Source organism: Lithobates pipiens, unplaced genomic scaffold (genome assembly GCF_037356315.1).
Source record: "Lithobates pipiens isolate NorthernLeopardFrog02 unplaced genomic scaffold, aLitPip1_a1.2 Scaffold_13, whole genome shotgun sequence".
NCBI classification, from domain to species: domain Eukaryota; kingdom Metazoa; phylum Chordata; class Amphibia; order Anura; family Ranidae; genus Lithobates; species Lithobates pipiens.
The window spans coordinates 412,867,630-412,939,718 of NW_027507718.1; the positions used below are offsets into that span (position 1 = coordinate 412,867,630).

Genomic DNA, 72,089 nt, shown 5'->3' on the forward strand with positions numbered 1-72,089 from the left:
TGGTTCCTGCAATATGGTTGAAAATCATTGAGAAAAATGGCATGGGTAGCCCTCCCTGCCCATTACCAGCCCCTTTAGGTCTTGTATGCATATTAAGGGGAACCCCGTACCCATATTAAAAAAAGGAAATGCGTGTGGCCCCCAGGCCCTATATACTCAGAACAGCAGTATACAGGCAGTGCAAACAAGACAGGGACTGTGTTGGTTTGTTGTGTTAAGTTGAATCTGTTTGTAATTTTCAACTGGTACATTTTTAAAGTGTAGCTCCAGTCAAAAAAACTATTTTTAAGCTTTTTGGAAAACATAGGGAAGGGTTATCACCCCTGTATAATTTGTTTTGTCGTCCATCTTTTTTCATCTCACTTGCTGTTGTCTCCTTCCGTTTGCAAGTAGGAGATGTTTGTAAATTGGATGTTTGAAAGTAGGGGCCTGCCCTATATGCTCTGCAGAAATGGCGGAACAAGGTGTTGGTTTTGCCACAACATTGTAAGCCCTCAAAGTGACTCTTGGTGGGCGCTGGAGCGCCCTGCTGTGAACAATTATATCAAGAATTGTAATTACATGCCATTGTTGAATAGTGGTAGAAAAATTGACCTTTAGTGGTTGTGGTACTGGTGCCACAACACTATAAGTCCTCATCGTTACTCTGGGTGGGCACAGGAAGGGGCCCTCCTGTGAAATATTATATCAAGAATTGTAATTACATGTCCCTGTTAAACAGGGGCAGAAAAATTTGGCCTTAGGCACTGCTGCTGGTGCCACCACACTGCAACCTCTGCCATATACTCTAGTTTTATTGCAGGAATTAGCCCTGCTGCAAAGCATTGCATCAAAAATTGTAATTAAACGCCCCTGTTAAACAGGGGCAGAAAAATTGGGCCTTAGGCACTGGTGCTGGTGCCACCACACTGCAACCTCTGCCATATACTCTAGTTTTATTGCAGGAATTAGCCCTGCTGCAAAGCATTGCATCAAAAATTGTAATTAAACGCCCCTGTTAAACAGGGGCAGAAAAATTGGGCCTTAGGCACTGGTGCTGGTGCCACTACACTGCAACCTCTCCCATATACTCTTGTTTGATTGCAGGAATTAGCCCTGCTGCAAAGCATTGCATCAAAAATTGTACTTAAACGCCCCTGTTAAACAGGGGCAGAAAAATTGGGCTGATGGCATCAACCAGAACCAGAAATGTTCTTCCAACATATCAGCGGAGGAGGAAGAGGATAGACAATCAACATAACAGGACAGTCACTCAGCATTAGCATAGGCAGTCTTGAAGGGATGTGATATTTAAAAAAAAAATATTCTGTTACATCAGCTTCAGGTGCTTGGTAGCTGTGGGTGATCCAAGACTGATTCATCTTGATGAAAGTCAGTCGATCAACTGATTCGGTGGACAGGCGCACCCTCTGATCGGTAACAAAGCCACCAGCAGCACTGAAGGTGCGTTCCGAAAGAACGCTGGATGCAGGACAGGCCAGTAGCTCAATTGCATACTGTGCAAGCTCTGGCCAGTGATCCATCCTCAAGACCCAGTAAGCCAGAGGATTTTCGGTGGGAAAGGTGTCCAAGTCTGACCTTGCCCCTAGGTATTCCTGCACCATGTAAATCAGACGCTGGCGATGGGTGCTGGAACCGATCATACCTTGGGGCTGCGGACTAAAAAATTGTCTGAAAGCATCAGTCAGACGGCCACCTTCTCCACCGCTCCTTCTGACCGATGCCTAAGCAACATGTTGTCCAGGACCAGGAGTTTGTAACCTCCCTGTCTCTGGGAACGCGTTGCACAGACCTTTCTGCAAGGCCTCCCGGAGATGTCTCATCCTCTGCTCCCTCTGCGATGGCAAGATAAGGTCGGAAACCTTACCCTTGTACCGTGGATCAAGGAGAGTGGCCAGCCAGTAATGGTCCCTCTCCTTGATCCGAAGAATACGAGGATCCTTCCGCAGGCTTTGCAGGATCAGGGAGGCCATGCAGCGTAGGTTAGCTGAGGCATTCGGTCCGTAGTCCTCTGGGTCACTAAGGACAACATGATCCGCAGCTACCTCCTCCCAGCCACGTACAAGTCCACGTGTTTCTTGGGACTGTAAATCATCCCTACAAGACTGCTGCTGCTGCTGCTGCTGATGCTGAGTGCCAGCCTCCACCTCCATGCTGACACAATCATCCTCCTCTTCCTCCTCCTCATCCTCTTCCTGTGTGATGGGTGGCACAGCAGGAACACTGTCTGGATAAAGGGGGCCTTGAGAGGCAAGGAAGTCCTCCTCTTCCTGCCTCTGTTCTGCCTCAAGTGCCCTGTCCATTATTCCACGCAGCGTATGCTCCAAGAGGTGGACAAGAGGTACAGTGTCACTGATGCATGCACTGTCACTGCTCACCCACCTTGTGGCCTCCTCAAACGGTGACAGGACAGTGCATGCATCCCTGATCATTCCCCACTGGCGTGGTGAGAAAAAACCAAGCTCCCCGACCCTGTCCTGGTGCCGTAGTCGCACAGGTACTCATTGATGGCCCTCTGCTGCGTGTGCAGCCGCTGCAGCATGGCCAATGTTGAGTTCCATCTGGTGGGCATGTCACATATAAGGCGGTTCTTGGGCAGGTTCAACTCCTTTTGGAGCTCAGCCAGCCGAGCACAGGCATTAAATGATCAGCGGAAATGCACACAGACTTTCCTGGCCTGCTTCAGGACATCCTGTAAGCCGGGGTACCTGCCCAAGAACCGCTGCACCACCAGGTTAAGGACGTGAGCTACACAGGGCACATGGGTCAGTTGTCCCTGTCAGAGGGCGGAGAGGAGGTTGGTGCCATTGTCGCAAACCATCATTCCTGGCTTAAGCTGGCGTGGCGTCAACCACCTCTCGGCCTGCCCCTGCAGAGCTGCCAAAACATCCGCCCCAGTGTGGCTCCTGTCCCCCAAACAAACCAGCGCAAGCACGGCATGGCATCGTTTTGCCTGCGTACTTGCGTAGCCCCTGGAACGCCTACGGAGCACCGCTGGTTCTGAGGACAGAGCACTGGAAGAGGCCATGGAGGAAGAAGAAGAGGAGGGGGTGGAGGAGAGAGGTGTGTCACAACCAATAGTAGCATTTTGGAGGCGTGGTGGCGGAACAACCTCCAACACTACTGCACCTTGTCCTGCATCCTTCCCAGCTGCCAGAAGAGTGACCCAATGGGCCATGAAAGACAGGTAACGTCCTTGTCCATGCCTGCTGGACCATGAGTTACGGTAATATGCACCTTACCGCTGACCGCCCTGTCCAGCGAGGCAAGGACATTGCCTTCCACATGCCGGTAGAGAGCCGGAATCGCCTTACCTGAGAAAAAGTGGCATTTGGGGGACCTGCCACTGAGGAACCGCACATTGTACAAACTCACGGAAGGGGGCCGAGTCTACCAACTGAAAAGGCAGCAGTTGAAGTGCTAGCAATTTAGCCAAGCTAGCATTCAACCGCTGGGCATGTGGATGGCTGGGAGTGAACTTCTTTCGCCGGTCCAGCAGCTGGGGCAGGGACATTTGCCTGCTATAATCGGACGTGGGTGTACCGCTAGCAGAGTTCCCGGAAGCACTTGGCTGTGACACACCTAATTCTACACCTTCATTCCTCTCAGAGCAGGTTTCAGAGAGGACTGAAGGTCTAGTGGGGTTGGAGATGCCAGCTGATGAGGAGCAAGGAGAGGTCCGCTTTGTTCTTTGGTGTGGGTCTTTGAGGTACGCTTGCCAACGAGCTGCATGGCAGGTCAACATATGTCTGGTCAAGCATGTGGTGCCCAAGCGGCTGATGTTTTGGCCACGTGAGATACGCTTGAGACATATGTTGCAAATAGCAGCGGTGCGATCTGATGCACTCGTCTCAAAAAAGGCCCACACCAAAGAACTTTTAGAATAACGCGCAGAGGCAGCGCTCTGCACAGGCGGAGCTCTGCGGTGTGATTCAGTCGGTGTGCTGCCCCTAAGCTGGCCCCCGGAGGGCATCCTGCCTCGTTGGACATGTGCCTCCTCCTCCTCCTCCTCCTCCTCTCTCCTTCCAGGCACCCTCTCTCTGCGCTCACACTACTGCCTTCCTCTAGCTGAGTGTCATCATCAGAGCCCACAAAACACTGGGCATCCTCCTGGAGCATGTACCCAACACTGTGCTCAAAGAGTTTAGGAGACTCCTCAGGAGGACGTGGTGGGTCTAGGGAAGGAGTCACTGATGATGACATTGAGAGGAGGGAAGACGATGCGTTGGCAGCTGCTTTGCTAGTACCCTGAGCCTGGGTGAGAGAGGATGAGGAGGATGAAGAGGGCTTGGTCATCCACTCTACCAAGTCGTTGGCATGTTGCGGCTCAACATGTCCAGCTGCCGAAAAGAAGGACAAGCGTGTCCCATGGCCACGTGCTGATGACAATGCACCGCGTCCACGACCAGCACTGTTGTCTCTAGACACAGAGCCTGCTTGCCCTCTTTTATCGGCTCGCGCCTGTCTGCCTCTCCTTGCTGGCCTTCCAGACATGGTAATGGCCTGAAGGGAGTTGGGTAAAAAAGCAGTTGGGTAGTGTATATTGTGCTAGAGGCACACAACACCCACTAACTCCTGCAGATGCCTTTATTATAGAACACCAGAGATAAAGGGGTATATACAGATGTATACTGTGCTTTGCTGGAGGCACACACAACTTCCAATAACTCCTGCAGATGGCAAGTGGGCTAAAATAGAGAAGAGCTATGTAGGTGGATATAGCGGTATGTACTGGGTACAGAGCACGCAGACAGCACGCACAAGCTCCTAACACTACTGACTGCAAGCTCTATTATAAAAGATAGATCACTAGCTATATAGGTGAGGTGAATATAGCGGTGTATACTGCGGTCAGGGCATGCAGACAACAACCACTACACAACAGCAAGATCGAAAATCGTCCGAAAACGATCGGTGTGTACTGTGTTGAAGGTACACAGAACACCCACTAACTCCTGCAGATGCCTTTATTATAGAACACCAGAGATAAAGGGGTATATACAGATGTATACTGTGCTGTGCTGGAGGCACACACAACTTCCAATAACTCCTGCAGATGGCAAGTGGGCTCAAATAGAGAAGAGCTATGTAGGTGGATATAGCGGTATGTACTGGGTACAGAGCATGCAGACAGCACACACTATCTCCTAACACTGCTGACTGCAAGCTCTATTATAAAAGATAGATCACTAGCTATATAGGTGAGGTGAATATAGCGGTGTATACTGCGGTCAGGGCACGCAGACAATAACCACTACACAACAGCAAGATCGAAAATCGTCCGAAAGCGATCGGTGTGTACTGTGTTGAAGGTACACAGAACACCCACTGCTTCAGACACCAACACACTACACAAGGCCGCCGCGCTGGCGGCCTTATATAGTGTGGGGCGTGCACTACACAGCCTGAACTATGATTGGCCACAGGCATCCTGCCTGTGGCCAATCATGGCTCTCCTCGCTGCCAACACTACGATTGGCCAAGCATGCGGGGTCACAGTGCATGCTTGGCCAATCATGAGCCAGCAATGCACTGCGCCATCGCAGTTCATTGTGGGCCGTGAGCGCCACACGTTTTTTGCGCGAAGGGACCAAATTGTTCGGACTTCGCCGAACGGACGAACAGCAGATGTTCGAGTCGAACGTATGTTCGACTAGAACACGAAGCTCATCGCTAATGATGACGTACTACTAGACTAGAATAAGGAAGTTCATAGCCAGTAGCCAATAGCTGCCCTAGCGTCGGTTTTTGTCTGTCGGACTAGCATACACACGAACGGATTTCTCCATAGGAACTGGGTCTGGCAAAGTTGTGGCCGAAAAATTTGAAACATGTTCTATTTCTAAAGTCTGTCAGATTTTTGGACAGCAAAGGTCCGATGGAGCCCACACACGATCGAATTGTCTGATGGATTCTTCCGTCGGACCTGTGCTGTCTAAAAGTCTGGTCGTGTGTATGCGGCATAAAGAACGCTAACGTGGGAAGACGCTAAAAAACACTATTGCAAAAACATTGAAAAACTCACTGCAAAGCTACTGGCTACGTTATTTTAACGTCCAGTGTGCATGAGGCCTTATACAGTAATCAGTCCATTTTTATAGCACTGGTCGCTGTATAAATGTCAATTGTCCCAAAAAAGTGATATATAGTGCATAAATAGTGTTGCGCTCCACAGAAAAATTTCAATGAATAAATCAATACTAATAAAAGAAAAGATAGTAGCTAAATATAGCTTATTTAAAACATGTTACTTTAAATCTACACCTTCTAAAGTGCATTAGTGCCAATTAAACAGAAAACAAATATAATAGCTCCAACTGAAGTGCATTCCGGAAGTGACGTCCGGGGTACGAACGCAGAGTTTGTTCGTTTTTATGCTGTACATTTTGCCTTTGACTGTTTGATTTAATGTGAGTACCTAGGACTATGTCCTTTCTATATTAAAGCTTATGTTTGCATACTTCACTATTGGAGCCCCCTTTTTGTCTCCTATATGGATTTGATCTATGGTGTATGGCTGAGAACCTAGAGAGGATGACCTGCAGTACCTATACCAACTGATAGCATCATTGTTATTGCTGGAATTGGGAAATTGTTTGCTGTTTACCTCACAGCAGGGAGGTAAGGTAGCCACTGCACTCAGTGTGGAAACACCCGACTCTGAGGATACACAAAGATCACCGGTGGAATCACTATTTTATTTTAAAAAAAATTTCACGAGGCCAGCTTTTGTCATGACACAGTGTGGACTCACATACTGCATGTATTTATCTTGATGTTATAGACAAAAGATATCTTTATTAGTGATGGACGAACTTCCGACGGGACGTTTCGCGAACGCGAAACGCGAACGGGCACAAACGTTCGCGAAAACGACCGTTCGCCGCGGGCTCCATTGACTTCAATGGGAGGCGAATTTCGCAAACCTTTAGGTCGAATTTGCGGCCACGGGGTAATTATTAGGGGGTAGCACGTAGTCCCACCACCTGGACAATAGCATAATACATGTATGAGGTGAATTTGGGATCGATAACTACAAGCATTTTTTTTTTATTTGGGAAATTGTTCTGACAATTCAGGACTATGGAGCTAATGAAGGCAATGGAGGAGAGGGAAGGTCAGGGACCAGGGTAGGCAAACAAGAGGGTGCAGGAGATACAGAGCACTGACAGCAGCACCGTAATACAGAGCACTGACATCAGCACCGTGACATACAGCGCTGACAGCAGCTCCGTGACATACAGCGCTGACAGCAGCTCCGTGACATACAGCGCTGACAGCAGCTCCGTGACATACAGCGCTGACAGCAGCTCCGTGACATACAGCGCTGACAGCAGCTCCGTGACATACAGCGCTGACAGCAGCACCGTGACATACAGCGCTGACAGCAGCTCCGTGACATACAGCGCTGACAGCAGCTCCGTGACATACAGCGCTGACAGCAGCTCCGTGACATACAGCACTGACAGCAGCTCCGTGACATACAGCGCTGACAGCAGCTCCGTGACATACAGCGCTGACAGCAGCACCGTGACATACAGCGCTGACAGCAGCTCCGTGACATACAGCGCTGACAGCAGCTCCGTGACATACAGCGCTGACAGCAGCTCCGTGACATACAGCACTGACAGCAGCTCTGTGACATACAGCGCTGACAGCAGCTCCGTGACATACAGCGCTGACAGCAGCACCGTGACATACAGCGCTGACAGCAGCTCCGTGACATACAGCGCTGACAGCAGCTCCGTGACATACAGCGCTGACAGCAGCTCCGTGACATACAGCGCTGACAGCAGCTCCGTGACATACAGCGCTGACAGCAGCTCCGTGACATACAGCGCTGACAGCAGCTCCGTGACATACAGCGCTGACAGCAGCTCCGTGACATACAGCGCTGACAGCAGCTCCGTGACATACAGCGCTGACAGCAGCACCGTAAGCAGCCCCAGGAGGAAGTCAGCACAGCACAGGGATGGTGTGATCCCCTCATAATAAGAACCCCCAGGAGGAAGTCAGCACAGCACAGGGATGGTGGGAGCCCCTCATAATAAGAACCCCCAGGAGGAAGTCAGCACAGCACAGGGATGGTGGGAGCCCCTCATAATAAGAACACCCAGGAGGAAGTCAGCACAGCACAGGGATGGTGGGAACCCCTCATAATAAGCAGCCCCAGTAGAAATATGACACCGCTCAACCTCTTCAAAGAGGAGGGTAGGGGCATATAGTACGGTGTGCTTTTTTGGGTCAGGGAAGTGAGCCAAATGAATTAAGAAGGTCTGTGTGCTTGATTCCAAAAATTGTTTATAGACATATACATGGTCTACTGATCACATGTGTTGAATTCCTCCGAGATCCATGCCTCATTCATTTTTAGAAATGTGAGGTAGTTAACACTGTCGTGAGCTAGGCGAGTACGCTTATCGGTCACAATCCCCCCTGCTGCGCTGAACGTCCTTTCGGACAGGACACTGGATGAGGGGCAAGCCAACAGTTCGATTGCAAATTGGGCAAGCTCTGGCCAGAGGTCAAGCCTGCCCACCCAGTAGTCTAGGGGTTCATCACTCCTCAGAGCGTCCACATCGGCCGTTAACCCAATGTAGTCGGACACCTGACGGTCTAGGCGTTCCCTGATGCTGGATCCGGATGACACCTGTCGATGGGTCGGCTGAAAGAATGACCTCATATCCGAAGTCACCAACACATCTTCAAACCGGCCTCTTCTTGCAGGCGCTGTTGGATTGGTACCCGCAAATCCTTCTCTGGGAGTGGGAATTGCTCCTCTGCCAGCGCACGCAAAAGCAGAATGCAGCATTTCTCGAAGCAAGGCCTGGAAGTGCTGCATTCTGACAGCCCTCTGCGACGGCGGTAACATTTCCGCCATTTTGTGTTTGTACCGGGGATCTAAGTACGTTGCCACCCAGTACTGGTCCTTGACCCTCATGCTTTTTATACGGGGGTCCCTATTAAAACACTGGAGCATGAAGGCCCCCATTTGCACTCAAGCGGAAGGTATGTGGTGGTGGTGGTGTTGTTGGTGGTAGTGTCTTTGGGGGTGCACATAGCAGAGAGTGAAGAAGAGGGTGCAGATCGAGAGGATGAGGAGGGTGCAGAAGAATAAGGCTGAGTGAGCCACTCAACCAAGTCTGGTGCGTCCTTTAAAGTAATTGAACGCACCTTCTGCAACTTCCCACTTTGGCTCAAGGCTGTTGCTCCTGCCCTACCCCTACCACCCCTGCGGAAGGGCCTGCCTCTTCCTCTGCCTGTCATTTTTTAAATCACCCTGTGACAAAACTCTTAGTCCCTATACCGCTGAAGGACTGCTGCAGTATAGGGCAGCGGTCAGCAGTAGTGCACGTCAACCCTATGTATTGTGGACCGATAGCGGTCCTTACAGAACAGCAGACTGTACTGCACTCAGGCCTATGTACCGTAGCACCCTATACCAAGTTACCAGTCCTTATAAAAACTTTTGTGGACCAAGCAGGTTGTGTGTTAGTGATTAGCAGACTGTACGTCAGTCCCTATACCAATGAAGGACTGCTGCAGTATAGGGCAGCGGTCAGCAGTAGTGCACGTCAACCCTATGTATTGTGGACCGATAGCGGTCCTTACAGAACAGCAGACTGTACTGCACTCAGGCCTATGTACCGTAGCACCCTATACCAAGTTACCAGTCCTTATAAAAACTTTTGTGGACCAAGCAGGTTGTGTGTTAGTGATTAGCAGACTGTGCGTCAGTCCCTATACCGCTGAAGGACTGCTGCAGTATAGGGCAGCGGTCAGCAGTAGTGCACGGCAACCCTATGTATTGTGGACCGATAGCGGTCCTTACAGAACAGCAGACTGTAACGCACTCAGGCCTATGTACCGTAGCACCCTATACCAAGTTACCAGTCCTTATAAGAACTTTTGTGGACCAAGCAGGTTGTGTGTTAGTGATTAGCAGACTGTACGTCAGTCCCTATACCAATGAAGGACTGCTGCAGTATAGGGCAGCGGTCAGCAGTAGTGCACGGCAACCCTATGTATTGTGGACCGATAGCGGTCCTTACAGAACAGCAGACTGTACTGCACTCAGGCCTATGTACCGTAGCACCCTATACCAAGTTACCAGTCCTTATAAGAACTTTTGTGGACCAAGCAGGTTGTGTGTTAGTGTTTAGCAGACTGTGCGTCAGTCCCTATACCGCTGAAGGACTGCTGCAGTATAGGGCAGCGGTCAGCAGTAGTGCACGGCAACCCTATGTATTGTGGACCGATAGCGGTCCTTACAGAACAGCAGACTGTAACGCACTCAGGCCTATGTACCGTAGCACCCTATACCAAGTTACCAGTCCTTATAAGAACTTTTGTGGACCAAGCAGGTTGTGTGTTAGTGATTAGCAGACTGTACGTCAGTCCCTATACCAATGAAGGACTGCTGCAGTATAGGGCAGCGGTCAGCAGTAGTGCACGGCAACCCTATGTATTGTGGACCGATAGCGGTCCTTACAGAACAGCAGACTGTAACGCACTCAGGCCTATGTACCGTAGCACCCTATACCAAGTTACCAGTCCTTATAAGAACTTTTGTGGACCAAGCAGGTTGTGTGTTAGTGATTAGCAGACTGTACGTCAGTCCCTATACCAATGAAGGACTGCTGCAGTATAGGGCAGCGGTCAGCAGTAGTGCACGGCAACCCTATGTATTGTGGACCGATAGCGGTCCTTACAGAACAGCAGACTGTAACGCACTCAGGCCTATGTACCGTAGCACCCTATACCAAGTTACCAGTCCTTATAAGAACTTTTGTGGACCAAGCAGGTTGTGTGTTAGTGTTTAGCAGACTGTGCGTCAGTCCCTATACCGCTGAAGGACTGCTGCAGTATAGGGCAGCGGTCAGCAGTAGTGCACGGCAACCCTATGTATTGTGGACCGATAGCGGTCCTTACAGAACAGCAGACTGTACTGCACTCAGGCCTATGTACCGTAGCACCCTATACCAAGTTACCAGTCCTTATAAGAACTTTTGTGGACCAAGCAGGTTGTGTGTTAGTGTTTAGCAGACTGTGCGTCAGTCCCTATACCGCTGAAGGACTGCTGCAGTATAGGGCAGCGGTCAGCAGTAGTGCACGGCAACCCTATGTATTGTGGACCGATAGCGGTCCTTACAGAACAGCAGACTGTAACGCACTCAGGCCTATGTACCGTAGCACCCTATACCAAGTTACCAGTCCTTATAAGAACTTTTGTGGACCAAGCAGGTTGTGTGTTAGTGATTAGCAGACTGTACGTCAGTCCCTATACCAATGAAGGACTGCTGCAGTATAGGGCAGCGGTCAGCAGTAGTGCACGGCAACCCTATGTATTGTGGACCGATAGCGGTCCTTACAGAACAGCAGACTGTAACGCACTCAGGCCTATGTACCGTAGCACCCTATACCAAGTTACCAGTCCTTATAAGAACTTTTGTGGACCAAGCAGGTTGTGTGTTAGTGATTAGCAGACTGTACGTCAGTCCCTATACCAATGAAGGACTGCTGCAGTATAGGGCAGCGGTCAGCAGTAGTGCACGGCAACCCTATGTATTGTGGACCGATAGCGGTCCTTACAGAACAGCAGACTGTACTGCACTCAGGCCTATGTACCGTAGCACCCTATACCAAGTTACCAGTCCTTATAAGAACTTTTGTGGACCAAGCAGGTTGTGTGTTAGTGTTTAGCAGACTGTGCGTCAGTCCCTATACCGCTGAAGGACTGCTGCAGTATAGGGCAGCGGTCAGCAGTAGTGCACGGCAACCCTATGTATTGTGGACCGATAGCGGTCCTTACAGAACAGCAGACTGTAACGCACTCAGGCCTATGTACCGTAGCACCCTATACCAAGTTACCAGTCCTTATAAGAACTTTTGTGGACCAAGCAGGTTGTGTGTTAGTGATTAGCAGACTGTACGTCAGTCCCTATACCAATGAAGGACTGCTGCAGTATAGGGCAGCGGTCAGCAGTAGTGCACGGCAACCCTATGTATTGTGGACCGATAGCGGTCCTTACAGAACAGCAGACTGTAACGCACTCAGGCCTATGTACCGTAGCACCCTATACCAAGTTACCAGTCCTTATAAGAACTTTTGTGGACCAAGCAGGTTGTGTGTTAGTGTTTAGCAGACTGTGCGTCAGTCCCTATACCGCTGAAGGACTGCTGCAGTATAGGGCAGCGGTCAGCAGTAGTGCACGTCAACCCTATGTATTGTGGACCGATAGCGGTCCTTACAGAACAGCAGACTGTAACGCACTCAGGCCTATGTACCGTAGCACCCTATACCAAGTTACCAGTCCTTATAAGAACTTTTGTGGACCAAGCAGGTTGTGTATTAGTGTTTAGCAGACTGTGCGTCAGTCCCTATACCGCTGAAGGACTGCTGCAGTATAGGGCAGCGGTCAGCAGTAGTGCACGGCAACCCTATCTATTGTGGACCGATAGCGGTCCTTACAGAACAGCAGACTGTACCGCACCCAAGCCTATGTACCGTAGCACCCTAGACAGACCAAGTTACCAGTCCTTATAAGAACTTTTGTGGAACAAGTGAGTTGTGAATGATTAGCAGACTGCAGCAGAAGGGCAGCAGTCAAGTATAATATTCTTTCTATATTTGGAAGAAAGAATATTATACGTGTACAAGCCTATTACCGTACCACTGATACCAGTCCTGAAAAGAACCTTTGTGGAACTAATAGTAACAGCAAGTCTTTAAAATTATCCTCACTGCCTGACACACTGCTTCCTGCCTGTCCCTATACAAATTGGCAAAAAAGAGTAGGCTGGAACGATTAGCTGGAACAGCTCTTTTGTGGACCTGATAGTAACAGCTAATGATGATGATGATGATGATGATGAAGAAAGACTAATCTGGCTGAGCTGTCCCTAAAATAGCAGCATACAGCGCTCTGTCCCTTTATCTAAACTGACAAAAGAAACTCAGGCTGCTGACCTAACACCTATACCAGTCCTGAAAAGAACTTTTGTGTACCAAATAGCTAGCGTTTTCTCTGTCCCTACTCCACACAGGATCCTTTCCCTACAGTGACAGAAGAAAGAATGTAAAATGGCCACCGGATCGGGTGTATTTATAGGTTAGGGGGAATGTCCAAGTGTCCATGAGCTGTCATGTCTCAATTGGTTGTCCTGTAACACATGATAAACGTGTCACGAAAGGTTAAAGTTCTTGTATACATTAAACACGTAAGTCCGCCGGGGCGAACGACGGAAAAAGGCGTTCGAACCCGCGGACGGCGAAAGTCGGAAATTCGCCGCGAAACGACCGCCGGGCGAACCGTTCGGCCATCACTAATCTTTATTAATTTTTTTTTTTTTTGGACTCTTTTCAACTGTTTTTTTAAAACCATTTTTTCACTGGATGCACTGTATGGATTTAGACACAATCTAGTGTAACCTCACTCACCATATGCACTGTATAGTTTGAGTTTTTGATCTGAAACTATTGATTTATTGTCCGTATATATTTATACACTTTGTTTAGCAGGATTGTCACTGCATGCACTTCAGTTGGAGCTATTATATTTGTTTTCTGTTTAATTGGCACTAATGCACTTTAGAAGGTGTAGATTTAAAGTAACATGTTTTAAATAAGCTATATTTAGCTACTATCTTTTCTTTTATTAGTATTGATTTATTCATTTAAATTTTTCTGTGGAGCGCAACACTATTTATGCACTATATATCACAATTTTAGGGGAGGGTTCCACACCCCTGTCGGTGTTTTTGCTGCAACCATAATTTTATAACTACTTCTGTGTTGTTTGAACCATTGTGGTGCGAGGATAACTATTTATCATTACATGTCCCAAAAAAGTATCAGTGTTTGATCTGTCCGCTGCAATGTTGCAGTCCCGCTAAAAATCACAGATCGCCGCCATTGCTAGTAAAAAAGAAATAAATAATAAACATGCCATAAATCTATCCCCTATTTTGTAGACGTTATAACTTTTGCGCAAACCAATCAATATACGCTTATTGCAATTTTTTTTTTTTTTACCAAAAATATATAGAAGAATACATATTGGCCTAAACTGATGAAGAAATGTGTTTGCTTTTTTTAAAATTTGGGATATTTATTATAGCAAAAAGTAAAAAATATTGTTTTTTTTCAAAATAGTTTTTTGGTTTATAGCTCAAAAAATAAAAACTGCAGAGGTGATCAAATACCACCAAAAGAAAGCTCTATTTGTGGGGAAAATAGGAAGTCAATTTTGTTTGGGTACAACGTCGCATGGCTGCACAATTGGCAGTTAAAGCGATGCAGTGCCGTATTGAGAAAAATGGCCTGATCGTTACGGGGGCAAATCCTTCCGCTCCTTAAGTGGTTAAGTTCACGTGACCTTAAAAAAAGCACCGAAAAGCTCTGTTAAGACACTGCAAAAAGGACTGGCGTTTCTGTGTGAAAGGTGATTTAGACTTTGACAATGAAAGCTAGAAGCTGATTGGTTCCCATGCACAGCGGCTCCAGGTGGGACAATAGTCTATACTTCTCATATCATCCAGCTGTACACAGTGGATGATAAAGGGGATCCAGGCAGCTGCACTTCCAAAAGATCATCAGCTTTATTGAAAACATAAAAATGTCAAAATATGCATTGTAAAAGATCAAAGATCCCTGATAGGCAGAAGTCCCCTCACTACGTATATCCACGTCCCCTATTCTCCTGCCACTGTACTGAATGATAACCCGCAGAGCTCAGAGATCCGCCCAGCTGTCACCCCGGGTCCGCCTATCACCACGCCCATCCCTGCGATCTGCCCGTCGGCTGCAAGATCACCTGACCACACCCCCGGGTCTGGCCGCTGATTGGCCGCTCTGCCAGGAAGTGATGGCTATGATCATGTGACGTGAGGAACAGTGTGGAGGATGGAGGGTCTGGGACTCCTGTCCAGGCTGCCTATAGAGCAATGTCCGGAGGTGGGTGCCGCCTGTGTGTGATTGGTGGGGCTTCTCTAGTCACAGGCTCGGATGGTGGGGGCGGGGAGGTACCACTAGTCTGTACAGGGGAGACATGGAGACAGGAATCCAGTGTCATTGGGTAGAAAGAACATCTTTTCTCCTTCTCTCAGCCTTTGTTACATCTGATCTCATGCCAGCTGGTCTCCTGCCCGTCCTGCCCTCCTGTATACTGCTGATGGCTGAGTGGTATTTCTCAGTTCAGCTTTTCTGATGGAGACTACAGGGGACCAGGTCTGGCTCATGTTGTCACAACCACTTGTAAGTCTGCATTGGACACCCGTGTGCATTAGAAGATGCAGCAAGTCAGAGCCTGCCTCAGGATGGAGGATGTCCTGCATTGTCCAGCCCAGGGGTGTCAAACTCTATTTCGTTGTGGGCCACATCAACAGTATGGTTACCCTCAAAGGGCTGGTTGTATCAGGGGTGCTCTACGTGCAGGGTTCGGGGGTGCTCTGCGTGCAGGTTTCAAGGGTGCACTGCGTACAGAGGGCAGGGTGCGCTGGGTTCAGGGGTGCACTACGTGGGGGGTGCGCTGCGTACAGAGTGCAGGGTGCGCTGGGTTCAGGGGTGCGCTACGTGCAGGGTTCAGTGGTATATTGCGTACAGAGTGCTGGGTGCAGGGTTCAGGGATGTATTGCGTACAGAGTGCAGGGTTCAGGAGTGCGCTGTGTGTAAGGTTCAAGGGTGCATTGCGCACAGAGTGCAGGGTTCAGGGGTGCATTGCGCACAGAGTGCGGGGTTCAGGGGTGCATTGCGCACAGAGTGCGGGGTTCAGGGGTGCATTGCGCACAGAGTGCGGGGTTCAGGGGTGTGCTGCGTGTAAGGTTCTGGGGTGCATTGTGTACAGAGTGCGCTGTTCAGGGTTACGCTGCATGTAGGGTTCAGGGGTGCATTGTGTACAGAGTTCGGGGTTCAGGGGTGCATTGCATACAGAGTGTAGGGTGCAGGGTTCAGGGTTGCATTGTGTACAGAGTGTGCTGTTCAGGGGTGCGCTGCATGTGGGGTTCAGGGGTGCATTGCGTACAGAGTGCGCTGTTCAGGGGTGCATTGCGTACAGAGTGCGGGGTTCAGGGGTGCATTGCATACAGAGTGTGGGGTGTAGGGTTCAGGATTGCATCGTGTACAGAGTGTGCTGTTCAGGGGTGCGCTGCATGTGGGTTTCAGGGATACGCTGTGAGCAGGGTTCAGGGGTGCATTGCGTACAGAGTGCAGGGTTCAGGGTTTCGCTGCTTGCAGGGTTCAGGGGTGCATTGCGTACAGAGTGCGCTGTTCAGGGGTGCACTGCATGCAGGGTTCAGGGATGTGCTGCATGTAAGGTTCAGGGGTGTATTGTGTACAGAGTGCGTTGTTCAGGGTTGCGCTGCATGTAGGGTTCAGGGGTGCATTGCGTACAGAGTGCGGGGTTCAGGGGTGCATTGCGTACAGAGTGTGGGGTGCAGGGTTCAGGGGTGCATCGTGTACAGAGTGCGCTGTTCAGGGGTGCACTGCGAGCAGGATTCAGGGGTGCATTGCGTACAGAGTGCAGGGTTCAGGGGTTCGCTGCATGCAGGGTTCAGGGGTGCATTGCGTACAGAGTGCGGGGTTCAGGGGTTCGATGTGCGGGGTTCAGGGGTTCGATGTGCGGGGTTCAGGGGTTCGCTGCGTACAGAGTGCGGGGTTGAGGGGTGCATTGCGTACAGAGTGCGGGGTTGAGGGGTGCGCTGCATCCAGGGTTCAGGGGTGCACTGCATGCATGGTTCAGGGGTACATTGCGTACAGAGTGCAGGGTTCAGGGGTGTGCTGCGTGTAAGGTTCAGGGGTGCATTGTGTACAGAGTGCGCTGTTCAGGGTTGCGCTGCATGTAGGGTTCAGATGTGCATTGCGTACAGAGTGCGAGGTTCAGGGGTGCATTGCGTACAGAGTGTGGGGTGCAGGGTTCAGGGGTGCAATGTGTACAGAGTGCGCTGTTCAGGGGTGCGCTGCGAGCAGGGTTCAGGGGTGCATTGCGTACAGAGTGCAGGGTTCATGGGTTCGCTGCCTGCAGGGTTCATGGGTTCGCTGCCTGCAGGGTTCATGGGTTCGCTGCCTGCAGGGTTCATGGGTTCGCTGCCTGCAGGGTTCATGGGTTCTCTGCCTGCAAGGTTCAGGGGTTCGCTGCGTGCAGGGTTCAGGGGTGCATTGCGTACAGAGTGCGTGGTTCAGGGGTTCGCTGCGTGCGTGGTTCAGGGGTGCATTGTTTACAGAGTGCGCGGTTGAGGGGTGCATTGCGTACAGAGTCCAGGGTTCAGGGGTGCGCTGCGTCCGGGCCGGGGTTCAGGGGTGCACTTAATGCAAGGTTCAGGGGTGCATTGCGTACAGAGTGCAGGGTTCAGGGGTGCGCTGCATGTAGGGTTCAGGAGTGCATTGCGTACAGAGTGCGGGGTTCAAGGGTGCATTGTGTACAGAGTGTGGGGTGCAGGGTTCAGGGATGCATTGTGTACAGAGTGCGCTGTTCAGGGGTGCGCTGCATGTGGGGTTCAGGGGTGCATTGCATACAAAGTGCGGGGTTCAGGGGTTCGCTGAGTGCAAGGTTCAGGGGTTCGCTGCATACAGAGTGCGGGGTTCAGGGGTTCGCTGCGTGCGGGGTTCAGGGGTGCTCTGCGTGGGGGGTTGAGGGGTGCTCTGCGTACAGAGTGCGGGGTTGAGGGGTGCATTGCGTACAGAGTGCGGGGTTCAGGGGTGCACTACATGCATGGTTCAGGGGTGTGCTGCGTGTAAGGTTCAGGGGTGCATTGTGTACAGAGTGCGCTGTTCAGGGTTGCGCTGCATTTAGGGTTCAAGGGTGCATTGCGTACAGAGTGTGGGGTGCAGGGTTCAGGGGTGCATTACATACAGAGTGCGGGGTTCAGGGGTTCGCTGCGTGTAGGGTTCAGGGGTGCATTGCGTACAGAGTGTAGGGTTCAGGGGTGCATTGCGTACAGAGTGTAGGGTTCAGGGGTGCATTGCGTACAGAGTGTAGGGTTCAGGGGTGCATTGCGTACAGAGTGTAGGGTTCAGGGGTGCATTGTGTACAGAGTGTGGGGTTCAGGGGTGCGCTGCATCCGGGGTTCAGGGGTGCACTGCATGCAAGGTTCAGGGGTGCGCTGCGTGCAGAGTGCGGGGTTCAGGAGTGCGCTGCGTGCAAGGTTCAGGAGTGCATTGCGTGCGGAGTGCGGGGTTCAGAGGTGCGCTGTGTGCAGGGTTCAGGGGTGCCCTTTACAGAGTTCAGGGGTGCATTACGTTCAGAGTGCAGGGTTTAGGGTGCCTTGTCTTGCAGGGAGATTGTTCTTTCCCCCTCTCCGGAGATCTGGCCCCGCTGTGAGGGTGTGCAGTGATCGGTTACATCCGGGAATTACTGAGGGCAATTCTGTCCCTTTATAAACATAGAAGGTTTACAAGTGAAATGGGGAGAGAAGGGTGAGAGGCAGAGGTGGTGAAATGGATTTCCACTACGTTCCGGCTGCAAAACTGGGTGCAAGGGCTACATGACAAGGCCGGATTTGACCCGCAGGCCTTGTTTTTGACATATGGGGTTTAGCCCTTTCCCTCCCAGCCTTAGGGCTCATTCATACCATGTCTGCTGAGTGGCATTGATCTGTATGGACACAAGGGCACCTAGAGAATAATTGCCATAAGCTGCATTCAGGTGGGTTGTATATAAATGTGGACATGCTACACTTATACACATCACATGACATGTCACTGCACCACAGATCATCACATCACACTGCAGAGCATAGAGCTGAATGGAAAAAGTAGTAAACAGTCCAATGCATTGTAATAAGGTATTGCACCACCCTGTGTTCTGGCTGATCCATCATCAGCAGGTAGCGCTTTCCTCTAATTCCCTATGCTGTGGCAGTGTCTTGTTCTCCTGTGTCCTCACACCCATTCGGGTTTATGGGCCCTGCATTGGTCTTGTTGTCAGAGGGCATCCGACCGCCAGAGCATAGGGGAGAGGAGGCTGTGGGTACCGGTCTAGCTGAGGATCAGATAATAAATCCTACTTTTCCCAGTGCCCTCGATGTAAAGAAGCAGCCCCACTACAAGGGAGGATTTTTACTCTCCCCGGAGTTCACCTTTAACTTTTTTTTAGTCTTCTGGACAAAACATCTGCAATAGAATGATGATAGAAATTAATTTATTTGTCTTTATTTCACCTTTTCAGTTCCTTCACAAAGTTGTTGATGGGATTTGTGGCCGGTCATATCCTCGATTTCAGGATTATGGCAACGTCTGGAACTTGAGAGAATGGCTGCAAGTTTTAGAAGATACAAAAACATTTATTAAAGCCGTTGTTGGTAAAGATGAACCTCAAGAGAAGGTAAAAGAAATCTATTTTTTTTTTTTTTTTTATTAATTTGTGCCTGTGGAGAATCCTCTAGACCAGCGATTCTCAACCAGGGTTCCTCCAGAGGTTGCTAGGGGTTCCTTCAGCATTGGGCAATTTCTGCCTCTCGGATAAGTTCCCACCGACACCATTGATCTTTTCAGCTATCTGTAAGGGGGTAATTCTTCGCAATGATCACAAGTGTAAGGTCCATTCTTCCCACTGACCATCACACTAATGTATCATGAGTTGTAGATTTCTCATTTTTAGCAGGGGTTCCCCCGAGACTGGAGAACTATTTCATGGGTTCCTCTGTGTTGAAAAAGTTGAGAAAGGCTACTCTAGAGTAATGCTGACATACTCAGTTGTTTAGTTTGTGGGTAACTTAGACCTTATATGAGGGAAAAAATTACATTTTAGCTTTATCTACTTTAGCTACACAGCTTTGCAAATTCAGTATTTCTCATAGGGCTCATTCACACTGCCTACATTGTAAACACTGTGGGGGGGGGGATTTACTAAAATTCAAGCACTCATAATCTGGTGAAGCTGTGCATGGTAGCCAATCAGCTTCAAACTTCAGCTCGTTCAGTTACACTTAAACAATAAAGCCTAATTGGCTACTATGCAGAGCTGCACCAGATTTTGTGCTCTCCAGTTTTAATAAATCTCCCCCTTGGTTTAATGTGCAGGCAGCTGTCAGTTTTTGACTATCGTGAGCTGCGGTGAGGGGACAAGGTGATGTGTGATTCAGCACATCACATGGTTTACCTTTTTTGTCTCTGCATAGAAGTGCTGCATGCTCGCATCTCGCTGCACCACACCTTCATGCTGCTTTTTTGCTGATCGCTGTTATAAGCAATAGTTTTAGCTGTCAGGAATGGCCTTCATTCATTACAGTTTGAGATCTGTGATGGGCTACAGCTAATGACATTGCACAGGGTGCTGTGATTGGCCAAGGTACCATGTGATAGCTGTGTGTGTAATCACAGCATTACAATTGTAACCAAAACTGTCATGAATGGAGACTGTTTTGTTGACTTTCTAATCATGTAATTGCTATGACCAATCGGAGTGATCACATAAGTGTCCAGGTACCGAATGCTGTGATCCGTTGTGTTCTTCATACACTGCAGTCACAGGATCACGCCACTGCCTGCTCCAGGGCGTACACCAGTGCCCATGTGCTCAGCAACGCACCAGTATGTGTGGCAAGTGGTTAAATACATCAAACTTATTTCAAATGCAGGGACTGTTACTAGGCACACTTGGGGTGAGTGGGGGGGTTCGGTGGGGAATTAACGAAGAGTTGTGCAAGCACAATACTTGCACATCTCTTGTAAACTTAGACTATGGCGCAGATGTGGCTCCCTGTGGCTGTGACGGGGACAGTGCAGAGAATAGAGAAAGCTAGAGCTGCATGTGTTGATCTTTTTGCCTGTCCACCTACTCGGAGTGGAGGAGGAGGTTGTTACCCTGTGCAGTGAGATCGCTGTGTGGGCAGAGAGAGGGATGTAAGAGGTCTGCTGACAGCTCATGTTCTATTCCACAAGGTCATACCTCGCACCAGTCTACAGCAGTTTTTTTATATAGAAAACTGCCACATTCCCTCTTTTAAACAGGTAGAGCAGACCTGCTCTAGTTTATTTTTCACTCTGAAGTTGTGACTGGCTCAGGTGACACAGACCGACCTGAAACAGGTTTATCTGCTCTAATAATTTGTAGCACAGGCCACTTTCCTGTGCCAATATAATTATAAAAGTTAGTTTGCCAGTTTTTGTCCCTACCACTGTAACCTCTTACAATTCAGAACTTTTTGTTTTACGTTGCCTTCATAGCCATCTTGTTGTTAATTATGATATTGCTGCGATCTATATTTTTTTTTGGTTGTGGAAGGGGCAAATGAAGACTTTTTTTTTTTCTTTTTTTTTGGTGGTATTTTCTTCCAACCTCAAAAAAGTTTTTTGTTTTTCCCATATGTTGCTACCAAAAAAAAAAAAAAACCCACAAGAGAGGCAATGTAAAAATGTTTTTTGTATAAAAAAGCATAAAAAAAAAAAGTTTTGTGTTTGTTTATTTATTTTTTCTTTTCCAGCTGGATAATCATCTAAATGGATTAACTGCAGAGCATCAAGGGGTAATAATAACCTGTATAAAGGGAAGAAAACCTGAAATAAGAGATGCACTGCTGCAGAAAGTGTGTGGCATGTCCTCAGCGTACATACAAGACTTTGATTGGCAGCTCAAGGTACAATATTAAGCTCCGACTTTGTATTTAAGGATACCCTCTTCCATTCAACACTTTTATTATTTTAATTTTTTTTAAATAATGGCAATATTTTCACACGCACACCTACAGGGGAATTAACTATGCTCCCTGTTATACTATAAAGATGCAGGAATTTGTCTGAAGTGGTTGGCACCACAGTAACTAGGCAGATAGACTTGTTTCAGGTTTATCTGCGCCACCTATGCCAGTTCCTATTTCAGAGGGAAATAGAAACTAGTACATATGGCAGTTTTTGATATAGAAAACTACCCCAGATGCCCACCAAGTGTGACCTTGTTGTACGGGGTGTGAACTGTCACTATCATCAGACAGCTCAGTTCCCTCTCTGCCTGTGATTGCGCTACACAAGCAGAGACTGCAAAGTGGTAACAATCCTCTTCCCTCATCCACTCTGAACCAAGTGGAGGCTGAGACAGCAGAGAGATTAGAGCACACGGCTCCAGCACTCATGTACTCTGTGCTGTATCTGTCGGGCACGGCAGAACAGGGGACTGTGCTCCTAATTAACAAAGGGGCTTGTGCCCCTTTTGTTAATTAGGAGCAGCCTCTGCTCCATTTTATTTTTTTATTTTTTTTAAGTTTAGAAGAGTGCTTGCATCATTGAAGAGGTTGTAAACCTCAGACATGAAATATGAACAAAGCAGATCCCTCAATAATGTGCTCTTGTTTCTATCCAGAGCACTAAATGTCGTTTCTGTCTGCTGCTTCATTCTTCTGCCATCAGCATGAATCACTTCTGACAAGTTTTCCTGACACCAAGGAAAAAATGGTGACGGGGAGGGATCTCCAGCTGATTGACAGCCTCACCTCTGTTGCTGTGTGCTGTGTGAAGGGTTGTGTCCCTTCCCTTTTTCCCTTTTTTTTTTTTTTTTTTTTTTCCCCTGATAGATCAGACAAGCTTCTAAAATTGGGACTTTAGCTTTAGAGAAAAGACTGCAGATAAACAGGTACAACTTATGTTAGATGATTAGTTTCATCTCTGTGTATTACCTGTGGCCAGTCACTTCACTGGGTATATGTAAGGGATTACAACCACTTTAACTACCATAAAGTATATAATTGTTAGAGATGTCTCTGTATTTATTATTAATTTGACACGTCCACTAATGGAATCTCATGTAAACATCCTACCACCAAAAGGTAACCAAAGCTACCAAATCAAATTTCAATTAAAGTCAGGCAAGGTAATAGGCTGACTTATGTGCAATGCCCGTTTATACATGAAAACTGCTACACTCCGTTGTGAATGGAATGTGCTGGGGAGGAGAGTTTTTTAGGAAGCAAGGATGACCAGGGAGGAGAGGGTTAAAACACTTATCCAACAAAGACGTATACTGATGCAACTTATATGAGATAACCTAGAAGACTATGGGGCTGAAATCGCACTGGAGTCTTTTGCCGGTCCTTTTCCAAAGTCGCACTGTGCTGAGTCCCTTTTGAAAATAATGTAATTTCTCTGGTCTTAAATTGGGGAAAAAACACACTGGAATGCAAAAAAATGCATTAAAAGCGTATGTAAACGCACATGTAGAAATGCATTTGAGAAGTATCTGGGCTGGTTTTTGTGGTGTGAACTGGTACTTACTGTCCAAAAAGGCAGATAAGAGCAGGGTTACAGTTTGCTATGGAACACTTAGACAAAGGCCAGACCTTTTGGAACAATGAACTGTGGACTGATGAATTGGGTATAGAGTTGTGCGGTCACTTTAACCTTTTCAGGTCTCGTACCTTTACACCCTTACGGACCAGAGCACTTTTTCCATTTCCCCTATGGATTTGTTTTTTGGAAGATTACATTTGTGATTACTTGGACCCCTTTCTCACTGAGGCGATTTTAAGGCATTTTAGTGCCAGAGATAGCGCCTGAAAGCGCTTCTAATACCTCCCCAGTGTGAAAAGCCTGAGTGGTTTCACACTGGGGCGGTGCGCTTGGCGGATGGGAAAAAAAGTCCTGCAAGCAGCATCTTTGGGGCGGTTTGGGAGTGGTGTATGCAACGTTCCCAAAACGCCCCGCCCATTCAAATGAATGGGCAGTGCTGCCGAAACGTCTGCAAAGCGATTTGGCAGCGCCGCTACATGGGCGCTTTTAACCCTTTCTTTGGCCACTAGAGGAGGTTAAAAGCGCCCCGCTAGCAGCTTAAAATCGCTGCCAAAACTATGATAAAGCATCTCTAAACCACCCACTTTACTGCCAACGCACCCCCGCCCCAGTGTAAAAGTAGCCTTGAAGTGGATGTAAACATGATTTATGAAATTTGATCTGGGCACATATATCTGCAGTGTTTTCTTATCGCTATTCAAAGCACAAAGTCCCGCAGCTGTATCCTGCTCCGTTCTTCTGTTATCAGCATGAGCATTTGGCTCCATCTGCAGAACGGTCCCGTCCCGTGGACTACAATAGGCATGTTTAACAGGCCATGCCACCATTCAAACTGGGCAATCTGAGTTAAATTTGCTGTGGCCATGAAGCAAAGCATTGCAGCTGTGACCTGTGCACAGAACACTTTGGCTGCCACGTGCAGATCAACCACCTGTTTTTACTGTCCCTGGTTGCCAGTGTGCAAGAGGCCTAAATTTTGCATTCTCATATGTATATAATCAGTTACCCGCACATACATCAGTTAAATTTATGGTTTCACAACTCTGTAAACCTAAGCACATAACTTAACCACTTTCAGACCGGACCATTTTGCTGGTTTAAGACCAGACCACTTTTTGCGATTCGGCACTGCGTCGCTTTAACTGACCATTGCGTGGTCGTGCGATGTGACTCCCAAACAAAATCTACATTCTTTTTATCCCACAAATAGAGATTTCTTTTGGTGGTATTTTATTACCTCTGCGTTTTTTTATTTTTTGCGCTATAAACAAAAATAGAGCGACAAGTTTGAAAAAAACGCATTATTTTTTACTTTTTGTTATAATAAATATCCCCCCAAAAATATATAAAAAAAAACAAACATTTTTTTTTTCCCTCAGTTTACGCCGATACGTGTTCTTCTACATATTTTTGGTGAAAAAAAATTGCAATAAGTGATTGATTGGTTTGCGCAAAAGTTACAGCGTTTACAAAATAGGAGATAGTTTTATGGCATTTTTATTAATAATTTTGTTTTTTATTCTTTTTTTTTTTTTTTTTTTTTTTTTACTAGTAATGGCGGCGATTTTTAATTTTTTTTAATTTTTTTTTTTATTGTGACTACGACATTATGGCGGATCAATCGGACATTTTTGACACATTTTTGGGACCATTGTCATTTATACAGCAATCAGTGCTATACAAATGCAGTGATTCCTGTGTAAATGGCAGTGTAGGGGTTAAGTGTTCCTAGGGGCGTGTTACTAACTGTGGGGGGCTGGGCTTTGTGTTAGTGAACATTGATCTCTACTCCAATCACATGGAGCAGAGATCAGTGTCACTTGTTGCTAGGCAGAACGGGCAGATGCTGTTTACAACGGCATCTCCCCATTCAGCCTCCCCGTTAGATGATCGCGGGTATCCCCTGGACTCACAGGGGTCCCGACCGGCGGCGCGCACAGGGTGGCATATAGAAATGGACGTACCTGTATGCCAATATGCCTGCCCGTACCATTCTGCCAACGTATATCAGCGTGCGCCGGTTGGGAAGTGGTTAAAATTCAAAACAATTTTTTTTTTTTTTTTTTTGCAATACAAATCTCCAAATCCTGGGTTGGATCATATGGCAGTGAAGAAATATTAAAATCTGCAGTCATCCCACCAGAAAAAACGTGTTGAATTTACACAAACTCTTAATGCATTAAACACCAATCAGTCATAAGTTTGTGATCACTGACAGGTTAAGTGAATAGCAGTAATTATATTCTTACAATGGCATCTGAAAGTTGGTGGAATATATTAGACAGCAAGTAAACATGTTCGTGAACTTAATTTGTTGAAAGCAGAAATAATAGGAATCATAGTTTGTTGTGTACAAGGCTGCATAGCCGCAAATCGGTCGGGGTGTCCATGCTGACCCGTGTCCACAGTCAAAAGTTGCTACATGTCAGCATCAGAGCTGGACCACAGAGCAATGGAAAATGGTGGCCTGGTCTGATGAATCAGGTTTTCTTTTTGGTGGCAAAAGGGTGAGTTAATATTATGTGGGTCGTCATAATGATATGGTTTACTGATCAGTGTGTGTGTGTTTATGTGTGTATCTCTATATTGGAGAACTAACTGTGGATCTTCTGTGGATGAAGGCTGCCTCAAATCCTTCTGACTCTTCATGTAATCCCAGACAGACACAATGATGGTGCATTCAGGGCTCTATGGGGGCCAAACCATCTTTTCCAGAGCTTGTTTTTCTTAATGCTGAAAATAGTTCTTAGACGTTGGCTGTATGTTTGGCGTGGTTGTCCTGCTGCAGAAGAAATTTGGGGCCAATCACACCCCTCCCTGATGGTATGACATGATGTAGGATTATCTGCCTGTATTTCTCAGCACTGAGGACACCATCGATCCTGTCCAAATCTCCATTTACAGAAATGCAGCCCCAAAATTGCAAGGAACCTCCACAATGCTTCACTGTTGCCTGCAGACACTCATTATTATACCATTCTTCAGCCCTTTGGGAAACAAACTGCCTCATGCTACAGCCAGTTATTTCAAATTTTGATTAATCAGTCCAGAACCCCTGATGCCATTTTTCTGAACCCCAGTTTCTGTATTTTCGTGCATAGTTGAGTCTCTTGGCTTTGTTTCCATGTTGGAGGTATGGTATTTTTTGCTGCCAATTTTCCATGAAGACCACTTCTGGCCAGACTTGTCTGGCCTTAGATGGTTGTACCTGGTTTCCACCAGTTCTGTGCTGATGGCACTGCTAGAAATCTTCTGATGTTGAAGGGAAGTGAGCATGAGGTGTCCTTCATCTGCTTCATTAAGTTTCCTTGGTCGACCACTGTGTCTATGGTACTCAACATTGCCAATTTCTTTGTGCTTCTTCAAAAGAGCCTGAACAGCACGTCTTGAAACCCCAGTCTGCTTTGAAGTATTTTCCTGGGAGAGATCTTGCTGATGCAGTATAATTACCCTGTGTCTTGTTTCTGTGCTTAAAACTGTCTTCCACAACCTCACCTTTTTAGTAGCAGAGTTTAGTTGTTCCTCACCTAAGTTTTTTTTTTTTATTTTTTTTTTTTTTTTTTTTAAGCCTCCTACACAGCTGTTTCTGTTTCAATTGACTGTTTCAACCTACAAATGAAATTAATGATCATTAGCACCTGCTTAGTATAATTGGTTAATTATACACCTACTATAAAATCCCTTACTTTGTGCACGTGTAAGGCCGCTGCTGTCTCTCCAATGTGAAAGCCCTGAGGGCTTTTATACTGGAGTGGTGCACTGGCAGGACACTTTGGAGTGGTGAAGGAGCGGTGTAAACGCTGCTTCTTCACTGCTCCTGCCCATTGAAATCAATGAGGCTGCAGCGGCGCTTTGCGGGCGGTTTTAACCCTTTTTCGGACCACTAGCGGGGGTTAAAACTGCCCCACTAGCGGCCGAATAGCGCCGATTAAAACAAAGGTAAATCGGCGCTAAAAATAGCACAGTTTTATCACTGATGCCGCTCCCGCCCCAGTGTGAAAGGGGCCTAAGAATTGATGCTGGTTTGAAGCCAAAGGGTGGTCAAACCAAATATTGATTTTGATTTAGGTTTTTCTTTTGTTCGCTCACATTGCATTTGGTAAACTGATAAAAAAATAAAATAAAAGGTGTGTGTGTGTGTGTGTGTGTGTGTGTGTGTGTGTGTGAACCGACAAGGATGTTCTAACAAGGGGATAGTATGTGAGGCTTTCAGATGAGTTGAGCCATCTGTTTATATGAAAAGAAATATATTTTTTTGCAAGTATATTAGCAAAAATACAACACAATGTTTTAATAAACAGTGGGAGGTGTATTAACAAAGCTTCATGCACAGAATAGGATTTTTCATATAGTAGCTTCAGTCTTGAGAAAAATAGTAGGAAGAAAGATAGGACTGGTTTCACATTTTCATCCTTTTTCCAGAAATATTTAAGCCATTTTTTAGAAACATTTTATGTATCCACCTGTTCCTTCTTATAGAAGAGTGAACACAGTTTGTAATTATGTGGTGCTATCAGATCTAAGACCAATTTGTAGGAAGATTGGAACATTTCTTGGGGAACTCAATACCAGTTCCACTGGATTATATACAGTGTTCCCATATAATAAAAAGTTTGTGTGGTGTTTTTTTATTAAATTTTTTTTATACACATTCAGGAGAAAAAATGAGGGTGAATTATACTTGTCAGACAAATTATGTGGTCTATTTATTCAAATGCCCATGTGGTCTTTGTTATATAGGTTAAACAACACCAAAGGTGAAAGCTGACACAGAAGCCATTTGAATGGTATTTTGTAGAATCGCTCATTCCATTTTTTTATTTTTTTTTTATTAATTAACTTTTTTTCAACTCAGATTCATGGTGATTGATCAGATCCCTAAAGAGGGAATAGGAAGTTGACATTGAAACTAATAGAGGTATAGAACGGTCGAATGCTGTAAAGGGTGTGTTATTATTGTTCTTGTTATTTAAAAAAAAAAAAAAAAACATGGGTTGTCCCTATCCTCTTCTTCTCGGGTCCCCCAGTAGCACCACTGGCTCCTCCCCTGCATCGAGTGCCCCATCGGAGACCTGCATTCCATGGGGACACTCGTGGGACTCATTCTCGTCACTGGAAAGATCAGGTTCAGGTAAGTAAAAGGGGGGGGGGGGGATCTGGGGGGCTGCAGCACCACAGAAGATTTTTCACTTTAATGTATATAAAAAAACCTTGAGGGTTTTACATTTTTATAATGTTCTTATTCAATTTTCTTTTTAGATTTACCTTCAACACTGTAGTGCAAGGGCCTGCCTGATTTCATACAAATTGTAATGCCGCGTGCACACGACCGGACTTTCCATCAGACTAGGTCCGACAGACCTTTTGGCTGAGTCCCGACGGACCTTCTGAACGAACGGACTTGGCCACACACAAAAAAGTCTGTTCTTTTTGAACGTGATGACGTAAACTGGACTAAACAAGAAAGTTCAATAGCCAGTAGCCAATGGCTTCCCTTGCGTCGTATTTGGTCCGTTGGACCAGCACACAGACAAGCGGTTTTCCTGATTTAGGTCTGTCTGACTTGAGTCTGTCAGATAGATTTGAACCATGTTCTATTTCTAGGGCCGTCTGACTTTTTTCTCGAAGAACGATCGGACTAGCCCACACACGATCGAATTTTCCGACGGACTAATCCCTTTGGACCTAGTCTGCCAGAAAGTTTGGTCGTGTGTACGCGGCAAAAGTGTTTTAGGTTTGACCTCAAATTATATGGTTTTGGTAAATCTAAAGGAAAATTTGTATAACGTATGGCTAGCCTTACCCGTCCACCCAACACTTCAGTTGCCTGAGTTAATGCTGGAGTATATAGGCAGGTTTCCATGTTAACATTGTAATGGCCACTAGTGGAAAGAAGCTGACGAACAGGTCACATCTTGTATGCCAGCTCCAGCTGAAACAGATCTGAAACAGTTTTCTATATTGAACCCCTTTGTTAAAGCGGGAGTCCGCCGTTTTTTTTTTTTTTTTAAAAGCCAGCAGCTACAAATACAGCAGCTGCTGACTTTTAAAATGATGACACTTACCCGCCCAGCGCGCCCGCGATGTCGGCACCCGAAGCCGATCTCTCGATCGTCTCCCGGGTGCTGCCGCCGCCATCTTGGGTATGGGAATCAGGAAGTGGAGCCTTTCGGCTTCATTTCCCAGTTCCCTACTGCGCATGCGCGAATCGCGCTGCGCAATAAGGATGGACCCGCTGCCTCTGGGATCTGTGTGTTTCCCAGCAGGCAGGGGGGGACTTTCGGAAAGGGGCGTAGATCTACGCCCCTTTCCACAGAGAGCTATCCCGGAAGTGGGTGCAGTTACCTGGATTATCCAGGTAACTGCACCCCCCTCCCCCCTGAAAGGTGCCAATTGTGGCGCCGGAGGGGGGGAGGGTTCCAATGAGCGGAAGGTCCACTTTAGGGTGGACCTCCGCTTTAATTAGGTGTGGGTAAGGAAGAGAGCGAGAGCTGGAAAACATGGCTATGCCTTGTCGAGAACAGACAGATGATCCATCTCAATTCAAGATTTCTTGATTTTTCTTTGGTGAGCTTGAAGGAGCTAAAGAGGATTCAGAACACCCTGTGGTTTCAGGTTATGCCCAGGCATTTGCATAAAGTGAGTTTGGAGTTCCTTGTGCAGGATTTGCTGGTGAAATCTGTTGGAGTGGAACCACGACACATCTATTGTATCCAGGATCATGCAGCACCAAGCTCCCTATTGGGACCACGGAGCATATTAATATCTGGAAGGTACTATTGGGAGATGGAGAGCTGACCCACTAAAAAGGAGGATATCTTTTGATGGGATCCATCGAATATATACAAACGCCCTAATTTGTTTATTTTCTGGTAAGCGCATTCAATATACGGTGACGGGCACTTTATGCGCTTTTGGATCGTGTTGAATCACTGTGGTGTCACAAACGCTTATCTGGACTCACATATGAACTTTCCATGATTGGACTTTTGTTTATGATATTTTTTCTTTATGCATTGCTGTGTTTTTTATGCACTTAAGGTGTTTTTTTATCGTTATAATCATTTAATGATAATTACTTACATATTTTGACACTATTTTTTGTTATTTATTTTAGTATAGGGTTGGCGCAGTTTTCTATTTCTGTATATCTGTTGGGTGTTATATCACATCTATTGCTGCTGCCTGTTTCACATATAGTTTATTTGTTTTCACGTTTTTTCCTAGCGCGGTATAATTTTTTCCATTTGATCCATCTCAATTAGCTTGCACCCCCTTTCTCAAGTTGAGCATGGTCTGCTCCGTTTTCTCAGTTTAGAAAAGTGGTGCAGGCTTTATGCCTGCATCACTCTTTGTTAATGTCCCCCCCATGAATTGAAAAGCCACGTGTTTTATTATTATTTCTTTTGTGGAAACGGGAATGTTGTCTGTAGTCTGAGTAGATTTTGCTGACGTAGGTACTTTTGCTTGGCTTCCAGCATCCTCTGACTCAGTAATAGCCTCTAGTAATTACACAGATGGTGAGGGTCATCCGTATTCTTAGAGGCCTTCACACCTGTGAAATGCAATTACAACAAATGTGTTCCTACAAAGAGGATACTCATTAAGTTAAATTGAAAACAGCATGCACAGAGCACTGAAACATACAGCAATGATCTTCACTATACTAGTAGAAAATAAATGCCTTGAACAGAGATCTATTATCAGCATAAAATGTTTCTTAATGGTCCTCAGTGGCTATCTGACAGTCTGTTCCTTTAATGTGTTGCTTCTCAAACATTGTTTCTAGCTGGACCTGAGATACTAATGAGGTCTGGGTCAGAGACTTATTACTACATCTGTTATGTGAGCTGTCAATTCAATGACCAGCTGCATAAACTGCACTTTAATTTAGTAGCAAACAAAACTCAGAAAAGAAAAGTGACATAATGGGAATAGATGCATGCTTGTCATGCATGAAGGTGTGTTTTGCAATGTATTTAAAAGAGTATCTGTCCTTTCTGTAAAACCAAATGTTTATTTTTTCACTGGAAGAACTAATGATGAGTTTGCTGTTTTATCTTTTCCTTAGCAGTAATAAAATAGAGAGGCTAAAAATTGTGACAGGGGCTCTTTAAAATGCCACACTACATTTTAGGGTCTATAAAAACAAATGCAAATATACAGAAGCAGATAGGAGTAAAATATCAGTTGCTACTTCATAGCCATAGCTTGGGTTTAAGACATAGAACTTTAGTAGACTAAAGCCCCATACACACTATCAGATTTTCTGTTGATTTTTGTCTTCAGATTTACTAAAACCATGTAGTGCAAGGGCCTGCCTGATTGCATACACATTGAAACTCCTAAGGTTTGACCTCATATTATATGGTTTTGGTAAATCCTGAAGGAAAAAAATCGGCAGAAAATCTGATGGTGTGTATGGGGCTTTAGACCCCTTTCACACTGATATGGTTGTTTTTCTGCACCGCTTTCATAAAGAGCGCAAAAACCATGGAACATAATAGAATTATATGAGAAAATGCAGCTAACCTGCACCAAACCAACGGGTACACTGTGGTGCGGGGAAACCACACCACGTCAGTGTGAAAAGGGTCATGGTTAGTTTAAAAAAAGAAAATGCATTTGGCCAATATAAAGGACTTTAGTTGTAGCAATATAACTGGTTTAGTATGTGGATAAACATACTGTATTTATCGGAGTAGAACACACACCCCAAGTTTAGGAGGGAATTTTTAAGGAAACTTACATTTAAATGCCCATCAATGCAGCCTTATCAGAGTCCATCTGCAGCCTTGTCAGGGTCATTTGCAGCCTTGTCAGTGTCTTTTTCAGCTTTGCCATTTAAAAATGGCACCGCCGAGATACAGAGCCGGATGTCCTGCTTTTGCCCGTTCTTGGGAGTTTTCGGCGGCCAAAAGCCGCTGAGAACGGCCGAAGGTGGCCGAAAGCCACCCACAGGCTCACAATCGGTGGGAGATCGGCGTATAACACGCACCCATGATTTTCCCCTGATTTTAAGGGGAAAAAAGTGTGTGTTACACGCCCATAAATACAGTAGTTTATGCTAACAGATTTGTATCATATAAAATGTCTTAAATTGTATTTCTGGTCAAAAATTTAAATGCATATGTTATAGAGCATGATCATTTGAGTAGAACTATAGTCAAAACTGTTGTGTTTCCCCCCCCCCCCCTTTGTATAGAGTAAGGGAGGGTTATATACTCTATTTTTTTTTTGTCATCTGTCTGCCATTTGGGAGATTTACCTTCACATCCTAGCCAAAACAGGATATGAGAGGAAATCCCTGCAAATTAAGGGAGTCCTTTGCGGTCCCCCAGGTCACCAGAAATAGTGTTTCCCATAGAAAATGTACCCTCCATATTATTTTTCTGGGAACAACTCAAAATTTGGAATTTTCTTTTACCTTTTGCAAATTATGGTCAACAGGACAAATGGAGAGGGTAAATCTCTCTAACGGGGACATAGACAGCAATAAAAACCTAATGGGTGTTCTAATCCATCTACACTCTGTCCAAAACTACAAAAAAAAAAAAAAATGGCCCTTTTTAGTTTGTGTTTTTTTTTTTTTTTTTTTTTTTTTTTAGTTTTCTATCGATTTACAAACTGAATTTTCCAAGCCTGTAGACTTTAATTTACACATTAGCTGCATGTGGGGAACTGTGTCAAACGCTTTGGCAAAATCCAGGTATACTATATCCACAGCCACTCCTTTTTTGCTTATCTCCTCATAAAAATCAGTCAGGTTTGACAACTTCAGACAAATTTTTATTGAATCTAGCAAAAACTGTTCTGGATGGTCCTTTATTAAACTCTCCAGTATCTTCATGACTATAGAAGTTAGGCTACTTTCACACTGAGACGCTGGCGGTAAAGCGGCGCTATATTTAGCGGCGCTTTACCGTCGTTTTAGCTGCGCTTTTCGGCCACTAACGGGGCAGTTTTAACCCCACTAGCGGCTGAAAAAGGGTTAAAACCACCCGCAAAGCGCTGCTGCAGCTGCGCTTTGCAGGCGGGTTTGGAGTGCTGCCCCATTGTTTTCAATAGGAAGGGGCTTTTTAGGAGCCGTAAATACACCGCTCCTACAGCGCTCCAAAGAAGCGGCTTGCAGGACATTTTTCAGCATCCTGCATGCGCACCGCTCCAGTGTGAAAGACAGCAGCGGCTGTTTGAGGGCGCTTTGCAGGTGCTATTCTTCGCACTCTAGCGCCTAACTAACAGGTCTATAGTTGCATAGTAAAGTCTTTGATTCCCCCCCCCCCCTTTTTTTTTTTTTTTTTTTTTTAAACTATAGGCACCACATTGGCCTTCTGCCAATCCAGTGCTACTATCCTAGTCATTAAAGAGTCTATAAAAATTTGAAATTACAGTGAAGTTTATCCCGCTGGCAGTCAGATTCTGATTAGTGATTCTCACTAAGTCATAGATAGGATAGTGCTTCAATAATGGTCATTGGGTTTCGTTCATCTACTTGATAACTTAATCTCTGTTCTGTGAAATCTCACATCAAAAGTGCTGATACTACAAACCAAATACATTTTTGGTAAAATGGTACCCCCCCTCCCATTTGTTACATGGAGGGGGTCTAAGCTAAGGGGTTAATGTATAGATCAGAATTAGAAAAGTGGCATTGCCCTTTAACAAATTGTGACATGCCTTATAATTTTAACCACTTCAATACCGGGCACTTAAACACCTTCCTGCCCAGACCAATTTTGAGCTTTCAGCGCTGTCGCACTTTGAATGACAATTGCGTGGTCATGCTACACTGTACCCAAATGAAATTTTTATCATTTTTTTTCCCACAAATAGAGCTTTCTTTTGGTGGTATTTGATCACCTCTGCGGTTTTTATTTTTTGCTGAACAAATAAAAAAATACCAAACATTTTGAAAAAAAAAATGTTTTTTTTGTTTCAGTTTCAAAACTTTGTAAATAAGTAAATTTTCTCCTTCACTGCTGGGCACTGATGGGGATACACTGATGGGCAATGATAAGGCGGCACTGATGGGCACCGATGAGGTGGCACTGATGAGGTGGCATTGATGGACACTGATATGGGGCACTGATAGGCAGCACTGATGGGTGGCACTGATGGGCGACACGGGTCGGCACTGATAGGTGGCACAAATTGGCACTGATAGCGGGCATGGGTAGTCGGCACAGGTGGGCATGGGTAGTCGGCACAGGTGGGCATGGATGGGCACTGATAGGCGGCACGGATGGGAACTGATAGGCGGCATTGTATTATAATATACTGTACTAATGGATGCCAATCAATGCCAAACAATAATGCATGCCAATCAGTGATGCCCATTGTGGGCACTGATTGGCATCCATTATGGGCACTGATTGGCATCCATTGTGGCACTGACTGGAATCCCTGGTGGTCTAGGGTGGCATACCTTATCCTGGGCATCCCTGGTGGTCTGGTGGCATCCCTGGTGGTCCAGTGTGGGCATCCTCGGGGGGGGGGGGGCTGTGCTGATAATCGATCAGCACAGGCCCCCCCTGTCAGAGGAGCAGCCGATCGGCTCTCCTCTACTCGCGTCTGACAGACGCGAGTGAGGAAAAGCCGATCACCGGCTCTTCCTATTTACACTGTGATCAGCCGTGATTGGACACGGCTGATCACGTGGTAAAGAGTCTCCGTCGGAGACTCTTTACCGAGATCGTAGTTGCAGGGTGTCAGACTGACACCCCGCAACAACGATCGCCGCGATGCGCGCCCCCGGGGGCGCGCAGCGGCTCATAATCCTGAGGACGTCATATGACGGCCGATCAGGATTATGAAACCACTTTGCCGCCGTCAATTTGTAATAGGGCGGGCGGCAAGTGGTTAATTACTGCTTTCTCATCACCTTTGACCAGAATTGGCGGATAAAAAAAGAGAAAATTTGGTTAGTAAAAATGTTTACCTTTCTGACTAGAGGTCGACCGATATATCGGCCGATATTTGCCGTTTTTTAATTAATCGGCATCGGCCGATTGTGCTGATAAAAAGTCCGATTTAGAACAGTGGGACTTGGAAAGACTTCTGTAATAGAAGTCAGTGTAAGTTGCCTGAGTCCTCATAGAAAGTCTTTCCTCCTCTCTGGGCAGGCTGCCAAGAAAAGAACAAAAAGATACAATGTTTACACTTGAATGAATGAAGTCATCTCAGTGTGTAGAAGTTCTTAGTTTAACCATTTAAAGACTAAATCTTTTTTGACACTTGATGCTTACAAATAAAAATCCTGTATTTTCTGCCAGAAAATCACTTAGACCCCCCCAAAAATTATATATATATATTTTTTTAGCAGAGATCCTAGGGCAGTGATGGCGAACCTTGGCACCCCAGATGTTTTGGAACTACATTTCCCATGATGCTCAATCACACTGCAGAGTGCATGAGCATCATGGGAAATGTAGTTCCAAAACATCTGGGGTGCCAAGGTTCACCATCACTGTCCTAGGGAATAAAATAGCGGTTGTTGCAATATTTTATGTCACACGGCATTTGCACAGAGGTCTTTCAAATGCATTTTTTGGGGAAAAAAATACACTATTTAAAAAAAAAAAAAAAAAATTTAAAAACAGTAAAGTTAGCCCATTTTTTTTTTTTCGTCCAAAAGTTTTGACTACCATTTTTTTTTAAATCTAAATCATACATACAAGTAAACTGATTGGAGGTTTGTTTTGTTTAATAAATGTTTAAATGTAAGAAATTTTCTGTATCACTTATGAAGGCTGCTTTCACACTGGAGCGGGCAGGCGTTGATGGTAAAACGCTGCAAGTTTTAGCGGCGCTATTTGGCTGCTAGTGGGGCACATAAAACCCAGCTAGCGGCCGAGGAAGAGGTTAAATGCACCCGTGAAGCACCGCTGCCAAATCGCATTGCATGCGCTTCGGCAGTGGTGCCCATTCATATCAATGGGCAGGAGTGGTGGAGGAGCGGTATACACCACTCCAAACGTGCTGCTTGCAGGACTTTTTTTAGGATCCTGCCAGCGCATCGCCTTAGTGCCCGTTCACACTACCGTGACTTGTCAGGCGACTTAGTCGCCTGACAAGTCGCGCTCCGTTCTGTACTATGGAACCATTCTAATAGGAGCGACTCAAGTCGCTCCGACTTAGAAAAAGGTTCCTGTACTATTTTTGGGGCGACTTCAGGCGACTTGCATTGACTTCTATACAGAAGTCGTTTTGCAAGTCGCTGCTGAAGTCGTGTGCAGGTCGCGTCTGTGAGTCGCGCTGCAAGTCGTGTCGCCCCTGTGTGAATGGGCACTCAGTGTGAAAGCACTCTGTCTTTCACACAGACTGCAGGGGAGCCGTTTTGCAGGCACTTTACAGGCGCTATTTTTAGCCCAAAAGCTCCTGAAAAATGTCCCAGTGGGAAAGGTGTGTTAGATTTTATGAGATCAAGGGGGCTTAAAAAAAAAAAAAAAATCGGCCTAACATATCGGCCCAAAAAAATCGGCATCATATATCGGCTATCGGCCGCCATGATTTCTAAATATCGGCATCGGCATCGGCCAGAGAAAAACCCATATCGGTCGACCTCTATTTCTGACCCATGTGAACTGAGTATCTCCAACATACTTGTCAGTATCTATCATATGTATTTATACGACACATTTCCTTCCTGTTATTGGACATTAATAATATCTGGAACCCCTTGATTGCCAATTTTGAAGTAAAAGAAAAATGTATTGTTCAGCTTTCAGAGCTAAATTCAGAATGTCAGTGAATAGTCCTAAAGAATTACTATAAGTTGGGTGTGTAATGTGCTTTGATCTGCACATACTCTCTACTATACCTGGATTTCCCTTGTTGGCACGGCTACTCTTTGGTCACCTGGTAATGAGGTGGTGGGTCCCAGCTGAAGTGTTTTTATTTTTTTAATTCCCTTCTTTCCATTTTTTTTTATTTTTTATTTTTTTCTCAGTTCTGAAATTGAATTGCAAATGTAATTTAGTTGACAGTGCTAAGCTTAGACTTCAACGGTGTGCATTTTTTTTTCCACCCTTGGATAAGTAGAGGTTCTTTATTCCTGTGGTTTTTTTTTTTTTTTTTTTTTTTTTTTCTTCCTTTTATTTTTTTTTTTTCTAAAAAAATGGTTTTGAACAAATGGAGCAGTACAAAATACAGAATTTTAAGTGAATATCTGACCTGAAATAGCTCACACAGAAATAACAGAAAAACATCATGTAAGGCTGAGCCCATCCACCGCCTGATATTGATTTATCTCCTTGATTGAATTGTAGCGCTGGTCAGAATGTGAAACTGAGAATGAGAGAAACTGAGAACATTCCCTTCATTAGGCAGCTATGTTTAAGAGTCTTGCTGATTTCATACATTTATTCATTGATGTGTCAGTGGAATGCTGCTGCTAAAGACTGAATGGAAGAGTCTTGGCTCATAGTTCTGAGATAATTAAAAGGATTTTACTGTAGCGCTGAAGGTGAAAGGGAACATTGTAAAAACTCAACATATATTTATGTAGAAATGCACATTATATTCAAATGTATATTGCATACCAAAATATTTTCTTGTTTTTAGATCGAATCAGGAACACCTACAGGCCCTGTTGTCACTCACCCCTTTTGGGATTCAACTCTGGGTCTACTCTATATATGGAGCTTTCTACGTGGAGCACTGGCACTTCGGGCAGTCAGGAGAAAACTGTCCTGACTGATGCCAGGACCAGTTGGAAGATAGCTCTCTTGACTGGCACAGCTTCAAATTGTGAAGCAACACATGGTTTGGCATTCAAGCAATGCGTTGCTGTTCTTATTCTATGCCCAGTTTGGCTATTTACCTGCCCCTGTGACTGAGCTCCAGGGTCATCTAGTTACTGCAAGTGACCTCCTGTGCACCCCAAGGGCCATCTAGTGACCCCCCTGTGCACCCCAGGGCCATCTAGTGACCCCCCTGTGCACCCCAGGGCCATCTAGTGACCCCCCCCTGTGCACCCCAGGGCCATCTAGTGACCCCCCCTGTGCACCCCAGGGCCATCTAGTGACCCCCCCCTGTGCACCCCAGGGCCATCTAGTGACCCCCCTGTGCACCCCAGGGCCATCTAGTGACCCCCCCTGCACCCCAGGGCCATCTAGTGACCCCCCCCCCCGTGCACCCCAGGGCCATCTAGTGACCCCCCCCCGTGCACCCCAGGGCCATCTAGTGACCCCCCCCTGTGCACCCCAGGGCCATCTAGTGACCCCCCCTGTGCACCCCAGAGCCATATAGTGACCCCCCCCCTGTGCACCCCAGGGCCATCTAGTGACCCCCCTGTGCACCCCAGGGCCATCTAGTGACCCCCCTGTGCACCCCAGGGCCATCTAGTGACCCCCCCCTGTGCACCCCAGGGCCATCTAGTGACCCCCCCCCCTGTGCACCCCAGGGCCATCTAGTGACCCCCCCCCCCTGTGCACCCCAGGGCCATCTAGTGACCCCCCCCCCCCCTGTGCACCCCAGGGCCATCTAGTGACCCCCCCCCCCCTGTGCACCCCAGGGCCATCTAGTGACCCCCCCCTGTGCACCCCAGGGCCATCTAGTGACCCCCCCCCCCCCTGTGCACCCCAGGGCCATCTAGTGACCCCCCCCCCTGTGCACCCCAGGGCCATCTAGTGACCCCCCCCTGTGCACCCCAGGGCCATCTAGTGACCCCCCCCCCCGTGCACCCCAGGGCCATCTAGTGACCCCCCCCCCTTGCACCCCAGGGCCATCTAGTGACCCCCCCCCGTGCACCCCAGGGCCATCTAGTGACCCCCCCCTGTGCACCCCAGGGCCATCTAGTGACCCCCCCCTGTGCACCCCATGGCCATCTAGTGACCCCCTGTGCACCCCAGGGCCATCTAGTGACCCCCCCCCCGTGCACCCCAGGGCCATCTAGTGACTGCAAGTGACCTCCTGTGCACCCCAGGGCCATCTAGTGACTGCAAGTGACCTCCTGTGCACCCCAGGGTCATCTAGTGACTGCAAATGACCTCCTGTGCACCCCAGGGTCATCTAGTGACTGCAAATGACCTCCTGTGCACCCCAGGGTCATCTAGTGACTTTAGTGCATCCCAGAGCATCCTTTATCATCTAGTGACTCCAGGGTGCATTGTGTGTGCCATGACTCCATTGCATCCCAGCACCCCTAGCACAGCACCCTTGCACGTCATAGCCCTCCCCTCTTTTGGGGGTGTCTAATTACGCTTTGCTGGCTTCTTCGCCTGTCTCCTCACCTTCCTAAGGCTGTCCACTTACTGTCAGAATATCCATACAGTGGCTGCATCTGATTGGATGCAGCTAATCTGGAAATTTTCTGCCTGGCTCCTTCATTTTTTTTTTTTCAGTGAAAAAATGTCTGGCAGTAGGCGGCCAACTCTACAAAGCAAATTTTGGCCAGTTCATCAGCGACTGGCTGAAATTTGCACAGTATATGGCCAGCTTAAAAAACCTTTATGTAGCAGCCTGAATAGGAAGATGGGGAAATAATATAGACTATTACTTGAGTGTGCTAGGGCTTCTTCCTCCAGCACAGATCCAGAGATTACTACTAATGAGAAAAGGTATTTAGCAGTTTATTTACTAAAATAATTGCATTTCTGTGTACTGTGGGAGACCAGATATAGTGAATGCAGGGTCCTGGGTTTAGTAACACTTTATTTGTACATTTTTGCTTACGTGGCTATTTGTATATAGAGTATATTATATAATAATTGGAATATGTTTAGGCAAACATGCAAAGTGTAAAATTCGCATGGAAAAACACTTTTAGGCAAACCTTACAATAAATGATTTGTAAGGTGGGCTCACTATAATACACAATAGCTTTCCCTTGATTTTGGTAGCTTGTTGTTAGCTAGAGTATAGTCTTAACCACTTGCCTCCCGCCATATAGCAAAATGACAGCAGCAAATTGGTTTCAATATACTGACCGCACGTCGTATGACATCCAGCAGGATATGAAGCCGATGCCCCCCCCCAGAGCACGCATTGCAACGATTGTTGGTGCGGTTTGTCAGTCTGACACATCACAACACGATGTAGGTAAGGAGTTTCTGATGGCTGATCACAGTGTAAAGAGGAAGAGCCGTTGATCGGCCTACCTCACTCGCGCCTGTCAGTCGCGAGTAGAGGAGAGCCGATTGCTCCTCTGATGGGGGGTGGGGGGGTCTGTTCTGAATGATTATCAGTGCAGCTCCCCCTGACGACGCCCACACTGGATGACCAGGAACACCACTAGGGCCACCAGGGATGTCACCACCAGGTATGCCACCCTAGACCACCAGGGGTGCCAGTCAGTGGCCACAATGGGCATATTACTGATTGGCAGGCATTATTGTTTGGCACTGATTGGCATCCATCAATTGGTGCCCATCGATGCTGCCTATCAGTGCTGTATATTAGTGCCCATTGGTCCTACCGCATCATGCCCATCAGCGCTGCCTTATTAGGGCCTGTCAATGCAGCCCCATCAGCGAAGGAGAAAACTTACTTATTTACAAAGTTTTGTAACGGAAACAAAAAAAGTATTTATTTTTTTCAATTTTTTTTTTTTTTATTTAGCAGAAAATACAAATCCCAGAGGTGATCAAATACCACCAAAAAGAAAGCTATATTTGTAGGAACAAAATGATAAAAATTTAGTTTGGGTACAGTGTAGCATGACCACGCAATTGTCATTCAAAGTGCGATAGCGCTGAAAATTGGCCTGGGCAGGAAGGTGCATAAGTGCCCAGTATTGAAGTGGTTAAAAAATTGAAGTGGAACAATTTTTATTTTTATTACATGCCAACAGACCTTTTGATAGTTCTCCTTCCTCGATGTTTCTAATTTGGATGCATTCCAAGAAACTTTGTTGCAATGCTTACAGGCTTGAATTATACCTGTACTTGTACTACAATTTATGAAATTTGATTTGAGAGAGTGAGGAAAATAAGCAGCCTGTACTTTGATGCTTTAATTGGGAAGACCATCTAACAGTCTATTGCTGGATCTCCTCCAAGTACCAGGACCATCACTGGTGTGACACTTTTCTGGGCAAAGACATACGGTTGGGTAGCATGTTATTTTAGGGTAGTGGCACAATGAATTTCAGTATGTACATTCTGATACTTATCCAGAAAAAATATTGGACAACTTGGTGAAACCGAAAGTCCATTACCACCATAAGGGAAATGTTTTTATTTATTTATTTTTTGTTTTGTTTTTTATATTTTTATTACTTTTTTTTTTCCTCTTCAGAATTATGAATTCTTGATAAATTTCAATAGGAAAATCATGACTGAACAGAAGAAAATTGGGTATAGGCTTGTTGGGGGAAGCAAAGTCCATCACCACCATAAGGGAAATGGTTTTTGTTTTTTTATATTTTTATTACATTATTTATTTATTTTTTTCTTCAGAATTATGAATTCTTGATAAATTTCAATAGGAAAATCATGTCCGAACAGAAGAAAATTGGGTATAGGCTTGTATTTCAATTTTAATGTTCATATTTATCATTTTCTATTGAAAGAAGACAAAACAGCACATTTTCAGCTGTTGTCTAAAGTCGTTAACCTAGTTGCTTCTTGTGTAATCAAATATTCTACATGTTGGCTGAATGCCTCTGCTTTTTGTTTAGTATGCAGTCTATATAATCAGAAGGTTAAAAAAAAATCTACAGGGATTTCCTCTGTTTATCAGACTGAAAATGTTCTGTGAGGTGTAAAATTGAGGCAAGGAGTTCCCGTTTTCTTGGTTTCTGTGCAATACTTTATCTTTACAGTGTTATTTGTTCTCATTATTAAAGATTTATATGGTACCATCATCTCCAGTGATGCTTTTCAATGTAAGTAATACAAATAAGTCAGAGTAACACAGGTAATAAGCGAGAGTAAAACAGGCAATACATATACATAAATGGCAATTACAATCAGATGTCTAGCAATGAAATGTACCTCTAACAAAATGGGATTTCTATGTGCAAAACTGCCTTTAGGAGCCAAGACCCAGCACTTATCCATTTTCTAGCTGCTAAGGCTTTATTACAGACTTTTTTTGCCTTTAAGCAGCTAATAAATTGATTTTTTTTTTTCTTTTTATTGTGCTACTTCGGATCCATCACTATATTAAAAAGCAGATCGGAGTCCTCCTTTAGAGTCCTGCTGTCTGTGTCCCAGAGATGATTTCCCCTCACTGAGAGTTGTCACTGGCAGTGGCGTCACTAGGGTTGGTGTCACTGGCAGTGGCGTAAATAGGGTTGGTGTCACCCCCCCTCCCCCGGTCACTGAGCAATCCTTCTGTCGGGTGACACCCGGGTGCGGCCCACACCCCCCCCCCGCTCCCCCCTTGTAAGGCCACTGGTCACTGGAACAGGTGTGTCTATTGGGTGATTTCCCAATGGATAAAAATGTAGCCTTCCCCCCTCATTTTTGTTTCAAGGACAGAAGTCCTTGAAACAAAAGTAAATCTCTACAAAGTGGATACAGACATCCGTGAAACTTTCCAACAGTTTTTACACATCCTACTAAAATCAGTCTTGATTTTCATTTTATTCACCCAAAAGGGGAAAACTTGACACTACATATTGTGCAATGCAAAATTTATTATTATTTTCGTTATTATTTTTGTTTTGTTTTTTACATTTGTGTTGCATATTTGCAGATTTTGAATAACAGATGGAAAGGTGTTGCAATGAAAGCACCCAGAATTTGAAGATAAATAGCTTTGCATCTATATAAGGATTGTTAGTGGAGTTCCAGCCACCTGTGCAAAATAAAAAGTCAGCAGCTACAAAAATTGTAGCTGCTGACTTTTAAAAATCAGCCACTCACCTGTCCCACGATCCAGCATTGTGCTCGCCCCAATCGGCCTCACCCACTGTCTTTGGTCCCCGGCATCTTCACTATGGGCTTGTGGCTTTACAGCCTGGTGCCCATTGCGCATGTGAGAGTCACGTTGCGCATTGTGAATGTTGAGTGCAGTCTTCTGGGACTTGTCAGTGTCCCAGAAGACTGCAGGAGGAAGGAGAACCTTGGAACAGAAGTGAGAAGCAGGTACCTGTCAAAATCGGTACATGTTCCCCCCCGCCCCGCTCCTCAAAGGTGTCAATTGTTCAAGAGGAGCGGGGGAAAAGTACTTAAATCGTAACTTCCCCTTTTGGGTGGAGCTCCACTTCAAGGAAAAAATAAAAAGATTTAGTTTAGGACACAAGGTATGCTTGTTTCCTATTGTTGATGCTCCTGTTAATACCTAAGAGGCAGTAACTAAAAAAGAGAAATAAAAAAAGTTCCCTTTTAAGAACACCTGCCATTTTGTTCGCTCCTATTGCTTAGTGCACGCAATGAGAATATCGGACGGAAAAAAACAAAACAAATTCAAGGCGATTGTTCGGTAATCTATTTGTTAGTACACAGCTATTGAGAGCCGATGATGACGGTTCATGTGAAAATATCCGAAGGGACAAGCATGAAAATTTTTCTTGTAAGATAACACAACTAACAATTTTCTTGTAATTAATAGAGTATTTGTATGAAAAAAATCATGTGAACAAGCCCACACATGCTCAGAAATAAAAGAATACATTGCAATCATTACATCACTTCTGAAGTTGTATTTTGTCTTATGAGAATTTTCGTAACTTTAGTAACCTATTTGTTATTCGACTAGCGTGCAAAAACCCCCCCCAAAAATGGACGCTCATTTGTCCGGTGTTCTCACTGTGTGTACAAGGCTTAAGAATGCAGAATAATGTGCTAAGATGGGGGACTGTTTCATAAACTGTGGGAGAAGTAATTTAGTGGGGGTTTTTTTTTCGAGGGGGGGCTTATACAATGTTTTTTATAAAAAATCTAGGCAGTTTTCTTGCTTTCATATGAATAACCTGTATGCGGCTGGGACTGCTGTAAATTAACTTTTAAAGTAATTTGCAACATTACTCCCCTTTTCTCTATGTAGCTGGTCATGTCAAGTGATAAGCTATCCACATTGCAAATGCCACTTGTGAACCTGGATCTGGATATTGTCAAAAATAGAACAATGACACCCATTTCCATTGAGCTGAATAAAGAGGAACTGCAGAATCTTATCAATTCTTTAGAGGCGGCTAATAAGGTATTTGTATTCCTATTTATAACCTTTCTTTTTTGTCTTTTGGTGCTATTTTGGGTTGCTTTTTCAATGTGGAGGTGACAATGGATTCCAAATTTTTAAAGAGTATGTTTGCAGTATGCACTTTGTACCACATATCCTGAACAGATGTCATAAAAACCAGTTATTTGCTAAGTAAACATCGCTGTACTGTCCCTTATGTTTAGGTGGCATGGCCTCTCCATAGGGATTTCTATGGAAAGATGGGAATTACCATCTTGTATAACATCCCTTACAGCTCTGGTCTCAGATTTTACCTACACTGTCAGGCTACTGGTTGTACACGAGTACTCACTGATGTCTTCATCCAACATCTTATGTCTAATTTAACTTTTTTCTTTGAATGAATCCTTTTTTTTTTTTTTTTTTTTTTTTTTTTTTTTTTTTTTTTTACTTCTAGGATAGAGTGGCAAGGGTTAGAGCCTCATCTATGCATGGTTTTTCCTTCTGTGCCCTTTTTAGGGGGGATTTCCTTCACTTTGGACCCCTTTCACATGAGCTACCCAATCATGTTCGCCTAAAAAAACTGACAGGCGGACCTGATCCAACCATCCATTTCCCTCTATGGAGCGGCAGGTGTCAACAGACACGTTCCCCATCTGTCTAGTGCAGGGCTTGACAAATTTTGTTTTGATTCTAGGAGCTAGTTTGTGCAAGTTTGGGCACATGCAGGGGGAGGGCACTTTACACAGTGCAGTGAAAGGCATGTGGACCATCCCCAGTAGAGCACAGGCCCAAGGCAGAAATACAGCTTTACAGGCTGTACATTACTTGGCCGCCATATGCATGTAAAGCCTAGTGGGGGCCATAGGAGATCCAGGGAATCATGCCACATTGGGCTTCTTTTACATGGACACCTCCATTAAGTAAAATCCGCTTGCTCAGCATGGGGAACTCTCCCCTGATCCATACTGAGCAGGCGTATGACAGGTCTGTGTCCCACTCTCCTCTATGGGGCTATCGGTTAAAAATGGGCTGCCTATCCATTTCCATCTGATCTGACAGATGGATGGAAAATAGGACCACCATCTGCCAGGTGTCTGCTGACATCCGCCTCTCCATAGAGGAGACTAGAGGGTCCGATCAGGTCCGCCTGAAAAACTGACAGGCGGACCTGATCAGACAGCTTGTGTAAAAGCGGCTTTTTTTCTGCTTTGTGGTTGTGGCATGACAGGGAGAATATGCAAAACTGAAGAGAATGAAAAAATAAATTTTAATAGAAAAAATTAAAATAAAATTAGTAGAAAACTGTTTCCATTTTTGTGGGAGTGTAACAGAAACTGAGGCAGTTCCAACCAGTTGCCTGTCCTCTCACTGTTAAGGAAACGGCACCATATCAAGCCCCATAACACCTTCAACCTCTCCCCTCTATGGAAGGAGATGTCGGAGGTGGGCAGGCAGGGGAAACCCTTGGCGCCATCAGTTCCCTGGCCAATGTAAGCATCTTGCTCAAGCAGGCCGCAAAGCCGCGCCCTCAATTTCTGGCTGGCGAGGCATCTTAATCAGTGCACCGGGGGGGGGGGGGGGGTCTGCCACAGTGTAGCTCGGGTGCAAGGTCGCTAATTTTAGTTACCAATGCCACCTGGCTCCTGAAGTTTGTCGAGCCCTGGTCTAGTGGATTGGATGGCTGTCGGATGTAAACAGACAGGTGGTCTGTTTTACGTCCGTCTGCCCATAGAGGGCAGTTGGCTGTGTCTGCTCTGCATAAGCGCAGCAGACATGGACACAAGTCATCCACCTGCTTGGCGGGGATCAGCGGACCGATTCCCTGTCGGCAGAGTCCACCCCATGTGAAAGGGGCCTTTCTATTATTATGTTACCAGGAAGTGAGATAAAGGGGGAGATTTATTAAAACTGGAGCACTCAGAATCCAGTGCAGCTGTGTGTGGTAGCCAACCATCTTCTAACTTTAGCTTGTTCAATTAAGCTTTGACCTTAAGGCTGGGTTCACATTGGTACGACAAACTCTCCGGCATTGGGAGCTCATGACGTGTGAAAAAAAAAATGTTTCTCTATGAGAGCCGTCTTAACTGGACCGACACAAGTCGGACCGGCTTTGAAAATGCTCCCTACATTACTTTGGTCCGACTTTGATCTGACTTCAGCCTATTGAATATCACTAAAGTCGGATCTCTGTCTTAACTGATCCAACTTTGGCATGCAACTGGTGCTCTGATGATCTTGAAGGGGAACTCCACGCCAAAATGTAAAAAAAAAAAAAAAAAAAAAAAAAAAAAAAAACTTCATGGGTTACCCCTGCAAGAGCATACCAGGCCCTTTGGTCTGGTATGGATTTTAAGGGGAACCCCCAAACCGAAAAAAATATGGCGTCCCCCAAAATCCATACCAGAGCACGCAGCCTGGCAGGTTATGAAAGGGGGTGGGGAAGAGTGAGCCACCCCCTCTGAACCATACCAGGCCGCATGCCTTCAACATGGGGGGGGTGGGTGCTTTGGGGCAGGGGAGCCTTGTACCCATTTTGATCAGGACAAGGCCTCTTCCTGACAACCCTGGTCGTTGGTTGTCGGGGTCTGTGGGTGGGGGGCTTATCGGAACCTGGAAGCCTCCTTTACCAATGGGACCCCAGATCCCAGCCCCTCAGTCTATGTGAATAAGTGGGGTACATTGTATCCCTACCCATTCACCTAAAAAAAAGTGTCAAAAATAAAATGCAGTACATAGGTTTTTAAAGTAATTTATTAAGGCAGCTCCAGCGTCGCTTCCAATTTCTTCTCCCCTCTCCGGGTCTTCTCCACTCTCCGCGAATGTCTTCTAGCCCTCTCTGGGTCTTCTGCCTCTGCTGGGTCTCCTCCGCAGTCTTCTCGTTCTTTTGCTGGGTCTTCTCTGCTGTCTTCTCTTCTGACAGTGGACAGAGGGAGAAGAATCGGAGAAGGCTATAAGATATCAACAGAGAGTGGAGAAAACACAGAGAGGGGAGAAGAAATTGGAAGCAACGCCAGAGCTACCTTAATAAATTACTTAAAAAACCCATGTATTTTTGACAGATGAATGGGTAGGGGTACAATGTACCCCGTACTCATTCACATAGGGTAGGGGGGCGGGATCTGGGGGTCCCCTTGTTAAAGGAAGGCTTCCAGATTCCCATAAGCCCCCCGCCCGCAGACCCCGACAACTAAGGCCAGAGTTGTCGGGAAGAGGCCCTTGTCCTCATCAACATGGGGACAAGGTGCTTTTGATGTGGGCCCCAAAGAGCCTACCCCCCCCCCCCCCCGAGTTGAGGAAATTCTGCCTAGTACGATTCAGGCGGGGGGGGGGGCTTGCTCGTTCCCACCCCCTTTCCTGACCTGCTGGGCTGTGTTCTCGGATAAAGGTCTGGTATGGATTTTGGGGGGCCTTCATGCCATTTTTTTCGACGTGTGAGGTTCCCCTAAAAAACTATGCCAGACCAAAGGGCCTGGGGTGGTCTTGGAGGTAGTCTTTTTTTAATTTGGCGTGGAGTTCCCACTAAAGATTCATACCAGACACAAAGTGCCTGCATTGTCGGGATCAAAGTCGGATCATTGACGACGGACTGATGTCGCACTTCAAGTCGCAGGGCAAAGTCAGATCCACAGCCGTACCACTGTCGTGTCATACCAGTGTGAACCTGGCCTGACGCTTCGACTATGGGAGCACATGTCGTATGACATGTACATATCAATGGTTCCCAATGAGAGCCGTCTTAACTGTTCCGACACAAGTCGGTCCAACTTTGAAAAAGGTTCCTGCACGACTTTGTTCCTACTTCAGCCCATTGAATATCATTAAAGTCAGATTCTTGTCCTAACCATTCGACTTGTGACATCCGACATGGTGATTACAACAGCAGTAAAAGGAATTTATGTCATACTGGGATTGTTTTCGTTGGTCAAAATACAAGTCGTACTATGTCGACCTCGGAGCAAAATCTTATCTTGTTCATTCAAGTCAGATGGAAGTAGGACCGATGCCGCAGGGCAAAGTAGGATGGCAGCCGTACAACAGTTGTGTTGTACCAGTGTGAATCCAGCCTAAAACATGGAAACTAATTGGTTTCTATGCAGAGCTGCACCAGATTGTGCACACTCCAGTTTAGTAAATCAACCCCAAAATGTCAACAACGGGGCCAAAGACGGGACCAAATGCATGATAAAAATTGTAATGTTGGCCAATATTGGTTTATAGTCATTTTCTGCAGTCAGCAAGATCAACATATTTTTTTCAGGTTAACCACTTCCCACCCGGCCAATGTATATATACGGCCGGGTGGGAGCCGCCTGCTCCTGATAGGACGTTCAGGAACGTCATTCAGGAGCAGCGGGATCGCGCGCGCGCGCGCCCGCGCAGCGGCGCGATCCCGATGTGCTCGTGTCACCCGGACACGGCACATCTCAGATCGGCAGGAGGGCTCTGTGATTGGCCCTCCTGATCACATGACGGCCGTGTCCAATCACGGCCGTCATGTGATGTAAACAAACAGCCGGTTGCTAGGCAATCGGCTCTCCTCTCCTCACACGGAAGTCACCGCTGAGAAGAGGAGAGCAGAACGCTGCAGCCGGCTGATGATCAGTGAGTATGGGCTGCTTTTCACAGCTTTTTACTCACTGATCACCAGTGTAGTGTAAACACACAACACACCACACAGTGAAAACACAGTCCCCACATATGTCCCCAAAACACACATGTCCCCAAAACATACATGTCCCCAAATAATAAAAACACATGTCCCTAATAATAAAAACATGTCCCCCACATATGTCCCACTAAAATCACATGTCCCAATGATTATCTGCACACATATGTACGTGATCACCTGCACACATATGTACATGATCATTTGCGTACATATGTCCGTGATCACACAAACCAATTATTATACACTTAACGGAATTTTTTTTACCAAAAACATGTAGCAGAATACATTTTGGCTTAAATTTATGACAAAATTTGATTTTATTGGATTTCTTTTCAAATAGAAAAAAGAAAATATTGTTTTTTTCCCAAATTTCCGCTTTTTTTGCGCTTATATCGCAAAAAAAAAAAACTGAGTCGTGAATAAATAACACCAAAATAAAGCTCTATTTGTGCGAACAAAATGATAACAATTTCATTTGGGTACAGTGTAACATGACCGCGCAATTGTCACTGAAAGCGCTAGAGCGCTGAAAGCTGAAAATTGGGCTGGGAAGGAAGGGGGTAAAAGTGCCCTGTATTGAAGTGGTTAATTAACAGCCATGCTGTAAACCAGAGGGTTGGGCGAGATCTGTTCAGACTGATTGTAGAAAGTTTTTGAGGTGGGATACACCCCTGCCTTCTATCCTGAAAAAAGGAACTGGACATTTGGCATAGTCTGATGTATGCTGGCACTGCTGGACTTTATAAAAAGTGAGGCTTTGCAGTTTAAGGGGGGATTTACTAAAACTGGAACACCCAGAATCTGGTACATCTGTGCATAGTAACCTATCAACTTAAGCTTGTTCAATTAAGCTTTGACAGTTCAATCTAGAAGTTGATTGGCTAATACACAGCTGCACCAGATTCTGTGTGCACCAGTTTTTAGCAACTCTCCCCCTCACACTGGGTTCTCACTAATGCGATGTGCGAACCACCACGATTCCATTGTCGGTTCCCGCATCACTCCTCTCCCATAGGCAGGTTCACACTGCCTTGTGCGAACTGCTGCAGTTGTCATTAACAAGGTTAATGACACTCCCGGGTTAGTTCACCGAATGCAGTGCGAACTGTGAACTTGCACAGGAATCGGATCGCATAGGTGAGAACACCCATGCAATCCAATTCTAGTGCGGGGAAAAACAAGTCCCTGCACTATTTTCTGTGTGAATCCAATGCAAGTTCAGCCATACATCTGTATGGATAAACTCTCATTGCTCAGAGATCGCATGTGATTGGCACCTGCAGTGCGGGTGCGAATCATATGCGATCACTAGGATCACGCTATTGTAAACCCAGGCTAAATGTCATGGATGCACCCTATGTTATATTGCCAAAAATGTGTGGACATCTGACCATTGCGCCCATATGATCTTGTTGGAAACCCTATTCCAAAACCATGGTCATTTTTATATTAAGCTGGATGAGACCTGCCTTGCAACCTGTGTTCTAATTCATCCCAAGATGTTCAATAGCACTGAGATCAGGGCTGTCTATAGGCCCACCTAAGTTCCTCCACATAAAATGCAACAAACCATGTTTATATGGGCATGTAATAGAAAAGTGGCATTCTCCAAGGTGTTGCAACAAGGTTAGAAGAGCACAATTGTCTAAAACATCTTTGAATGTTGTAATATTAACATCAATATACTTTCCCTTAATTTGTTTTTGTCTGTGCTGTTATAGGTATGTGTTTTTTGGCTTGGTCAGTCCTGTATGAATATTAACAATTTTTCTTCTTCTCAGGTTGTCCTACAACTGAAGTAACTGAAGACCATTTTCTTATTCTTGAACAATATGGATGTCTCTACCTATCAGCCTCAGAAAGTTAGGCATAAGATATAATTGTTTTATGTAAGGTGGCCATCATGCTCAAGCAATTTGAGTGGTGCCATATGCTGCTGGTAATGAAGTCGGTTAAAAAAAAAAAAAAAAAAAGTTTCAACAATGTGTTTTGGCACAGACTTTTCACTAGTTCTTGATTTAACCATTGGTATCATTTCATAGTATTATTTTCTTGTTCTTACCTATTTGTAGTTCATTTTATACATGAAAAATGTATATTTTTTGTATTCGGTTCATAGCTACAATAATCTGTTCTATTTTTTCATACTAAAGTTTGTGTTTTCATGTGGTTTAAGTGCATGAAAATTGAAGTTTAAATTTGAAATGGCAGGTTTTTTTTTTTTTTTTTGCCAGAATCTCAGAAAAATATAAAGTATAACCTGTCTTTTAAAAATTGGTAAATTTTGTGAAATAATTATCTGGATATTTACTCTTAGTTATTCCACACTGGTATTCAAAAAGGGTGCAATAAAATACATTTCCGATACACTGTATTGCATACAAACATGGGAAGCACCTGATGTGCTATAACTTGTGCCACGTGGGATTGCAAAAGCCCTTGTAACAAATAATTTCCAAACAGCCAACTTCCTGGTGCTTCTGTGAGATTATAAGGTGCCCATAGATACCACCAGACAGTGCCTGCATAGTTGCAGCACCCGTGTCCCTGAGCCATCCGTATGGGACCAATGACCACCAATTCAAGAGGGTACTTCATTGACCACCAATGCAGAAAAGCATTCTGTCCATAGACCATGGGTTTAAGGAGGGGTCTTTCTAACTTACTACTGATGGTATGGAGAGCTTTTCTGACTGACCACCAATTAAGAGTGCACATCTCCCACTGACCACCAATGTAAGCGGTCACCTTCCCCACTGAACACCAATATAAGGGATCCTTCTCCTTGATCACCAGTGTAAGAGGACCCGTCACCCACTGATCGCTAAAGTAAGGGATCACCTTTCCCACTGATCACCAATGTAAGAGGTCTTTCTCCATGACAACCACTGTAAGGGGGGCCAATCTCCAACGATGCCATCGTATTTTTTTGCCCATTTGTAATTATGTTTCATTTCAAAACTTTTCTAAAAAAATAATTTGGTCAGATACCATACGTGAGTGTTAAAAAGCAAGAAAAAAAACCCCAATTTTTTTACATGTCCGAAATGTGACCTTTTTTATTTTTTTTTATTTATTCCTTTTAGCTATAAATTTCTGTTAATACTGAACTACATGCACAGGGGCCGCAACAGAGGGGATTTGGGCATTCAGGTGCTGTTCGGTCACCCTCTTGTTTTGCAAGATATTTTGATGGCACTTACCATGGTTATCAGAGCTGTCTTAATAAAATAATTATTTTTTAACAAGTGTTTTTTCACTATAAACTATTAAAAATTCTCACTGAATGTAGTGAAACTTATTACAGGATCATCTCACCCCAGATGGATCCCCAGGACTAATGCTGCACCAATGAGCAAACTACATTTTGAATAATCTTGAAAGAATGAATTGTTGTTGGAAGGTACATTTAAAAATTCTGAGAATATGAAAACTTTGGGGGCTTCCAAAGCTAACTCTGAAAATAGCGATTGTCTGGCTTCTGAAAACTACACGGCTAATTGAAGTCTAAAAAAAAAAAGTCGGAATGTCTTATTATGCCTATTCTGTTTTTAAGGAGGAAAGGCATTAAAGCAAATCATTAGAATGGCAGCCAGGCAATTAGCATTCTTAGTACATAATGGCATCCCACAAATGTCTCTCATCTTTCTCTGCCCTGTCTGTGCCCCTGTTAGGGAGTGTTACCCTATTTGTCCTGTTGATCGTTACCCTGAAAATGTAGAAGACATCTAAAATTTTTGAGTGGTCACCACAGCAGAAATAGAGGAGAAATCTTCCAGTGGAGATACTAGTTCTAGTGATTGTCAGGGATTTCGCTCATTTTGGATGAATTTCCTCTTGTGTCCCATTATGGCTATAGGACAGGCAGTAAAGGGAAACCTTCCCAGTGGAGCACAGTAGGCAAGAAAAAAAAACAAAAAATGGTTTGAAACTCTTGCTTTCTCCATTCAAATTGAAGAAAAAAAGGTTTTTCCTTCAGTTCTGCTTTAAATGAATTGTAGAGTTGTCCATAGTGGTGTATTTTCTACTGGTCTCCCTGGATTTATTCAGATAAAATTAGAAAATTTAAGAAAATTTAAGTAAATTGTGAAGATAATCGCTTCTTAGAAAGCAATATAGCTCCTGATTAAACTTTGGAAAGGAAATACAGGGAACAACATTGCAGACTTCTTCTGGAAGGTCCTCGACTTGGTATTATAAGGGAACTGGCTTATGCTGCCAATTGAGAAGAGTGGGGTCTCCAGAGACCAGTGAAAGTGATGGGGCCCAGAGGAGTGTCTGAACAAGAAAAGGGATTCTATGCACCTTGTTATTTAGATGGTGCATAGGAAATGTAAAACCCAAACCTAAAACCAAAACTGTAATATATTGGATGAAAATGCTCACTCCCCATACTGCATCTATGTAGGAGCAACATTATCACCCTCAACTTCTGTCCTAATTTGGTCTACAAATACCTTCCCCCTCCCCTCCTTTCACTATATAGCTGGGAATCTTGTTCACAGAAGATAGTTGGGAAATCTGATAACTTTGACATTTCCATTCAGTGTACAGGAAAGTTACAAGGACTTTGGATTTCTGTCTGGATCAACAGGAATTTTTTTGTATATGCGTAAAATGAACTTGGCCTCAAAAAAAATTCAGCCACCACATCTAATTACACATAAGCTACAATATATAATATTTTTGTTCTTAGGTTTAAATATACTTCAAATAACCTCTGTGTTGGGTTTTATTTGGACTTGTTCCTCTAAACTATAGTTTTTAAATGTGAATGGTGTTCTCTTTAATTCTGTAATTGCTTGATGCTTCATCTGGCAACATCTGACAGTGCAGCAATTTACTAAAGTTAAAAAATAGATGGTTGCTACCTGCAGCTGTTGTAACTAGAAATTTAAAATGCCACTAGGGTAACCACAAAGTGAAATTGCATTCTGTCATTGTATTCCGTCTAATAACATTCCAATTATAAATGTGTCAGAACCATTAAATGGAATGATTAAATGGCTAAGTGCATAGCATATGTTCAATAAATGTTAAATTAACTGAAATGTCATTGTGTGTAAAATGCCTATGAAACGCAGTCAAATATTCACCAGGATATTAGTCATTAGCAATGTCAAAGCACATCTCAACGTGTGTGTGATTTGTATAGAGCCAACCATTTACAAGGCACGTCAAAGAACACTACATACCTAAACTTTCATTCTTTAAAGAAAAACACCAGGGAAGCAATAGGCAAAATATTTCAGTGAACTGGAAACATTTGCCATTATTCCAAAGTCAATCTACAATGTCTGGAAGGAAACCGGTCATGAGAAATGCAGAGGTGGCAATGCTAAGTTCTATAAATGCTACTTGCCTGGTTGTCCTGCTGACCTTCTGGCTTCTGTACTTTCTGAACAACTGACCTGGTGTGACATGTATGCTAATTCAGATGTTATGATGTTACTGGCTTCGGATTTATTCTAGGTCTGTGACTCAAAGTTTTAAAGTCAGACACAGCCAGACAACAAACATTTCTAAAAGAATGTCAGCAGTGAGGAGTTCTGACTTCCTTTGCTGTATATGGAAAGTCTTGATGTCAAAGACAGGCAGATGGCAATTCCAGGATTTTAGCAATGATAGGCTTTTATATTGAATCTGACGGGACTGCAGCCTCTTGACAAAGGTTCAGTTCTGTACACATTTCTTTCCTACAATCTACATGCAGCTTGCAGCAGTGTGTGTGACGGAGGGAAGAGCTTATAGCGGAGCTCCACTCAAAAGGGGAAGTTCTGCTTGAAAACATCCTCCCCCGCCCCCCACCTCCTCTGCCTAACCTGGCATGTAATATATTTTTTTTGGGGGGGGGGCAGATAGTTTTGACAGGTACCCACTCATGCTCAGATCACTTAGGCAATCCTAGTACAATTTTCTGTGTTTGTGCAGACAGTATGCATACGTCTCCCTGTTGTCCGGTCCTGGGAGCTTGCATGAACAGATGCCTCTATGGAACCCTGCAAGGGAAAGGATCAAATGCACGTTTGCCAGCACACCATGGATTCGTCGATTACATCTGAATCTTTATTGAAGGATGTTCACATCACAGAAGAACAAAGTTTCGGTGGCACATAGGACCACTTCTTCAGGCATGTGATGGCCTGACCCCATCGCATGCCTGACAAAGGGGTCCTGCGCTACTCACAAATGTTGCACTATGTTTTCTGTGATGTTCAAATCTTTATTGAAGAATGATCACATCACAGAAAACAGTGCAACATTTCTGAGTCGCGCAGGACCCCTTCGTCAGGCAGGTGATGGGGTCAGGCCATCACATGCCTGACGAAGGGGTCCTGCCTGGCTCAGAAATTTTTTTTTTTTTTTTTTTTTTAATGAAAGGCTTTTGTGGAGTGCAGCTGCCCAGAACTGCTTTCCATTCACCCTAAAGGAGGATATGGGCCCTTCCTGCATTGAAATGAGTTGGAAACGCAAGGAGGAACAGCAAAGACTGCTATTTTGTTATTTTTATGGCATCTGGAGTAATATAAATAAATAATAAGCATTTAATGTGCCTTTAACATCACTCAGATTACACAAAAGCCTTGGAATAACAAAATGTGTCTCTTGTCTCTTCTAATCCTTCTTTTGTTACTACATCTCAGATGCATTGTAACCACGATCGAAAAAAGTAAGTCAAAAGGTAAGTGATATTTTTGTTTTATAGGCCCCATATCTGCAGTCAGTTAAATATTTAAATTCTTTCAACCACACTTGTAAGGTTAGCCATAACCTCCTTAACATTTCAGAACACACTTTTTTTTTTTTTTTTTTTACTGTTTGAATACATTTTCTGATGTGCTTACAATATAGACTACTACATAGGGCTATTTAAGCATTTGGAATCTGTAGCAACACTTTTCGAACAAAAAAAGACAAACTGTTGAAATATATTAATGAAAATATATTGTTTAATGGGATATATGTTTTCTTATCCGTTTGGAATTTTATATGGATATGTGATCTTCATACAAAAGCAGTGAATATGTGGAAGAGAAAGCGAGCACTAGATGGCACTGCAGCATTAGATTTCTTTCTATTACCTTAGGCAATCAAAACTATTTTTCCCCACTAATGTTTTTTACAACACAGTAACAATTTTGTTCTGTACTGACTTAAAAAGAAAAAAAACTAACACAAATATTTGAGAGAAAAAAATACTGTAATTGTATAAAATCATAAAATAACATTGTACCCACTGGTGGTTTATATTTTCTAGTGATTTGTGTAATTAAAAAAAAAATCTTCCATTATGCATTTAGCTTCACTTTATGAATAGCAGCCAACCACCGTAGCAACAGAATATGTAATTGCATGCTACTGATTGGCTGGCTTACTGTTCTTTTATTGTCCCTTCCTGCTGTCAATCTTCCTAGAAAAAAACGGACATTTATTTACATCAAAAAACACTAGCAGATAAGATGAAGCCAAGTCAGGTATATTAGAAAAAAAATTGTCTGTGAGCTGTTGCTAGTGCGTTTGCTTTTTTTTTATTTTAACATAGAGCTACATCTATTTCAGCTGCTGGAGACCCTTCAATTCCCCCAGGATTCACATGCAAAGCTTTACTGAGGAATTGTGGAATGGCTTCTCGCATATCACCAGTTATGAAAAGGTGACCTCAAACTTGATCCCAGACCTTGAAGAGTTTTAGCTGTGTCACCACAGTGATTTAGTTAAATCTGTAGAGTTCAAAAGTCACATGGATTTTTACCATCCATCTAATTCATATACTGTATAAGAAACAATAAAGGCATTACTTAACCCATAATAAAGCAACCCAATTAGAAAATAAAAATGCAATAGCAATACAGTCTTATAATAAAGAAGAATCCTTGTATAAATGTCTCTTCAATAAAAAAAAGTCTAAAACCACATACTGTACCAACACACATAAACCATACAGGGGGGTCCCCGGGTTACAAACAAGTTAGGGACTGTAGGTTTGTTCTTAAGTTGAATCTGTTTGTAAGTCGGAACAGGTAAATTTTTTAAGTGTAGCTCCAGCCAAAAAATCTATTTTTAAGCTTTTTGGATAACATAGGGAAGGGTTATCACCCCTGTGGCATTTGTTTAGCTGTCTGTGCCCCGTACAGATTTCACCTCACTTTCTGTCCCAATGATAATTGGATTTTGAAAATTTTGGGCTGTTAGGGAAACAAGGATTGGCGATAAAGCATCAGTGGAGACACCTTTTTCCCATATTAACTCTTACAGGAGAGAATTTCCCTTCCTAGGGCTAGATTTCCTCTCATTTCCTGTTATTTCCCTCCGTTTGTAAGTAGGAGTAGTTTGTAAGTCAGATGTTTGTAAGTAGGGGACCCCCTGTAAAGAATTATAAAATAAAACAAGATGACTGTGACTAAATGAGTCTAATTGGTATATCAAATTATCCGATATTTTTTTTAAAATCCATAGTAAGGTTAGAGGTTCCTTAGCTGAGTACAGCAGAGACAAAAAACTGAATTCAGGGTAACCAGAGGAGGGTGCTACACAATAAAATTAAAGTAGTTGTAAAGGCAGAAGATGTTTTATCTTAATGCATTCTATGCATTAAGATAAAAGAACCTTCTGTGTGTAGCAGCCTCCCAACCACCCCTAATACCTGAGCCCCATCTCTTTCCAGCGATGTCCACGAGTGTCTTAGCCATCCGGGATTCTCCTGTTGATCAGCTCAGACATGGCAGTGGCGCCATTTAGCCAATCAGGGGAGAGAGGGGGCGGGCTATGACTCGGGTGACCCCATAGCAAGCTTCTTGCTGGGGGGCACGCTAGAGGAGGGAGGGGCCAGGAGCAGCAAAGACTAGGAACAAGGCAACAGTTGGTTTTGCACAGAGCAGGTAAGTATAACGTGTTTAATATTATTATTATTATTATTTCTTATCGTACATCACAGGACACAGCCTTAGTAGTTACTATGGGGTTTATAGACCATCTTCAGGTGATGGACACTGGCACGCCCTAAGATAAAAAGTGCACTCCCTATATAACCCCTCACTACTGGGAGTATCTCAGTTTAAGGTGTTTGTCACGAGTAAAGATGTGCTGTGCTGAGCTCCACTGGAGTATTCCTTGCTGGGGCTAGCCATGCAGCTGGATCCATTCAAAGTGTATTTTAGGCCAAATTGAATGGTACCCGGGCCTCGTGTCCAAAGAAACAAGGTCTTGCCTTCAAACGCCTTTTTTTTTTTTTAGAGAGCTAGACCCCGGGATCCAGTACTTTTGGTAGTAAGGGTATCTTGCTTATTAGGTCCAGGAGGCAGCTTTATATTTGCAATAGTTGCTATGACAGATTGCACCTTCACTAAGTGTCATGCAAGAAGCTCCTGGCTAGTCTTGCCTTTTGCGGTAAGACAGCTATCTGGGGATATTTTGTATACATCCAAAGAATTTCTAGCAAAAGAAGGATACCCTTTTGCCTTTTAAGTGAAGGACTAATTGTGTTTTTTATTTCAAAGTCCCTTCTGTGCCAGGGGCATCAGCCATCAGGTTCAAAGGATAATCCTCAGGGTTAACCCCAGGAACAAGAGGTCTTGAGGGAGGAAGCCTACAAGATACTGTAGCCTCCTTACGAGGAGGTGCCCCGCTTGTCATTGGGGAGAATTTTTCTGCAGTTCTCAGTCAACTGGCAGAAGGAATGTTAAGACGAATGGGGGACTTCCTCAATAGTTACAACGTACAAACTGGAGTTCCAAGAGTTTCCGTCTCCTCCTTTTCTCAGATCAAACGTTTCTAAGGATCAAGAGAAAATAAATCTTTCTCTCTAGCATTGGGCCATCTTTTGACAAAAAGTGTTCATGGTGGCCCCATGTAAGAGCAGAGATTAGGATTTGGTTAAATCCAAATAGACATTCTAGATCTCAAAAATCTAAAATTCAATTGCTGAATATAATCTATCCCTTTTTGCATGAAGATGCATATCTCCATATGCCTATTTCCTTGCTCACTAGTAATATTTTCTTTCAAAGTAGAAAATCTTCTTTTTCAGTGTGGTTTACCTAGTCGATCTGTTCTTGTTAGACCAGTTGGTAGCCCGCTTAGACCAAAAGTATGGTCACCACATTCGACTACTTGAAATATCTAGATTGGATCCTCAACCCAGGAGGAATCATTAAAACATGAAGAAAATACTTGGGTCTGATTATAGGTACACCCAGAAAAGAGTATTCGTACCCCAGGCTAAGATCAGCGCCATAAAGGACTGATCCAGGTAGTCGAAGCAAAATGTTTTTCTCCTATTCAACTTTGCGTGAGGTTGTCGGGAAAGATGGTGGCTTCATACAAGGCCGTTCTTTATGATCAGTCTCATTCTAGTCTGCTGCAAAGCAGTATCCTATCAGCTTGAAATAGAGAATTCAAGCTCTATATTCCCAATGTGTCTGACTCCAAAGCCTACGGTCACATCACCCTGGTAGTGCTCGATTTAGTCCGATCCTGGAGGCTAAGCAGGGTCAGGCCTGGTTAGTACCTGGTTAGTACCCGGATGAAAGACCACCGGGAAATATCTGGTGCTGTAGGGTGAGTGCGCCGGAGCCTCAGTTTATGGTTAACATCCAAAAGCGAATGGGGAGAATCCTTTCAGTTACCTGGGAAATAGTATCAACATATGCCAACCTTTTTTTGTTTAGGTTGGGGGGAAGTCCTGAAAGAGGCAGCTGTGCAGGAGAAGTAGCCTAGATCAGAAATGGCCTTGTCCATTAACATTTTAAAAATTCAGGCAGAACACTTGGTTCTGAGGGCCTGAACGTTCAGTTTAAGGTATTGTCCTGCTAGGAGCCAATCCGTTTATGCCACAGCAATGGCCTATATTAATTACCAAGGGGGCACAAAAAGTGCGGCCCAGAGAAAGGTGAATCTTATCCCATCTTGGGAAGAAAACAATGTACTTTGCCTATCGGCAGTTTTCATTCTAGGAATAGAAAATTGGCAGGTGGAGTTTTTCCTGGGAGAATGGTTCCTTCACCCCAATATCTTCCTGTCAATATGTCAAGGATGGGGGATCCCAGACATAGATCTGTTTGCGCCCTGGATCAACAAAGAAGATTGACAACTTTGTGTCAATAACAAAGGCTCCGCTGGCATGCGGAACGGATGCCTTGCTATTCGCGTGGAATCGGTTCTCACTGATTTGTGCATTACCACCTATTCTGCCTGCATCCACAACTTCTTCACAGGATCAAGCAGGAAGGGAAGTCATTGATTCTTGTGACCCCCAGCGGAGTCCAGAAAATCTTGGTATGCAGAGATCGTAGAGATGGCAGTAGGGAACCCATGGACCCTACCTTCACGGCCATACCTTCTTTCGCAAGGTCCGAAGTTCCATCCTACTTTACAAACAATAGATTTAATGGTTTGGCTATTGAGGCCCACACTCTGAAGCAGCATAGGCTGTCAGGTGCGGTAGTTTTCTACCTTGGTTTATGCAGAGCCAGCCTCCATGGTTATATATTATGGATTCTGGGAAACATATGTCCCCTGGTGTGAAACCAGGAGCTGCGCCCCAGGAAATAAGTCTAGCTAGAGTCCTTGATTTGTTCTGCAGATGGGATGAGAAATAAAGCTGGCCTTGAGTGCTTTCTAAGGACAGATCTCGGCCTTATCAGTATTATTTCAATGACCACTTGCTTCGCATTCTGTCTATCACCTGAAGGTGGCCTATAACCCACATAGTAACTACTATTGCTCTGTGTCCTGTGATGTATTTCAAAGAAAAGGATTTTACAGGTAAGCTGTTTTAAAAATCCTATATATATATATATATATATATAGATTTTTTTTTTTAAACAAGACTTTACAATCACTTTAAGACTGAAAGAAAGGTTCTTTGCAGTACAGTTTATCTGCATCTTTTAAACAATTATATATTAAATTCTACAGCCCTGGCCAAAAGTTTTGAAAATGGCACAAATATACATGATTACAAAGTCTGCTGTTTCAATGTTTTTAGATCTTTTGTCACTTGTGCTACTCTGGTATACTGTAATTACAAGCATTTCATAAGTGTCAAAAGATTTTATTGACAATTACTTTAAGTTTTATGTAGAGTCAATATTTGCAGTGTTGATTCTTCTTTTTGAAGACCTCTGAAATTCCCTCTGGCATGCTCTCAATCAAATTCTGGGCCACATTCTAACTGATGGCAGCCCTTTTTTGCATAATCAATGCTTGGAGTTTGTCAGAATTTGTAGGGTTTTTTTTTTTTGTTCACCAGCCTCTTGAAGATTGACCACAAGTTCTCAATGGGATTAGAGGCTAGGGAGTTTCGATTTTTTTTGTTCCCTAAAGCCACTTAGCCATCACTTTTACCTTATGGCAAGGTGCTCCATCACGTTGGAAAAGGCGTTGTTCATCACCAAATTGTTCTTGGATGGTTGGGAATAGTTATCCTTATTCATGGCTGCGTTCGCAACCCCACACATTAATGGTCTCAGGATGCTTTACTGTTGGCATGACACAGGACTGATGGTAGCGCTCACCTTTTCTTCTCCGGACAAGGTTTTTTCCAGATGCCCCAAACAATCAGAAAAGGGATTCATCAGAGAAAATTACTTTACCCCAGTCCTTAGCAGTTCAATCTCTGTACATTTTGCAGAATATCAGTCTGCCCATAAAGTTTTTCCTGGAGGGAAGTGGCTTCTTTGCTGCCATCCCCCAAGACTTGGAAGGTTAGCCATAACCTCCTTAATATCTCAGAACACACATTTATTTTTACTGTTTGAATACAGCTCTGATGTGCTTACAATATAGACTACTACATAGGGATATTGAACCATTTGGGATCTGCAGCAACACTTTGCGAACAAAAGGAGACAAACTGTTATATAGTTAGTCAGGTTGAAAAAAGATACAAGTCCATCCAGTTCACCCATAAAAAAATGTATAAAAATAAAATAAAAAATATCATACAATCCCATGCCCAGTCCTATACCCATAGTTGATCCAGAGGAAGGCGAACCCCCCCCCCCCCCCCATAAAAGCAGGATCCAATTTTCTACAGCAGGGGAAAAAAATCCTTCCTGATCCCAGAAAGGCAATCAGATTTTCCCTGGATCACCTTTACCTATAAATGTTAGTACCTAGTTATATTATGTACAAAGATTGAAAGATATTGTTGAAAATATATTGTTTATTGGGATATATGTATTCTTATCTGTTTGGAATTTTATATGGATATGTGATCTTCATACTAGGGATGCACCGAAATTTCGCTCGCCGAAACGTATCGGCCAAAAATGGCCTTTTCTGCAATTTGCCCGAAAGAAAAAAATGGTTGATAATGGAGCCGAAAATAGGGCTGGGCCTGGGTGTCGCCCATAATGGGGGGTGTATAGTGCAGGAGAGCCGCCTCCGCCGTATGGTTGAATAGAGCGCCGGGAACATCATAGCTTTAATTTCAAAAGCTGTGTGTTCCCCGCCACATGCCGTCACATACAGCCCCTCCCCCTTGTCCGGGGAACTTTGATAGACAGATCACCCATCCCAGGATTTGACAGGTGATCTGTCTATCAAAGTTCCCCGGAGAAGCCCTCACACCTGCCTGTTGCAGCATTGGGAACACGTTACATGTTCCATCTTAAAAATGGGTGTAATATGTAACCAAAGGTGAAAGAAATCAATACTCACGCTAAGTAACATGATAATGAAAGCGCTTACAGTTTGTGATATTATACAAATCATTCCTGTGACTTAAACAATTGCAAAAAACAGACTCTTATAAAGTGCTTGGTGTTCCAAAATGATTAGAAATGTGCTTATGTGCTTCATGAAAACATGCTGTGCCGTGTGTAACTCTCCCCTCTCGTATCTCCACTCGCCATAAAAAATGGACCCTCAGCTTGGCAGTCTGGGGGTAAAACACGCTTATTACTGGTGTGAGGGAGATGGGACTCTGGAACTACTTGTTTTGTGATTTCTAAATATAGGTTCCAGGGGTAACTAAGATACCCACCAGGTTCGACAAAACAAATAAAAGCTCATAGTGAAGTACTGTATAAAAGTGTTTATTTGCACAATCATAAGCAACACTTGAATTGAACTATGAATTCTGTGACACAGGACGTAGTGAATAAGTGTCACAGAATTTAAGGAAGTAAATATGTGGGGATCTTCACAAAGACTGTATAGATTAAGAGGAGTATGCTAGAAATAACACACTATTGAAATAATTACATATTCTTAACAAGCAGTAACAAAAATTAAAATAAGCCTTCCTTAACCTCTCTAGCTGCTTGCACTATGAAGTAATTCATCCTCAAAGATTACAACAAACATGTAAATACTTGTATTATCAGTGCACAGGCTCACTTTAAGAATAGTGATGGACGAACTTCCGACGGGACGTTTCGCGAACGCGGACCGCGAACACGGGCGATAGTTCGCGAACCGCAACGTTCACGGCGGGCCCCATTGACTTCAGTGGGAGGCGAACTTTGCAAACCTACAGGTCAAATTTGCAGCCACAAAATAATTACTAGCTGTGCAAACATAGTCCCACCACATGGCCAATGACATAACACATGTATGACATGAATCTGAGATCGACAACTACAAGCATTCTTTTGTTATATGTGAAATTGTTGTGACAATTCAGGACTGTGGAGCGCATGAAGGCAATGGAGGAGAGGGAAGGTCAGGGTAGGCAAATAAGAGGGTGCAGGAGATGATCACCAGCAGCGTGACATACAGCAATGACACCTGCACCGTGATAGAGTCATCTGACACCAGCACCGTGATAGAGAGCACTGACATCAGCAGCGTGACATACAGCAATGACACCTGCACCGTGATAGAGTGATCTGACACCAGCACCATGATAGAGAGCACTGACATCAGCAGTGTGACATACAGCACTGACACCAGCACCATGATATACAGCACTGACACCAGCACCATGATAGAGAGCACTGACATCAGCAGCGTGACATACAGCAATGACACCTGCACCATGATAGAGTCATCTGACACCAGCACCGTGATAGAGAGCACTGACATCAGCAGCGTGACATAAAGCACTGACACCAGCACCGTGATATACAGCGCTGACACCTGCACCGTAAGCAGCCCCAGGAGGAAGTCAGCATAGCACAAGGATGGTGGGAGCCCCTCATAATGAGCATAGCACAGGGATGGTGGGAGCCCCTCATAATATGCACAGCAGAGGTACAGCCCCAGGAGGAAGTCAGCACAGCACAGGGATGGTGGGAGCCCCTCATAATAAGCAGCCACAGGAGGATGTCAGCATAGCATAGGGATGGTGGGAGCCCCTCATAATAAGCAGCCCCAGGAGGAAGTCAGCACAGGGATGGTGGGAGCCCCTCATAATAAGCAGCCCCAGGAGGAAGTCAGCACAGCACAGGGATGGTGGGAGACCCTCATAATAAGCAGCCCCAGGAGGATGTCAGCATAGCACAGGGATGGTGGGAGCCCCTCATAATAAGCAGCCCAAGGAGGAAGTCAGCACAGCACAGGGATGGTGGGAGCCCCTCATAATGAGCATAGTACAGGGATGGTGGGAGCCCCTCATAATATGCACAGCAGAGGTACAGCCCCAGGAGGAAGTCAGCACAGCACAGGGATGGTGGGAGCCCCTCATAATAAGCAGCCCCAGGAGGAAGTCAGCACAGCACAGGGATGTGGGAGCTCCTCATAATGAGCATAGCACAGGGATGGTGGGAGCCCCTTATAATATGCCCTGCAGAGGTGCAGCCCCAGGAGGAAGTCAGCACAGCACAGGGATGGTGGGAGCCCCTCATAATAAGCAGCCCCAGGAGGAAGTCAGCACAGGGATGGTGGGAGCCCCTCATAATAAGCAGCCCCAGTAGAAATATGACACCGCTCAACCTCTTCAAACAGGAGGGTACGGGCATATAGTACGGTGTGCTTTTTTTGGACAAGGAAGTGAGCCAAATGAAGAAAGAAGGTCTGTGTGCTCAAATAAAAAAATTGTTTATAGACATATACATGGTCTACTGGTCACATGTGTTGAATTCCTCCGAGATCCATGCCTCATTCATTTTTAGAAATGTGAGGTAGTTAACACTGTCGTGAGCTAGGCGAGTACGCTTATCGGTCACTATCCCCCCTGCTGCGCTGAACGTCCTTTCGGACAGGACACTGGATGAGGGGCAAGCCAACAGTTCGATTGCAAATTGGGCAAGCTCTGGCCAGAGGTCAAGCCTGCCCACCCAGTAGTCCAGGGGTTCATCACTCCTCAGAGCGTCCACATCGGCCGTTAACCCGATGTAGTCGGACACCTGACGGTCTAGGCATTCCCTGATGCTGGATCCGGATGACGCCTGTCGATGGGTCGGCTGAAAGAATGACCTCATATCAGAAGTCACCAACACATCTTCAAACCGGCCTCTTCTTGCAGGCGCTGTTGGATTGGTACCCGCAACTCCTTCTCTGGGAGTGGGAATTGCTCCTCTGCCAGCGCACGCAAAAGCAGAATGCAGCATTTCTCGAAGCAAGGCCTGGAAGTGCTCCATTCTGACAGCCCTCTGTGACGGCGGTAACATTTCCACCATTTTGTGTTGGTACCGGGGGTCTAAGTACGTTGCCACCCAGTACTGGTCCTTGACCCTTATGCTTTTTATACAGGGGTCCCTATTAAAACACTGGAGCATGAAGGCCCCCATTTGCACTAAACTGGAAGCGGTGTGGTGGCCTGGCTCCTGCTCATCATCCAGGATAATGTTGTCCTCTTCATTCTCCTCTCCCCATCCACGCACAACAACAGGGATCCCAGAAAGGTTTAAAGCATGCTCTTCTTGCTCCTCCTCATCCGCCCCGGCACCATCCTCCTCTGACGCAATTTTATATATATATACATATATAAATATATATATATATATATATATAAAACATACAGGCAGGTCAGCCTGTATTTGTAGGAGGAGTCAGGCTGCATAAAGCCTGCCCTTCTTTGCCTCCTCCCCTCGTGGTCGCTGGATCTCGTGTCCCACCCACCCATTACCTTTTCTTTTTATTTCATTCTTTATATTTCTTACTTGGGTATGCCCCCTTTTAGGCATACTGAACACCTGACCCTGGCACACTTCAGGTCTATGTTCTCTGTTGCTCTTTGTTCCTTTCCTTACTATCCACAGATTGACTCAGAGTACAAATATATTTCAAGAATAGAATGCACTCCAGAGGTTTTGTTAGAAAGAGAGATGTTAGCCGAACATTGCAGCTACAGGTGGCCACGTAGATTTAAAGATTATAATTGTTATTTCAATGTTGGGCTAACATACATGCTCATCGATGCCCCCTATCAGCGCCACGTATCATTGCTCATCAATGCCACCTATCATTGCTCATCAATGCCACCTATCATTGCTCATCAATTCTGCCTACCAGTGCAGCTTATCAGTGCCCATCAATGCTGCCCATCAGTGCTCAATGCCCATCAGTGCTGCCTTTTAGTGCCCATAAGTGCTGCCTATCAGTGCTAATCAATGCCACCTATCAGTGGCCATCAATGCTGCAAATCAGTGCCATCAATCAGTGCCCACCAGTGCAGCCTATGAGTGCTGCCTATCAGTGCCACCAATCATTGCTCATCAATGCCGCCTATCAGTGCCTCCTCGTCAGTGCAGCCAATCATTGGCCATCAGTGCTGCCCATCAGTGTTCAATGCCCATCAGTGCTACCTATCAGCACCCATCAGTGCAGCATATCAGTGCCCATTAATTCTGCCTATCAGTTCCCGTTGGTGCCTCCTATCAGTGCTCACCAATCCCACCTATCAATGCCCACTAGTGCCTCCTATCAGTGCTCGCCAATCCCACCTATCAGTGTCCATTAATGCTTCCTATAAGTGCCCTTTAGGGCCTTCATCAGTGTCTATTAATGCCTCCTATCAGTGCTCATTAGTGCCTCCATTAGTGCCTCCTGTCAGTGTCCATTAGTGCCTCCCATTAGTGCCCATTAGTGCCTCCTATCAGTGCTCATTAGTGCCTCCTATCAGCAGGGCCGGATTAAGAACATCATGGGCCTGGTGCTGAGGATTTTGGTGGGGATTTTTATAAAAATAAAATAAAATAAAAATGCAAACCACACTGTTGCTATTTGGAAAATTTGTCTCAAGCATATCAAGCGTGGAAAAAAACACCAACCATTGGGTACCACATGCTTAACAAGGCATTTAACCTTCCATAACCTTCCACCACTCAGCCCATTGGCAGGAGCACCTAGAAGCCACACAAAAGGGGCACAAATCTGTCCCTTCTCCTTACTCACCTCAGTCTGTCCCTGCTATACATCATAACCTCTTAGCAGCCTCCACTGACAGGGATGATGGTATAGCGCAGGGTGTCCCAGGTCCTTGCAGCACATCTGCCAGCAGCACATCACCAGCTGTAGACTATAGTCGGCAAATTTCTTTGCCTCATATACTGCAGCAGGAAAAAAATATATAGCTGTCCCACCCACCCACATGCCCAGCGCCTAAATGCAAGCTTGCCAAAGCTGCTGGCTCTACAACTTCTGCCTTTCTACCTGGTGGATTCTGCTCCCTTCCATGAATTTGCAGAATGTGATTCTGCTCCCTTCCGTGAATTTGCAGAATGTGCTGTACCACGTTGGCAGGTTCCTAGTCACTAATTCTTTTCACGTAAGGCCATTCTGGTTTTCTACTATCATGTGGAAAGCAATGTTGTGGCATCATTGGGCAAGGCAGTCAGTCACAAAGTTCACATTACTGCTGACATGTGGTCCAGCAAGCATGGGCAGGGACGATATATTTAATTTACAGCATACTAGGTAACTCTGCTTGAAATTAAGAAGGATGCAGGACAGGGCTCAGTGCTGCAGCTTATTGTACCCCCATGTCTCCATACAACTAGTGATGATGCGAGATTTGTCAGCTCTACCCCCCTCCTCATCCTCATCCTCCATGCCTTCCTCTGCTGAATTGTCCTATGAACTATGAACCTATTTCCGATGGACAATGTCCGATAGGACCGTGTTGTCGGATAATCCGACTGTGTGGGCTCCATCGGACTGTTTCCGTCGGAGTATCCGACGGACCAAGTTTTCCAGCTGGGCTATAAAATTTTCCGACAACATGATCCGATCAGACTTTGTCCGATCATGAGTAGAGAATTCCGACTGGACAAAGTGCCACGCATGCTCAGATCAAATTCCTAGACCAAAGCTATTGGCTACTAGCCTGAACGTAGTCCCGCCCTAACGAAATAACATCATCACGTTAAGTACGATCGGATTTTCTGACAACTTTGTCTGACTGTGTGTATGCAACAGTTTCGGACAAAATCCATCGGACAAAATCCATCGGACAAAATCCGACGAATTTGGTTGTCGGAATGTCCGACCGTGTGTACAAGGGCTTAGACAGGAAAAGTTGACAATGTGCCATGTCCTAAATTTGGTGGTGCAGCATTTCCTAAATAGGTACCCAGGCCAGAAGAGTCTGTAGCCATTTCAGGTGATCATACACATCCAGTGCTCAGTAGGCTGACATTCAGTGGGAATTCCACCTGCCTGTAAACCGCCTGATTTGTGACAGCAGGTGGAACTTGAATTTGGCATTGCTGCACATGCAGCAGAGGGCCATCAATGAGTACCTGTGTGAGTATGGCACAACAACCGTTTTAGGCCGACTCAACTTTTTTTCCGCACGGCAATGGGTGCTCATAAAAGATGCATGCACTGTACTGTCACCATTTGAGGAGGCCACAAGGATGGTGAGCCGTGACAATGCATGCATCAGGGACAAAATCCCTGTTGTGTTACTGCTGGAGCAGACTCAGCTTTGCCTTATGGACAGGGCACTCGAGGAAGAGCAGCGGGATGAAGAGAAGGACTTCCTTTCCTCTTAAAAGCAGAATTCCACCCAAAAATGGAACTTCTGCTTTAAGGGAAGGTGACCCCCCTGACATGCCACATTTGGCATGTCATCATTTTTTGGGAGGGGGAGGGGAAAACCTCCTTTTTAGAGGGTGTCAGCTCCCACTTCCTCCCGGGGCACCGTGGTGCCGGAAATAAGTTCACCTCTTTCCCCCTCCCTCTCAGCAATCATCTGGGACATGTCACAGGTCCCAGATGATTGCCCGGCCAGTCGAAAAGAGCAGCGAAGCTCGTGCATGCGCAGTGCATGCCCGGCTATGAAGCCACAGCTGGGCACTCACAGTGACATCGCTGGACTCTGGGACAAGTAAGTGTGCAATTATTAAAAGTCAGCAGCTGCCGTATTTGCATTTACATTTTTTATTTTTTTGTTGGAACTCTGCTTTAAGGCCCACTTTATGCAGACACCAGTGTTCCTATGCTACAGAACACACAAGAGAATAGAGAGGACGAGGAGGAGGAGGAGAATTCTGGCAGTTTCTGAGGCATTGACACAGAGGAAGACAAATGTCAAACAGTAAGAGATGGTTTTTTATCCCCAGAACCCTTGGGAGTAGTATATGGCTGGGAGGAGGCAGTTCCAGATACTGTAATTCTCAGTGACCCTGAGGAGTCTGCTTCTCATGCCTCCAAAAATGTGTGGTGCATGGGCTCCCTCATTTTCCAAAGCCTACGAAAGGACCCAAGAATACGTGGCGTAAAGGAAAAGGATCGCTATTGGTTGGCATCCCTCCTTGACCACCATTATATGGGGAAGGTCTCAGAACTCATCCAGTCCCCACAGAGAGTGCAGAAGAAGAAATCTCTTGACAACACCTTAAAGAGGAGTTTATCAAATGCATTGCCCGACACTTGTAGGTTACAGTGTCATAGAAAACTTAGTTTTGAGACTTCTGTTGGTTAAGAAAGGAGCGGTGGAGAAGGCGGTCGTCTAAGTGATGTATTTCTCAATTTCTTTTAGCCCTCGCCTCCCAGGGCTGTCAGCTTCCACATCCCATCGGCAGCTTCTGCATCACATGGTGGACGATTATCTAGGGGTGAAAACAGAGATGGAGAACTTTCCAGTTGAAGATCCACTAGCTTACTGTTTCATGAGAATAGACCACTGGCCAGGACTTGCCCAGTGTGCTATTGGGCTGCTGGGCTGCCCTGCATCCAGTGTGTTTTCCGAAAGGGCATTCAGTGCTGCTGGAGGTTTTGTTACTGATCACAGAATGCGTCTGTCCACAGACTCCTCGGACCGTCTGACTTATCAAAATGAATCAGTCCTGGATTGCCAGCAGCTATGAAGCCCCTGATGCCAATGTCGCCAATTAAGTGTTTTTGGAATGTGGAATAGCTGGCTAGTGTTGTGGGTGTTGATTTCAGAGAGTACTTCTATAGGGTTATGGTTCACCACTGACACCCAAAGACCAATTTTCCAAGCACTATATTGAAAGGAATTTTTCATTTTTATGCTTTCACTTTAAGCATCAATAAATCACTGCTCATTTAAAATGCATTTTTTTTACAAACTTTTTGTATGCGCAATTACTTGCATATATGCCATATATGGTCACTTTTGATTTTTCATGTTCAGGTCCCATAGACCTTAATGGGTTTTGTTGATCAGTACCAAAGTTTTGGTGCAAACCGAACACGGGGCCATTCAGTGCAACCCTAAAGGTCACCAAAAGTCACCCAGCCCCTCTACAATACCGAAAACACCCGAAACTGGTCCTGTTGATTAGTGCTATGTTTGCGCTGCTAATATTTTTATTTGTGCTGTTATGGTTTTTTAGTTATAACAGCTTGTTTTTAATTTGCTCACACCCCACCCACTTCCCATGTTATTCAATCTTAAAAATTAACATACCATATGTTAGTGCTACATTTTTTGTGTCATAAAAATGTAAATTTTTACTTCTTTTTATTTTTAAGATAATAGCAATTGTTTTTTTAAATGACATCACCCCGGCCTCCTGTCAAGTACCTGGTTAGTGAGCTCTGGTTTGGGGGCCACTGTTAGTGAGACAGTGTTGTAGGAGGGCTAGGTGATGTCATAGTCTGGAAAAAAACATTTGCTAATACTGTAAAAATAAAAGCAGCACAAATGTAATTTTTATGGCACAAAACAGAACAAACGTAGCACTAAAGAAACAACCCTGAGTTTGTGCTGATTGTGGGGGGGGGCAAAGTGGGGGGGATTTGATTAAAAAACCATAACACCACAAATAAAAATGTTAGCAGCACAAACAGCACTGACCAACTAGACCAGTTTTGTGTCTTTTGGGTGTTGTAGGGGTGCTGAATGACCTTTGGTGACCTTTAATAAATTATTAATAATGCAAAAACGATAAAAGAGAGAACGGATATGTAACCCTTTCATGACTAAGCCTATTTCTGACATTTGTTGCTTGCACGTATTTTTTAGCAGAGAATCTAGAGAACAAAATAGCGTTTGTTACAATATTTTATGTCACACTGTATTTGATCAGCGGTCTTTCAAATGCAATTTTGTAGGAAAAAAGACACTTTCACGGATTAAAAAAAAACTAAACACTAAAGTTAGCCCATTTCTTGTATAATTCTTGTATAATGTGAAAGATGACGCCGAGTAAATAGATACCCAACATGTTATGCTTTGAAATTGCGCACACTCGCTCCAGTCTTACTCTAGCCGGCGGAAGTGCCGGATCGTGTCTTGGGTCTGCCGATGGGACGGGAGGCCTAGGAAGAGCGGCAGAGGGCGGCGGGAGGTCCCCTCTCGCTCCACAGGTATAACAGCCGAGCGGCTTTTAGCCGCATTGGTTGTTATTCCTGAAGAGCCGACCATCCGCTCTAAAAAATGGTACCTGCAGCTGCTGGCATCATCCCGGTATAACCCCTCAAATCCAAGGCCGCATATGTGTGTACAGTCTGCGGGAAGGAGGTAAACAGCACAAACCAGCACAAATGCAGCACTAACCAACCAGCCCGGTTTCGTGTCATTTGGCTGTTGTAGGGGGGACAGGTAATGTCATAGTCTGGGAAAAACAATTGCTAATATCTTAAAAATAAAAGCAGCACAAATGTAAATTTTTACAGGAACAAAACAGCACAAACGTAGCACTAAAGAAACACAATTGAGTTTTTATTTGTGTTGATTGTAGGGGAGCCACCTTCACTGAGCTGGTTGCATGTAGCCCATGGGCTGTAGTGTGTAAGCCCCCGATCTAGTTGAACATACTGTCACTCTGTGCA

General features: G+C 45.0%; 1 protein-coding gene across 1 annotated transcript; it reads left to right on the forward strand.

Moving 5' to 3' along the window:
- Positions 1-14,809: 14,809 nt before the first annotated feature.
- Positions 14,810-54,007, forward strand: COMMD8 (COMM domain containing 8). The gene is made up of 5 exons (XM_077477536.1): positions 14,810-14,956; positions 19,164-19,319; positions 21,421-21,573; positions 44,150-44,305; positions 50,738-54,007. Exons 1-5 carry the CDS (start codon positions 14,906-14,908, stop codon positions 50,756-50,758), a joined length of 537 nt encoding a protein of 178 aa, XP_077333662.1. The 5' UTR covers positions 14,810-14,905; the 3' UTR covers positions 50,759-54,007.
- The last annotated feature ends 18,082 nt before the right edge of the window (positions 54,008-72,089 follow it).

Bases quoted from the DNA above. Each gene is read 5' to 3' on its own strand.
- COMMD8 (XM_077477536.1), top strand. From the start codon at position 14,906: ATGGAGGGTCTGGGACTCCTGTCCAGGCTGCCTATAGAGCAATGTCCG. The intron at 14,957-19,163 runs GTGGGTGCCGCC...TCACCTTTTCAG, and splicing joins CTATAGAGCAATGTCCGGAG to TTCCTTCACAAAGTTGTTGA. The intron at 19,320-21,420 runs GTAAAAGAAATC...TTTCTTTTCCAG, and splicing joins AAGATGAACCTCAAGAGAAG to CTGGATAATCATCTAAATGG.